This window comes from Phaethon aethereus (assembly GCF_964289735.1).
Source record: "Phaethon aethereus genome assembly, chromosome: 2".
Lineage (NCBI taxonomy): Eukaryota > Metazoa > Chordata > Aves > Phaethontiformes > Phaethontidae > Phaethon > Phaethon aethereus.
Window position 1 is genome coordinate 37,107,828 of NC_138582.1, and position 72,089 is coordinate 37,179,916.

Here is a 72,089-nt window from a genome sequence, read left to right on the forward strand (position 1 = left end):
GTGGAGGACAGTTGTTAGAAAGTCAGTGAATGTAAGTCATCTGCAGGTTGCTTAAATACCTGTAACTCCAATAATACAGTGCCTTTCCCACAGCGGAGATGAAGGTCAGGGTCTGATGGTTTAGAGCTCCTCATACCTATGGAATTCACAACCAGTAGGTTATCTGCATGATACGGCTTTTGCGTTACTAACAGTGTTGCAGAGATAGCAAAATATAGGAAACAATCTGGCCTGTGTTAGACACTGTGGAGTGTATCAAAGACAGAAAGCTTATCTGTTAGCTGGGTACATCACACCTTGTAATGGACGGCATGTCAGCATCACCAGAGGTTCTGGCCAAAAAGAAGGATCCACACATGACTGTAACTGGACCAACTGTCCAGGAAATTCTAACAGCACTGTAAAGAGCCTGTACCAGTGGCAGACTGTTTTGTTCTCACAACACTATGAATGTACTTCTATATTGCTCTTTTTTACTGCAATTCTGCAAATTGCTTAACTCTGTGTTTAGTTTTGCACTTTGTTGAACCTGGGTCATAATGTTGAACACCAAACCATTATTGGATAGATTTGCTACTTTTTGCTTTACATTAGAAAGTCAAGTGGAGGGAGAAAAAAAAAAAGAAACCAAAACCAAAATCACCTTTTCAGAACATATGGAGAAAAAAGCAGCACTTCCATAATTTACAATGTATTTCTCATATGACCCCATGAGAAATGAATGTAAGTATTTTCTACCCAAATCATAAAAGACAAGACAATTTTGTGATGGTGGGTAAGTGGACAGTTGGTGATAGTGGGCAGCTTCATGATTTCATAGTCACTGCAGCTAAAACATTTTCAGTTGCATTAAGAATCAGATGTTCATGACCATTATCTAAACAGCAACTTGCACAAATACCTGTTCATCCTAGTTGCAGATCATGTGTGGTATTTTTCCATCCAAAGTCCACATAAGCTCAGTCTCAGTAATGTGAGGCTGGATAGCACTGGAAGAGGACATTCTCTTCTAAATCATAGAACATGCACAAACGATGACAGGCCATGGTGTCCTAGATTGTGTTCAAATTTTCAATAAAATGGGATTTAATGGCCAGAGCTACTTTCAAGTTACTGCAGAAAGTATAATGAATGTTACATTTGCCCACATCAATACCTCAGAATCAGCATTTAAATTGCTAAAATTACTTAGAATACCTAGTGGGAAAAACATTGTAACATAAAACTAAATTTTCAACTACTTTGAAATGCAGGATGAAAAACCTGGAATAAAAGGCAGTAAGAATGTGTTTTGAATCTCCTAATGCTGAATGCTTAAATGTTTTTCCAGACAATACGTAAAAGTGATTAAAAAAGTTAATAGCTAAAGTTCTGTGGTTTATTCTTTATTACATTGACTGAATAATGTATGAGACAAAGACCCAGCTCTACCAATTAAGGAACGTATGGCCATTCCTAACTCCAGTGATCTCATGTTGAAGCCAGTGTGATAGTAGGTGCAAAGTGTGTTCATGGATTTGGGCTTCAAAATTTTTGCCATTTGTGAGTCATGAGCTGAATTTGGTAAGGGTTGCAAAGAATAATAAAGGCTTCTACAGGTACATTGGCCAGAAAATGAAGATTAAAGAAAATGGTAGATAAGGCAGAACTGGTGACAACTAACACGGAGAAGGCTGAGGAACTCAACAATATTTTTGCCTCAATTTTCAGTGGTAATCTCTCCTCCTTCAAGCCTCTGAACCTGAAGGTAGGGATGGGGGCAATGAAGTCCCTTCCCATTGTAGGAGAAGATCAGGTTTGAGACCACGTGAGGAACCTGAACATACATAAGTCCATGGGACCTGATAAGATGCATCCCAGAGTCCTGAGGGAATCAGCTGATGTAGCTGCCAAGCCACTCTCCATGATAATTCAAAAGTCATGGCAGTCAGGTAAAGTCCCTGTAGACTGGAAAAAAGGAAGCATTGCACCCATTTTTAAAAAGGGTAAAAAGGAGGACCCTGGGAACTACCCACTAGTCAGCCCTACCTCAGTGCCTGGTAAGACCATGGAACAGATCCTCCTGGAAGACATGTCAAAACATGCGGAAGACAGGGAGGTGATTAAAGACGGCCAACATGGCTTCACCAAAGGCAAATAATGCCTGACTAATCTAGTGGCCTTCTACAGTGGAGTGACTGCATCAGTGGACAAGGTAAGAGCTATGGAAGTCATCTACCTCGACTTCTGTAAGGCCTTTGATAACGTCTTGTAAGGGAGCTTGTAATAAAGGAAGAGAGAGACTTTTTACCAAGGCCTGTAATGACAGGACAGGTTTTAAACTGAAAAAGGGTAAATTTAGATTGGATATATAGAGGAAATTTTTTACGATGAGGGTGGTGAGACATCAGGTTACCAGAGAAGTTGTGGATGCCCCATCATTGGAGGTGTTCAAGGTCAGGTTGGACAGGGCTTTAAGCAGCCTGATCTAGTGAAAGCTGTCCCTGCCCATGGCAGGGGATGTTGGACTACCTGGTTTTTAAAGGTTCCTTCTAAACCAAACCGTTTTATGATTCTACTAATATGTAAAATGGCACAAAGACCTTTGGAAAAGAATAATAAGACATGCAGAAATCGTTGTTGTGTGCATACATTAGGAGATGGGAACATACAGCAGATGAACTAGTGTCTCAGGAGATGCCATGGATTTTAATGGATCCCCGTAAGTTTCTTATGCAGATAACGGTAGCTGACTCAGGCCAACATCGCACAGTTAAAAGAGTGGGGAAAGAAAGAAACATTCGCAGAATCTTCTGAAACCAGTTATTTTTGGCAAAACTAGCTCTCTATCTATTTGATAGTCTTAAGTACCCAAGGGAGACAATATTCCTGATCCTAAGAACTACCAACATACACACTGAAGAAGTACCCAGAAAGATCATCAAGCTGGGGACATCATTCACAGGTCAGAGATGTTTAAAACTTCCCTGGGGTTAAATATTTCAGATCTAGGTGTCTCAGGGATCTTGTGATATGCCAGTGTCATACTCCAGAATTAGCAAGAGAAAACAATGGCAATTTTAAAAGCCCTTGGATCTTGGAAGTTCTGAATGACTTGTGTTCATCACTGTAGGGAGTGTCTGGAAGAGCAGACGACTGGACTCAGATCCTGTCAATGACAGGCATGTGTCCAAATCAACACATCAGTTTTGCTATCTTAAATCACCTGTTTAAAGTTCTGATGTTTAGAAGGGTTCAGGTTTTAACGTGCTGTCCAGCCCATAGTGACATTGTGAACCCATGGGTCATAAACCTAAGGCAGCCATGGGAATGTAATGCACTGTGGAAAAATTTATTATGGTTTTAGCTTGAAAACAAAAATATAACATTTCTAGACAGAAAAAAACAGGCTTAGATAGAAGAAAAGTTTTAGATAGAATAAGCCAGTAAAACCTTGCCTATTTTCCTCTGCTGTGTCACACACACTGAGTGAACTGAGTAAAGTATGTCTTTAATGCTGAGATCTTTAATTAGTAACTTAACATTTTATAAAAAAATATAACTACATTTAATAAATATAATTATAAATTTTATAAATAGCCACTAGGTATTTTGTATTCTGTATTCTATATTATGTTATGTATTATATGTTACATAGTATGTAGTATATATGCAATATATAATAATTTTTTTTTTATTTCTAAATTAGAAACTGAGAATACTGTTACAGTAAAAATCACTAATCTTAAAATGGATTTGGCACTACCCACAAATACTCAGGTTAGCTGGATTCTCCCTTTACTCCTGCTACCTGTTACATCCTACTGTGACCTGGATTGTAAGGCAGGTGAAGCGAGATCTGTAGCTCTCTATTGTGCATAGGGCCAGGGAGTCCCGATAGTAACATCTGCGTGTTACCTCTGAAGAAAGACCAGTTGCTTATTGAATCTGGTTGCACTAGAATTGAATATTGTCTACGCTGAATCGCATATTGTACTTGCATTGTCCAGTGCTGAGGCATCTACTCCTCAGTAGCCTGACCCAACCAACTCACAACTCAGCATGTAATTACCTCATTTTATCTTGATTTTTTTTTTTTTTACATACTGTGCTGCTATCTTTCCTACCATGCAGCAACACAGCTGATGGTGAAATTTCTCAACCCAGTCCTTCTTGTAGCCGCAGGTTTTCATCAGCTGTTGGGCTATCAAATCACAGCAGTGTTTCAGCTACAGTTTTCTGCTGCTTTCTTCTTACAAGATTAAAACCTCTTCCACCTGGATTGTACATTCACCTTCTTTTCTTGAAGTTTTCTTCTTCTGCCTTTCTGGATAACTTTAAGAATAGCCTTTTTTATTTTCTCAGAAGATCTTATCACACCGTTTGAAGCTGAGTACTGTCAGGTATAATACAGCTGTATAACATACCCCATTTTTTAAAGCAAAAGTATTTAGCTAAATATAAACTTGTAAAGGCATATGTATAACTACTTTGCTTTGGATGCTAAATCTTGAGCCATTTTAATCTCTGCTCAACAGACATATGTCGATACATTTTTTGTTAACCAACTATCGTGAATATAGTTCTCATTATCTGGTGAGAATTTCAGCCACCAATTCTGACTTTGTTCTCTTCTGAACAAGTAACAGCCACAGAACGCATGTATTGACAACGTATTGCACAAAATCAAGAGTTTTAAAATGGATTTACAATGGAAAGACTGGGATCGTTTGCTAGGGCAAATGATACCGAGAGAATTTATTACATTCACTTGGTAGGTGCACCGCCTGGACCTATTTTTAAGGAATTCTATGAGGAGGCTGTTACATTATATTGTTTTTTCTAAGTGTTTTTTTCACAACAACCAAGGTTTTACTTTTGAAACTGGACTGCATAATTGAGGTTATTTTCTTCTATTACACTTCCTATTACTTTCTAATTACCTCGCTCTATTTTCCCATTTTCCTTCAGTTTGTTGAACCCATAAACATCATCTATAATGACTATGCTGCTTTCACTAACTAATAAAACATTCCACTGACCTCAGGTTCATCAGCTTTATTGCCCCAAAGTTGATAATTCGTTTAGATCTGTTCAATATAAGTGGCATAATCAGAGTCATTAAAGAAGTGCTGAAACAAACTGTGTGTATATACTGAAAGCTTCATCAGCTGCAATCTGCTTCTTGCTGTGTTGTTTCCAACAATATATTTTTTAATTTAGACTGAATAGGGAAGTAAACAACGTCACAGTTTACCATGTTTGCAAGAATGCTATTAATATCCAAACTAATATTGACAGTCCTAGCACAATCCATGTAATAAAGTTTCTACTAACATTATAAACACGCAAAAGGGACCCCGTGTAAATATTTAAACCACAGAGATCCTTATCCAGCCTGGGGTAGGGTGTATGGAGGTGGCAGCTGCAGGCAGTATTTCGAGTCTTTTAGCCAGCTTCAGACACAGGCAAGGCATGGCTTAGCTCTGATGGAGAATTCATGCAGCACGTTTTTCCATCACCTGATGCCGCAGTTACTGTGAGCCAGTTGAAAGGCTCGCAGCATTTTCAGACTGCTGGCTTGTGTATCCGAGGCTCTTTTATATACAAACATCTTACAAATCTTTCTAACACGTTCCTATTTTTCAGCAGCTCTCAGTTGCATTTTCATTTTTCGTGGCTAAACATTTTCGTCAGGAGTGACTGATTATTTTGGTGTAGTTTTAACAATACTTTTAGGCAAACAATTGGGTTTTTAATGGCTTATGGCTCTCAATAAACAGAATGAGTCATATTAACAGATGTGGTATTGCCTGCTACCAGACGTAGGCATACCCCGATCTTGTGACTTCCTATGCAACCTAAATGATTGGCATATGGCTGTCATCCTATTTGTTGCTCTATTTAAGTAATGTAATCACTCTGGCCACTCCAAACACACATTCGGAAGTCTAATGCAGTGGCCAAAGCTGACAAATGGAGTAAAGGGGTTAATCATTTCGGAGGGTCTAAGAGACTTACGAACCACATTTTAATGGAGTATTTACTGCTGTGGGGATCTTTGAAATGTCCTAATAGGAAATAAAGTAAATTGGCTACTGTCATGGATGCAAAAACATCACAAAAATCAATCCAGTTGGACTATTTATAAAGAATTATATGTACATGCAAATCAATTTGTATATTGCCAAAAAATAAGAGACTGTATAGAAGAAGTAATGGCCAAGAATTCTCCTTTCCTTCCCCCCTGCCTACCTCCCTCTCCTTCCTGGCTTCTGCCTGCCTCCCTCTCCCTTGGCCTCCCAGGCCTTCTTCCCCCCTTTCTTCCTTCCCTTTCTTCCCTGACATAAGGTTTGGGTTATTTTTTCTTCTCATTGTAGAAATCTCTGGAATTATACATATAAACTCAGGTTCTTTACAAACTTGTGAAGGACAGAAACTTAACTCACTACTAGTTTTGTGTAATTCACCTGTTGGTCCATGGAGTTTCTGGTAAAATGAAAAAGGTTATTCATAGTTATTTCAGTAAACTGTTTTATCTAAATATTCAGGGACAATGGCTACTAGGATGCACTGTAACAAGACCTACTAGTTTTTCCAGCAACTAAACAGTAACTGCTGGCAAAATCTGCTGAGTTTTAATAATTATTTATTAAATAATTACTTAATGTTAATACATGTTTTTTCCATTATAAGCACTCACATAAAATCTACAGGTTTTGATAACAGCAAATACAATGGCTAATAATGTTGGAAGAAACAGCACCTCCTTCTTTCTCTTAAGATAAAGTATAACTGAAGCTTTTTTGAAGCTCTATTTTCACATCATATTTCATCCGGATTAACGCATACACATATTTTGACATATAAGTGTCTGCATGTTCTTACATCAAGCTGAGCACATTTGTAAAGAAGACCAGGTAAAATGTGTTGATTGCTCTTTTTAATTCCTGAGTATAAATACAGAATCTGAGACTCAATATAATATGCTCAGCATAAGCATATGAGCTGGTTAGACTTCAGAGGAAAAGAAATTCACGATAGCTCATACTTGTTTAGCACTGAATATAGGATATTAGAAAAATTCAAGTATTTGTCAAGTACTAAGACAATTTTAGAAGTGAGGAATGAGTCCTACCTAGTTCCTTGAATATCTTTAGTTTTGAAATCAAAAGGACACATTTTCCATTGAAGACATCCCATTATGCCTTTCTGGTTTTGTCAAACTGCAAAAGTACAGCTGATGTAGCTTTTATGTACCCAGTATTTGGGAATCCTTTGCTAGGAAAGGAGTGACTCAATGCCACGTCTCTTGCCCAAGGCAGCTGTGAAGCATGCTAATGGTCTTGGTGCTGGACCAGCAATTCAAAGACTGGTACAGTCAGTATATTACTGGAACAATTCTGACATTCTTCTAATATACACCAGAAATTACAGTGGAGAAGAAATGAAGGATTTTAAACTTTTTTGAAAGGTATCTTCTGGTGTGGCAAGAATAGATGAGGTGACTCATAAGGATTTGTACTGAAGTAGTTCTGTCAAAATGTTAGAATTCTTTAAATTACATACTAATGCCTTAAATATACTAGATAATACTGCACACTCTCATCCCACTGAAGTCAGCTGTATCCATAGTTATGACAATTTTCACTAAGTAAAAATAAATATCTGTCCAAGAAACAAGGGTGTAATGCACTGTTTGCAATGTGACATTAATTTTTGTATTTTAATTAAATGAGGTTATAATGAAATTATGTATGAAAAAAAGTATTTCTTTTCATGAAAGCTACATATTCATTGAGAAGATAGTACAGTGCAAACACTAATCTTGAACTTAATACAGGTTTTATCTTTAGCTATATATACGACATTATTTTAGCAACCTTAATCTTGCTTCTTGCTTTGAAATCTAGTGCAGTATCTCTGTTCCAGAGAACAGAAATGGAATCATTAGGCAGAGAAAATGTTGAAGAAAAATCAACAAATTATCCAGGGTGTATTCAACGGGATGTACTTGGACAATATTTTTTATTAAAATCTTCTAATTGTGAACCTGCCAAATGGTTTTACCTTTTATAGTGCTGAGTACCTGGTGTGTTTTGACATTATCCATGAACTATGCATATGTTTTCTCATCTTTAGTTTATAATGAATCTCATTAAAGCACAACTTGCCTTCAAGAAAGAAAACACTTGAATAATGTTTTACTAGTTTCTCAACTACTTTCCACTCTCCCTTCCTCACAATACCAGCTTATGAAGGTACTGTCTAAAAGCCCCTTGTCCTACCTCTCCATTTTATCACTTTTTATTTTTTTTTCAATCTCATCTCTCGAGTCATTAGATATGAGATCTAAAATCTTTACTTCAACTTTACCACTTTGAGTCCTTCACCCTTCCTCCATTCTGTGGAAGGTATTTTCTTTAACATATCTTTGCATATATCTTTTTCCTTTTTTGTAACTTTCATTCTCTTGCTTTCTCTGCTGCTTTAGATTCTGTAATGTCATCTAATCTTTTTCTCTGATACGGAGTACTTTGCTGTCCTTTTCTGCTTTTCTCTGTATATATTATCACCAGTTGCCACATGACTTATGGAGCGCTGCCAGATCCTCCCCAAACTCTCTCTGACTTGTATCACTCCTGTAACAGACCAATAAACTTTTCACAGGTAGTATTCCTAATCCTTTAGTGTCAGTCTTAAAAAATGAATTATTAAAATGGATAAAGTATTCAAGTTTGGATCCTTGTGGTATTTAAGCATCTAATTCCCATTCATTTGATCAAGGCCTATTTTTAATTTGGTACTTAAAGACTTTTAAATATTAAAATATTTATGTGATGAGGTCTATAAAAGAGGCTGCAAAGTTTATTTCCACACTGTATGCAGTGTGGCACTAGGCACTCCTCTGGCTGACACAGTTGCATCCTGCAGGTCTTCCTTCACTGTGTTATAATGTCTCTTCCTTGCTTTTTCCTTAAGCAGGGTATCTAGGAGTTAGGGACATAAATATCCTTGAAGCATGGGTCACAGTGGTTCTCAGCCCTCATGCTTGATTTGTAAATCCTAACCTCTGGAGGAATACAAGAAAAAAAATGCAATCTAACCATCAGGACAAGAGAGGGAGATGTCTTTGGAACACTGTTAGTCTATGTTTGAGTAGTCAAAAGCATGACTTCACTCTCAGATCAAAAGAAAGGAGTACAAGGAGTTAATTAGTCCCACTGAATGTTCTGAAATTGAGTCCTAATGTACACCTGGAATTATTGAAAGTGCTGTTACTTGTGTAGCTGTCAGTTTTAATATTTACAAAAGAAAAATACCTACAAATTGCTGTTCGGAAACAGTAAGAACAAACAGGAACAGGTTCCAAGAGGCTGCTAGGATTTTTGGGAAGAAGATGAAAGAAGTTTGTTTCGCTGAGTCTGACAAAATTCAGGCTACAAAGGGCTACCGTTGACCTCTTCAAAGTAAATCAGTAGGATAGATATCATGATGAGGGAAGAATAGCTGAAAACAGAAGACAGTGTTAACCAAGAGAAAATGGTCATCCCTAGATCATGAATAAATTTAGTCTGGAAATTACAGAAATATTCCTAACTATGAAAGCAGTAAGGTATTGGAGAAGCCTTTTAGGAGGAGCAATAAGGGCAAGAAAAGTCACTGGCTTTAAGGTAGAATTTGTCCACGTGATGAATGACATGGTGTGATTACTCAAGTCATCAGAAGACCGAATATAGTGACTGCACAAATCCCTTTTTAAAAACTGCTCATTTTGAAGTTTCCCCACAGAAAATGTCACGGTGATTTGAACTTTTGATTTTGAGGAAATTAGGTTTTCTGACTGAGAACGGCTACTCAATACCCACAAAATTCCAACCATGTCCATATTCATGAACTAGTGCCCTGTATCATCTAGCTACTTGCTGTAACAAGAGTCTGTGAACACAACACATTTCATGGTTCAAGCACTGTATGGTGGCCCTGGAAAATAACTCAAAGTACACCAGTAAGTCCATAAAGTCTATCAAGACCACTCTTTCTCAGGTTACATATTTTTTTTGATATAAAGTAAGATGCTTCCGTATTTTTTAAAGATAATCATGTGGTGCTGTACTATTTAGATTAATTTTGTGTGTGCACCTACTTCGTATTTACTGAGACAAAGACTCCGTATCCTGTGTGTGCCCCTATCTAGTATTTATTGAGATAGAGACTCCATATCCAAAGTGACAGATAAATAGAATTATGCAGTGATAGTAGACAACTTTTGTAGGGAGAAATGTCTAAGTTGCTTGATTGTTGAGAGTTTAACAAGCTCTTCTTCATCTGTCTCCTTGAGTCACTCAGCTATCCTGGTCATGAACAGAGCTAGCATGGGTGAGTTACAATGCTTGGTGTGTTTCAGCAAGCTGTGGAAAGATGAACTGCAGAATCAGAAGCTCCATCCTTGTCAAATGCCAAGTTAGGAGATTTTATCTGAATTTCTTTATCTAAAAATAAATTTAAATAAAACTTTACCTAAATTAGAATAAGTATTTTATTCTAAATAACTTGGTGTTGTACAGCTTCTATGTGATTAGAACAACAGAAAAGCCTGAAAATGTGCCTCTTTGAACCACAAATTGAATCCCTTGTTTGAAAATCAGTAAGGCTCATGGACTCTAAAGCAAGAAGATGAAATCACGCAGAACTTAAATTTGTGATACTGCTTGGAGTATATGAGTTACTTTCCCCAGATTACCCAATTATGTATTTTAGTATACCTGGTAAGACAATATGATTTATACGTGCTAGCACAAGGAGACAGTGTTCTGTATCAAAATGTTGGCCACAGTAACTGTTCCAGCATCAGAGAACCATGTAGTCTGACTTTTAGTCTAATGCAGATGCGGCCGAAGAGTCATCTGAGAATTAGTTCAAATGATCTGAGCAATTTTGTGGCACTTTGAAAATAAAGGGTAGAAAACAAAGGATAATTTATATTTCAAAAAGAAAGCACATGCAACTCTTATGCTGCCCTATATTGCATTAGGTATTGATCACAGTCTGCTACTTTTTGTATGGCAATTCTAATTTTTGAAACATTTATTAGTAAAGTGAGTCTTCATAAGTAGACAGTATTCCTCTTCAGTGATGTTTAGATTTTCCATTAAAAGCAATTAGTTCACTGCAAATAGGTAAACAACTACCCTCCAGTGACTACCTAACAAAACTGAAGCTACTCTAAGATATTGCATTAGAAAAAAACTTCTGGTACAGAAGGTACATTTGCAGCCAGAAATGAAAATGGATGGGGTTGGATCAGATGTATTAAAAAAGAAAGCTTGAAGGACCACTTGGTGAGTATGGATGCTCCTCCCACACTAAGCAATCCATCCCTACCTCTTTTAAATAACCCTCTGCCTGCACAGAGCGAGCCACCAGATGACACAACTGGTGGCTTCACACGTCACAAGAACTTACTGATATAAGCATCAGATAAGGATTCAGATAGTCATATCTTTGTGTTCTTTATATATGTGTTGCTTCAGAGAGAAATCACCTGCAAACTTCTTGAATGGTAAGCGTAATATAGTTTTCCTGTAGCTCAGATTCTGTCGCTCAAATTTTTGTTGGGCCTATTTTTCTTTTGCTTTTAGGGAGATTTCTGTGTTAAAAATACAAGGTAGAATATTTGGAATTCATATTTAAATGTAAATTTGGCATAATTTCAGCTAATTGAAGGTCTGTATGATATATATCTTAGTGAATTTTAATAAAATAAAATCTACTTTTTCCAAGCAGGAAAATGCAAGTAATATACCAATAATATGACATCCTTTCATGTTCAGTATAGCTTTACATTTCTTTTTATTGGGAAAACTTTTTCACAATCTAGATTTTCTTTTGGCCACCAGACATTGTTTATTTTCCCCAGTAGGTCCATATGAAAGTATTGCACCTACCTTACTAGTAGATATTAACTCTATTTCTAAGTAATGTTTGTAAAAAGGAAATATTTAATTATGTTTGCTTAGACTAAAATAGAGTATTGTTACTGAGGGTCTGGCCATAAATTCATATCTATTAAAAATGAAACTGAAAATATATTTCAGACAAATCCCCATATCTATTCTATCTAATAAGTACATAGAACTTAATCTGAGTCAGTGAAACACAATGTCTGAATGACTTTGAGAGTACTACCATCCTTCAGTTGGATAGGAATGTTCAGGACTTGGGGAAATCAAGTCAAGAGTCAGCAAGTCTTAAAGACCAGCTAAAATATGCGACACTGTACTTCAAGTAATTTCATTGAGATATTTTGACGTTTTTCTTCTTTCCTGAATTATATTTGCTTAAACTGACTAATTTAAAAAGAAACTGTATATTTCCATATTTTAGACATTTGGGTATGTAAGCATCATTTTCACTCAATTATATTTGTAACCATTTCCAAGATAACATTTTCTTTCATTTTAAAATAATATATATATAGTTTATTTGCACTATATGACATATATTTTAATAATTCTAGTTTTCAACAAGTCTTCTTCCTAGCCTGATAGAAATACATTTTAATATACCAAAAGTTCTGCTTCATGATTTCAGGGCAATTGCGTGGGGAAACTTGAAGACTTCAAGTGTTGGCTGCTTCTGCAATATAGATTCAGTTCTTTATTTCCAGTTACTTATACAAGAGGTTCAAGTTAACCACTGGAAAGGTAGGATCCATGTCTCTCTTGGGTATTAGAAATTATGGAAGTGCTTTCAGAAAATGCTTGTATGTAAAAGAGTTAGAGAGTTAAGTGAATCCTCTTAGTTCAAAAAATGAAAGTGTAGTCAGTGGAAGCTAAGGGGAAGACATACTTTGGCTGGATAATATGTACAGAAAGAAATTAATGTCAGGGAAAGAGAAGAAAGAGGATTAAGCAGCCTTGATATATAAACAGAGAAGCCAAGGGATAGGAACAGTCAAGAGAATAGTAGGAAGAATAGAGATATGGTAATAAAAAGAGCTGAAATTCCAACATTAAGAAAGTTGGAAATACTATTGTTTCACTACTGCTACTTTTCCATGCTTGGGGTTGCCAACCTTCATCTTCCGTGCTTGTGAACCGGTGACAAGGGAAACATCTATGAGGTTTTCCATCAGTGGTTCCACAACTATGAGCATGAAAACCTTTGAGCACTCTGGTTTAGCGGTGAGATGCACAACGCACTCATCCAGGAAAACAGTATCAGTATGTCCCACCTGAATATGTTGACTTGCATTTTTCCACAATTTTACCTATTTTTATGATCCTAAAGTCTAGTTCATTTCTCTGTTTATTTGGGTTCCCCACCCTGCTCTCCCTCTAAGTTGAGACTTTTCTATTTCATTCTGATTTCAAACACTTTCTGACAGAAATCATCTTTGATATAATCGTTATTTTCTACAAATGTGGATAAGTATGGCTAGATTCACATTCATCTAGTAATTTGCAACATATTTCCATCACTATTTTTATACCCTAATGATGAAATTTGTTTGGAAAAGCATCTGACTTTATATCTAAAACGTACATCAGATGTCCTACACAATAGGGAAACTCCAGGATAGTGAGCTTAAAATTTACTGTGTGTTTTCATTAGGAAATAATGAATGCATGGAAACATTCAGCAGAATGTAGTAAGGAATTATTCCTATTTATTTTGCCTTTCTGTTACTGTATGTGGTAAGCTCCTTTATATTCCTAAAGAGTGTTATGAATTACTAGGACACATTCTGACAGGTTTCCCTTCATACAGCCATTTTTCAGAACTTCAATCTTTAAAGAGGTTTATCAATAACAGGTCAATATCAATAACCACCAGTGAGACTTGACTATATCTCTGAAAGAACAAAGTCATGGAAGGCTCTTTTCAGCTTTTCAGAGAAGAAGAGTAGGAGTTGTGTGATTATGACATCTTTATAGAGGACAGATTTTGCTGGGTAGGATGTCCAGAACAGAAAAGGGTTTCTAAGAAGGCAGATTAACGAATGAAAAGCACCATTGCAATGAGGGTGCTTCTGTCTGACAAGCACAGCAGCATATATACTGTGTAGGAGAAATTTGTGGATGCATGTTAGGACAGAAATGGCAACGTAAAATACACAGCTGATGAGGAAAGACCAAGTAACACTAAGAAATAATGCTTTCTGAACGTATTATTGGCCAGCAAGGAAGTGCTTAAATGAGACTGAAGGTGGGATTTTGGCTTCTGAAATCTAGGAGTGTCTTGCCTAAAACAAACCCTTGCCTAACCCTTACATGTATGAATATCCTGAAGCACCTGGATTTCATTACTAAGGTTCTCCAGTTTTTTAGAGTTGGTACAACTGGAGGTATATCTTCACAATATCCAGAACTGAAATAAACTTGTCCAGAATAAGCAGCATAATGCATATATACACCATACCTCAGTCTGATTGGACTTTATGGACCAGAAAGTTTCTGAAGCCTGATAATTCAGCTTTTCCTAAATTCCACAGTTAGGGAAGCCCAGGATTCAGGTCCCTGCTTCACAGATGGTTGCTGGGTTTGGTCAGTGGTAGTTGAATGCAATGCCACAAAACCAGTCCTGGGGGCAGGAACAAGAAGGTACGTTTTCCAGTGTTGGTAGGGAACCGGACTTCAGCACTTCAACCCTGACAGGCTCTAGCTGTACGTTGGCACAGCTTCAACAGGAGGAGCAGAGAACATCACTACCAGAAAGCAAGTTGCCATTTGGTGGCCACGATTGTTTTTATTGAGGTAGACAGAAGATGTTTTAATCTCTTTAGTTTGAGGGAGGCAAATGATTCCTGGCATGTAAGAGACCCTCCACTTGTTTAGAAGATAATATGAAGCTCCCAGCTTCACAGGAGGACAGGTTTGCTGTCCCTGTGAGACAGCACTTTCGCTACCATACACCCAAACCTCTTCTAGATCCAGCTTATATGCTTGAAAGCTTTTGTTCAGGAGTTAACTGGAAGCGAACAGTCACTGCAATTAATTGCTGGACTGCACTCAACACCTTGGGAAGTATCCTTACCAAGAATGTTCTCATGGAGTGTCACAGCCCTTACTCATTGCAATTGCTTTTAACCATAAGTTCAATTTATACTTATTTGCAAAGGATAGATTGTATTCTATTGGCCTCTACTTAAATTTCTTCTTGTCCAAAGCATTAAGAGTAGGACTCAAAATCTGTAAGATGTTATTTCACATCTGATTATCATTAGGAAAAAAAAAAATACAGACTGTGGTGTAGTGGAATGAATTATTGTTTTCTAAATATTTTTTTTAAATGAGGTATGTAATAAACCTGTAATAACTTAAATCCTTCTGCTGAGCATGTTCCTTACTACAGCAAAATCTCAAGAAGACAAAATGCAATGAAAAATCCACTAGACAGAAGTGTAAAATATAAGTTAAATTCACCTTGCTGGTTTAAAAAGATAGTAGGATTTTTCTCCATGGTAAGTACAACCATGTTTCTGAAAACTTGTAGGAGACAATGCATTCTTGCTTGTTTAGGCAGTAGCTCAGATTAATTTCTGGATGTCTGTAATCAATATCTGAAGTAGCATCATGAATTTATTTGGCTTGCTGAATTAAGCTGACAAGACAAAATCCTAAATATCATTTTACACATTATAATTTTTATAACACTGTTGCCAAATAAATCACTTCCAAAGCAAAAAAACATACAGTACACCCTTTTAATTAATGATATTTGCTTGAATTTACAGTTCCTAAACCTGCAAAATTAACAAAATTGCAGTACTGTCTTACTAAGGCTACAGGACTAGAATGATGCATATTTACTGTATATGCAATTTAATTATTAAACAATCATATTTTTAATGAAATGGTGTTCTATGATTACCTTTAGTGAATTTTGCTTGTACTAATGGTTTCACTATTCTACTACTAGCAATATCATGTTTGAAATAAAATGGTATAAATGTATTTTAATTCACTCTTGGGAAAAACAGCTGTAAGAAAAGTTACTCTGACTACTCATGTAAATCAGTTCCTTACGTCAAATCATTATGCAGAAATAAAAGCTGTGGTCAGCCCACTTAAAATTCCATTTGATTCCTCCTGGGAAGGGAAAACCTTTGTATTATTTTTCATGCTCTGACTATTCTTCTGAACATTTACTAGAAAACTGAAAACTAACAGTAATTTTGAAAGAAGGGGGCAGTCTTATCAGGTTCAAGAAAATAAGTAAAATTATGGTTGTTTGAGGATCGTGACTTCTATTGTTTCACAGCATTACTCTGAGTGCAATTTAGGGGATTGTAAGAAAAAATGGATGATAGATTTACTAATGCTTACCAATGTTTCAGTGATATCTCTATTTCCAGGCAATGATTCTTGCAGAAAATAGCATTTATTTTCTTTATACAATATCTGAACCGTTATTTGTTGAGTTTAATTTCGCATAGAGTGGACTATGGGCAACAGAGAAGTCAAGGCCAGACAGGGAATTCAAGGGGACCTCACCATTGGAAGGTGGACAACCCCACCAGCTGGGGCTGCTCCCAATCAAAGTACCAGGAAAAGGCTTTAGAAACACAGAGGGTTCCTCCAGTGACTTAATCCCAAGTCACAGAATTAGAATCTCTGCGGACAGTAATGGCTAGCTTTATTGATAGAGGATAAATGACCCTGTTTCTTTTGGTCACACTTAATGATGACATAACAATAAAAATGTACCTTAATGTCCTGCTGTTGAACATATGCAATACCTATGGCTATGGCAGAATGTGGGCTGAAGAAACTTTTTTTGTTCCCTTTTTTTATCGTTGCCTTATACTTAATAGGATCAAAGCTCTACACCACAAGCAATTAAAACTCAATTAGTCTTAGGCCTATTTAGTCTTATGATCTTAAGACTATTTAGTTAAGGTTGTGTAACTTAAGCAACTTACTATAAGCGATTCTGGAGCTACAGACTCTAGGATCAAAAGAGCAAACACAGAGTTCATAGAGAGAAGTCCAACGTTACACGTGCCAGTGAAACTCTGAAGGAATGGGCAAGCATAAAGGTACAAATGATGCCAGTGATAAGTGGATTTGGGAAAGTTCTTCAACAAGGTCCCTCCTCATAGTCTCTTAATGAAACTAAACTGTCATAGGAGAAGCAGGAATAATTCCCTGAACCTGGTTAAGGGTTAAAAAATATGGAATAGGAGTATATATTTGCAAAGCAGGGAGGTTCCTTAGGACCCCTTAGAGTCAGTGTTGGGATCAATAGTGCAAAGACATTCTGGTGATCTGGAAGGCGTTATTGAATTTTTCAGAATGATCAAAAATGCAGATGATTGTGGGAGATCCCACAAGATTTGGTGATACAGTAATGAAATGTCAGATGAAATGCAATGTCTATAAATACTAGGTGGGTACACAGAGGAAACCTAACCCTCACTACTCCCTTATGAGTTGAGTATAGCACGAGTGCTATTTATTTATACTATCACCACTCAGAAAAGCTGATTGTGGTCAGCCAAAACTCTTAGAAAACTTAGCTCAGTGGCATTCAAAAAAAGCAAATAGCTTTGTGAGCATTTGGGAGAGGAAAGAAGAAAAAATTGAACAAACATTTAGTACTACTGCTTGAATATACCTTGACTTCAGCATGTAGGTCTTGTCATCCCATTTGAAAAAGAGCATGGAAAAGATGCAGAGTAGCAGGACAAGGATGTTCAGAGATACAAAATGACATCCCTAAGAAAGAGAACCATATGAACCAAACCCCATCAGTAAGCAAAGAGCTGAAAGAACTTTGTGAAATTATGAGCACTACCAGGGATAAAAAAAATTGGGGAACAACTCTCCATTTCTCCAAATAAAAACACTAGGGAGCACTAAGTGAAACTAGTGGTAAAAGAAAGCAGTTTTCACAAACACACAATGAAATTACGGCACTTAGTGCCACAGGATGTTGTGGCCAGGACAGTATAAAAAGGGTTCAAAAAGGGCATGAGCGAAGTAATGGAGAACTGACAGCTATTAGACAGGCTGGACTGGATGCAACACCCGGTTCTGGCAGTCCTTAAGCTGCCGATTGCCATAAATCACGAACACACGGGCAAAAAGCCATCCCATGTGCCTCCCATTGCTTCTCCCCAGCGCCTGCCCGGCCGCTACCTGGCCTTTGGCAGGGCTGTTCTTACCACATGAAGTAAACTGTTAGTTCTCCCGGTTACAAATGTTTCTGTTAAAGACCCAGCAAGAGTAACTCAAAGTCACTTTAGTAATTAACCCTTTGAAACACTTCGCGCCGCTTCTTTCTATGGTCTTCCTATAGGTTTCCTATGCTGCTCCAAATTTGCCAGTAAAACAAACACTACAAGAAAGTTTTGTGACTACAAAGCAAATGCCGAGAAGTTAACGGCAGAAAACTCAACTAACTGTTTTAAGGCTGCAAGGCTGGCGCAGGCCAGCCCCTCGCCACCGCAGCACCAGCGCAGCCGCGCGGCCCGGGCGCCCCACGGCCCGCGGCCCGGGCGCCCCACGGCCGCTTTTCTCCTCACAGGTGGCACCAACAGGCGCTACGAAGTCGTTGGAGGCTGCTCGCGTTTTGCATTGCATCCATTAATTGGGGTTTTTTGAGGTTTGGTGGTTTTTTCTCTCCGCGGCGCGGTTTTCGCATGTACAGATGTGCACATCTCCGCCCGAGCGCCCACCCAGCGCTGGTTCAGGCGGTGACCGCTGAGGGGACCGGAGTTTCGCGCCCTCGGGGACCGCCCGGGACCTGCCTTTCGGCGGGGGGAGCCCGCCCGCTTTCCCCGCCTCCTCCAGCCGCCGCTTCGGCGGAGTGGCCGGGCGCGGCCTCGGCGCCGGCCGTCACTCGGTCTCTCGCCTCGCAGGTCTCCGGAGCAGGCGGGGCGGACGCTGCTCGGAGCCGGACGGGCGGGCGGCATGAAGCGCTCGCTGCTGCGGTTCTGCCAGTCGCGGGAGAAGGCGGCCGTCTCCAGCGCCTACCAGGGCGTCGTCTGCGAGGCGGACGCCGCCTCCGTCGCCTCGCAGGATGTCTTCAAGGTGCGTGCGGAGGGGCGCGGGGGAAGTGGGTGTCCCGAGGGCTGGGTGGCGGCTGTGAGAGTGAGGGGACAGCCTCGGGGCAGCCGAGCTGCCTGAGGCACCGAGGCCGGCGTGGGACAAGATGGTGCCCAAGAGGGGGGCTCGTGTGAGACCATTGGGCCAAGGAGGGGCAAAGGTGGAAGCTGAAGGTGGGTGAGGGTGAGGTGGGGCTCTGGTGGCAGCTTGGCACTGGTTATGTCCCAGAGACCCTTTCCTCCAAGAGACCCTTTCCCCTCACTCATCAACGGAGCCGTGAGGGAAGGGCTGTGAGGGGTGGGCGGCAGGCTGGGAGCCGCCCTGGCCCGGGGGTGTGGAAGGCACAGGACGCTGCGGCGTTGTGTCATCAAGTCTAGAGCGGGGTGAGCGGGAACGCAGGAGGGGAGCAGGCGAAGGAGGATGCGGGAACGCAGGAGGGGAGCAGGCGAAGGAGGATGCGGGGTGGCAGGGATGGGTGGTGGGTAGCAGGCGGCTGCCGCAGGGCTCACATCCCACCTGGGCACAGCTTCCCAGAAAAGAGTTGCCATGCATAAGGGACGTCCAGAGGTCATGGTGGGAATGAGTAGACCGCCTAGCAAAAATGTCCCAAAAGGAAAGTTCAGAAGCACTGGAACGGTAATGACGGGAAAGGGAACCAGCAGCACAACCTACAATGAGTAATTGCTCCCAGGAAGGATCTAACATCTTCCCTTTTCCATAGAGAATACGACAAGGAGTGATGTATTTATACTGCAGCTAGGGAGACCTGGACCAAACATTAGGGAAGCCTTTTATAAGGGTGAGAATAATTAAGGAAAGGAAGAGGTTGCTTACAGGATGGATGACTTGGAAAACTTTGATTTAAAAGCAGGCTAAACACATTAGACAAAGTATATGGATGGATTTAAAGACCTCTTGAGGTAGTTTCCAGCCTTGTTTTCTGTGTGATAGCTGTAGTCCTGAGCAACACCTCTTCAGCATAAGACAGTTTGTCACTCTGGTGGGTGATCTGCTGCCACAGAACTGTTCAGGCAAAGGGCAAATGAGCTGTTGTTGTTTAAAATAGCTTGCTTTGCTGTTTTGAACCAACCAAAGTACTGAGAACACCAAAGTAATTTCTTCCTTGCCTATTTTGTTAAAGAAACACTGCAGTATTGGCTGAAAAATCTTATTTTTGTTGATAAAAATTACCATGTGCTACATTTTGGACATATTTTGTCTTACATGGACAAAAAAATCCCTATAAATAGTGGCAAAATATGGTCTAAAACAATCAAAAGATTTGACATTCATTACAATTAAAATCAAGTTAGAATATTAGAAGGAATAGAAGTTAACTGGGCTCTGTAATAAGATTTTCTTAAATAGCTTTTTGATGTGTGTAAAATGTTTATATATTCATGTATGCAATTGACCTCTTATTTTTAAGACAATTGAGTCATCTTAAGTACACTTTCCACAATGATATCACCTGTTTTCTGTTAGCTTTTTCTGATTGCACTTTTGAAGCAGATGCTGCTCCTGTGTTTGGCCCCAGTCTTCTAAATCTTTAAACACATTTGTAACATTATTCATGTGAGTAACCGCACTGAGGTCAATGGGACTATTAAGCTGAAGGAAGTTAAACACGTGCTTAAGTGTATGAGTGGGCTGTCCTGTAATGTATATTTGTTTAATGACAGCAAAAATTGTTGAGTCTTTGTGGCTCAGGGGATTCTGGAGAGCAAAGTTTTCCTTTTCTTTTGCAGTGGAGGAAGGAACAGTGATTTTAGAGGATTTCCTTTTTTTACCCTTTGCTTGGTTACTCATTTTTGGGAAGGTTTGCATTACTTTTGATATGCATTTTTCTCCTTTTTCTCCTCCCAATTTTGTTGAATTATGTGTGGGGTGATTAATTCCCTTTTAATTTTTTAATAACTTGTTTTTAAATTCCTGCCCATTCTACAGCAATCATTTTTTTTCCTACCACTTTTCTGCATATACAGGTATGGGTTTTGAAACACTCTTAACAAAAATATTTGGAGAACATCATAAAGTAAGAATCAGCAGGGTTTCCATAGCGGGCTTTAGTTGCAAAGCACAGTACCAGGGAGGTATCAAGGTGTCAGCAGACAGAGCTGTCGGAGGGGGTTTTGCTGTATTACACTGTGAAAATGCTGGGTTGTTTCAGATGGAGATAGTAGCCCATGGGATGGTCTTAGGCTACTGCTGAAATTAAAGAATTTTTTAGTTGCTGTGATAAAAAGAACATCACAAAAACCCAACAGCTGAACTTGAAAGCCCAGGACATAATATTAGTCTCTGTAGAAAGGTCCAAAAAGGAATTTATCAAGATTATTAATTTTTCCTCTCTGTTGAATTCATTTAATGTGGCCACAGCTGGAGAGAGTATAAAACAGTAAGTGACGACTTTGCTTGTTTGAGATTTTCTGTGTTGGAAGGTGGATCTTGAGCTTATTACGGAAGACAAGATAATGTAGTCAAGATAATTTCCATTTTTGTTAATTTTGCACTGTTTCTTGTCTGAGTCTGATTTTCCAATCTATCAAATCAGCCTGAGTTTCACTGTTGACTCAATCTGATCGGGATTTGTGTAATTGTTTATGAAACTGAACAGTTGTGAGAGAATTATTGAGTGGTAACATGCCCACAGTAACACATTATAGTATTGCTAACATCTTACCTGTTAGTAAAATGAGAAAATGAGAATATTTGTGTCCAAAATAGGTGATTTCAGATGGAAGTGCCTGTAGGCTTCGGAGCTTCATTAAGAAGAATCGTTCTGGGCTTACCAAAGTGGATGAATTAAATGCCACCCCACTCCATCATGCTGCGGAAGGAGGTCAAATAGAATTAATGCAGTTGATCATAGACGATTCTTCTTGTGAAGGTAATGCACATTTTATGAACTATTTTATTTAAGGGAATGAAAAAGTTCAATAATCAAAGTGTTTGTTACCCAGCTGAAGCAGAACTGGTATGTTACCTACATTTATAGATTTAAATGTAGTTCAAACTGTCTGCCACAGTTTGCAGTGAGTTGGTTGTGGTTTGGGTCACCCTTGTTATGTTAAGACTGTTTTATCTCTAGTGCAGTGATTCAATATATCTTATTTTGTTTGGGACTCAGTTTTACAGTCTTCAGATATGAAAAAGAAAACTGCAGTGAAGTACAGTAGGCCTGACTTTTTGTCTTCCTTGTACATGTTATGTGTCTTTTGTTACATTTAAAATACTGGAAATGTAAAAGAGAAGTAATCTGGTTTGTCATACTTGTCATTTAAGTTGTGATCACATCTTTTTTACTTAATAGTGGGGAAGAATAAACATTTGATGAGATAGACCATATAAGGAAATTTAGAGAAGAAGTGATAAGGAGGAGAACATGGGGCCTTGAATGATGGAAAAACACTCTGTGTAAAAGATGTTGTTTAGTAGTTATTAATAAGCATTGTGAACTACATAGAACTCCACTGATGGACTGTGGGCTACTGAGCAAACATACAGTGGCTCCAAAAAGCTAATTTTTTCACCTACATTTCAGCACATTTAATCCATGTGACACAATGCACTGCGTGACATGCAATCTTTCCCTTTTTCTCTTCAAAGAAATGCAGTAGTACAAACCTAAACCTCCATTCAAGACAATTAATTTTTTTTTTTCAGTGTGATCAGAACATTTGATGGTTCTGCTTTGGTTTTGTTTTGTTTTCTCTTCTTTGACCTAGTATTAAATGTAATGGATTCTTCTGGAAATACCCCACTTCACTGGGCCACAAAGAAAAACCAGATTGAAAGTGTTAGTTTGCTTCTCAGCAGAGGAGCCAATCCAAACATTCTCAACTCCAATATGATGGCACCTTTGCATATGGCTGTGCAGTCCCTGCATAATGAAATCGTTAAGGTAAGTCTAAGTCCACATAAGTATGCAGATTTGATAAGTAGCTCCAAGCAGCTGCATGCAGAACACCAAGACCTTGTTTATATATGCTGTATCTCCTCATATGCTTTTTTTGTGAGCAGGATGTGTAACATAGGATGCTTATAGAAATGTTTGTGTCTTCTTAGGACAGCAAGTAAAAACTAACTTGCTGATTTATATCAATACCAATATTTGTGCTATGATATAGTCATTATGTTTCATGGAGAATTCTTTTAAATTTTCCAAACACAAGGAATTTTATTTAAAAAGATTCTTTTTAACACTGAAATTTCATGTAAGCATGTGTTACTTCAAATGTTTACGTTACGATTTTTTTTTTTACAACTGTATAGGGAGTTATAGAATTATGAAAATTTTCTTGAAACTCGTGTATTTTTTTTATGAAAACCAGATTAAAATTAGTCAGAAAACACAGTTTTTAAAATCAACATTTTAATAATCATTTGAGTAATAGCTAAAGTTGCAATTAAAAAAAAATCACAAAAATACTTTGTGAAGAAATTACTAAGTTGTCCATTTTGAACCTTGTAAAATAGCAACAGCATTGAGATTTTAAGCAGCATGATTTTTTCATCATTTGTCCAAGTGCAGTGAGAATGTTTTCACTCCATATGTGGCATTTGGATAGAATTTCAGAATTTTTAAGGTTCTTAAATTTGCTAGGTGAATACAACCGTAACACCACATCACTTGCTTTTCCCTTTAAAGTTGTCTTTTTTCTGGTTCATCCAAACAAAAGAAAGAGAAACATATTCCTGTATTCAAGACTTAAAATCCTTTAGAGATTTTAAGTGCTAAAGTATTTCACTGTCCTCAGATCTTTTACAAAGTCTGTATTTACTATGAATTAAGAACAATAAAACCTGAAATATAATGACATTTTTAAAATGGGCTTTGTATCAAGTGTTGGGTTTGGGTTACTTTACAGCTCTGGTCTTGACTAAATATGTGCTCTCATTTTTTCCCCACTCTGTTGTTTATTCAAGCTAATTCTCCTTTGGTTTCTACTGTCAAATTGCCTGAGAGTGATTGAAAAGTGCCAGTTCCTCCAGTACAGAAGAATTTATTGTAATTACTGACAGACAATTAAATAAATATGTAGATAGAGGAATAAATATGTGGTGCAGTAAGGTCATTATAATTTCCAGATGTTTGCTTCTCAAAAAACACTGGAAGTGGTCCTAGAGGTGCTTGGTGATGCAGATATCTCAGTGTTAGCTGTTAGCACAGGGACTGAAGCAGGAATTCAGGACTGGAAGAGTCCCCGTTTTCATCAAGACCCGTCTCCCTTGATCCCAGTTATATAATATAACTGTCCAATAGATGCCTAATCGAGCAGGATCTACAACATTGCAACTTCCCAGAGAACATAGAATATTACAAGACATTATAACAAACTTCAGTTTAAAGCCCCCATCTGCAATTTGCTGCAGAAAAGATTTTCTCCCAGTATTGGGGAGATAGTTAAATACAACTTCAAGATACTCTGCAGCTATGTGCAGTGTTTATCCTAGTTACCCAGCTGTCTGCTGTAAAGAATTTTACTACCTTTGTTCTCACCTGCGTTTTTCACCTGCATATTTTTACATTCTCCCTCATTTTATCCCTCCTCTGCTTATGCGTTGTGGGCTGTTGGCATGCAAAAAGAGTAGGTTGCAAGAGTGCTATGGGTGATAAACAACAAAAGTAATGGAACAGGCCTTTGTTGTATTTTGCTTACAGCTGACTGAATGTTTTCTTAAACATTTAGATTTTAGTCCAGCATAGCAGTACAGATGTTAATTTGGAAGGTGAAGCAGGGAACACACCTATAATTGTAGCATGTTACAAGGATAATCCTGAAGCACTGACACTCCTGGTAGGTACAATTATCTATCATCTTTTGATATGATTCTGTTTACCTTTATGCAGTGTTATTCTGTTCCTGTGTTCTGTCTTTGTTCAATGGAGGAAAGTTAATCATGAACCTAATACTCAAGTTACTTTGCATAAGTTACTAGTAAACTTTAATCTTTTAAGAGCATATATAAACATATCTGAGTGGCAAATATGAAAAAACTTAAACTAATTTTGAAGGTCATCAGAACACAAAATGAAGCACATGTATGTATAAATGTATGGATATAACATGTAAAAGATGTTTGTATATAAACTTCACAATGCATACACAACATAAAAAAGGAGATAACTACCCAGGAGACTATACCTGTAATAGTATGTTCATTAGTCAGAATTTTCTGTATGTCATTAAGCTATATCCAGGCATTATTTTTCAGATTGAAAATGGAGGGAAAATATGTAAACCAAACAAAACAGGATGTATGCCTATCCATGCAGCTGCATTTTCAGGTGCAAAAACATGTATGGAAATTCTTTTAAAAAAAGGTAAATATGTTGCTCCCAAGCAGTCAGTAAGATTTATTATTTATAGTAGCGTTACCAATTTACCACTTTAATTCTCAAAGAACTGTGCAAACAAGCACTTATAACTGTGATTGAACTTAACTTAGAAGAAGTTAATGCAATTGTTCCTATGGGCAATTCATGCTAGTAACTTTTATAGGATTGCAGCAGCAGCTTAACTGCCTTTCTAAATATGTACCCATCCATTGTTTAATAATAGATGTGAAAGGTTCACATTTGGAAGGGGAGAATATTATTCCACAGTTAATATACTTGCTTTGAAAGCCTTGATAGCTTCTGTTATCTTTCTCGCTTAAAAAAATTCCATTTATTTTCATTTCTCAGGTGAAGAATTGGGTCACTCTGCTAAAACTCACATCAATTTTACCAATAATGGAAAGTGCAGTCCACTTCATTTGGCGGTTCAAAGTGGGGACCTTGAAATGATTAAAATGTGCATTGAATTTGGAGCCCAAATTGATCTAAAACAGGTAAAAATTCAAATGGTGCAAAATACAATTTTGCTAAAACTTAGATATCTTTAAATCTCTGAGTGGTATGAAAAAAAGATGAGCAGGTAACCATTGCTCATTTTCTTTTCCAATGCAAAACCTACGGACCAGCAAATGCAAACAAGTCGCTAGTTCAAATCAGGCAAAATGTCAGGTTTCTTTACACAAGTTACATAGGATGTTGTGGATATGAAAAGTTTCATGGATTCAAAATGCATTTGAGCAGATTGATAGAAGAAAAATCAGTCCTTAACTACTGAATATGACAACTTCCCCTCTGGCTCAGGAAGTCCTTGAGTCATAAACAGAGTCTGGGAGAGCACTCCAGAAAAATATCACTGTGGTACAGCCTTCTTCACAAACTCTTTGATATGCAGCTGCTATCATCCCTTCCCAGAAATGGGATATTCAATCTGACCCTTTCTTGTCATTCTTGTTGATCCTCAGCCTTGCCCTGGCCTTTCTAGTTGCTTTGTAAGCAAGCACAAATTCATGATACTACTGCTGCTCCTGTGATACTGTTGATGCAAGGGCCTGTGCCCAATTTCGTGATGAATAAACATTTCTGAAATTGACTATCATTAGTCAAATTGTTTGCAAGGCTGAAATCAACTCATGAGAGCGTGGTTTAGCCTTCTTTTGATGGTTTGATTCTTTGAACACACAGCTTTTGAATGAGATGATTTATGCTGCCGATTTTGTAATGGTTAAGACTGTTTTGGAAATGCTTATGGCACTGTGGAAAACCCCATTCCAGTGCATTCACTGAAATGTTCCTGTTCTGACAAGGAGAAAGTCAAAACCCACAGGCATGTATCAAAGCTAGTTTGTCCCACCTAGCTAAACGAAATCCTGTTTTGGCAAATCTTGTTCTAATCGTTTAGTTATTGCTTAATAATTTTACACCTGTCTAGCTTATAATAGTTTAATAACATATTAGACCAAGTTATTTTTAACCTGCAGAAAATTTTGTTTAAGAGTGATACCTAAGGAAGATTCCATTTAAGGAAGTAAAAAGCATTTCAAAAGAATGCATTTTCTGTATTGTATAGGCATATTTATTTGCTTATTCATTTGTACTGGTCTACCTATGGTTTCCTGTAGTTTTCCTTTGCTTCACTTCTTGTATTAAAGGATGTTGTGTGTGTCTGTTTATTAATTCAACTACAAAAACTTGTGAACACTGTCATTTTCTCATATCTTAGGGACTTGACATAGAATAATAAGAAGCTTTGTAGTGATACTTTAAAACTGTCTCTTTAGTGTTTTCTGGTCTTTAAGATCTCTTTAGAGTTCCACTATTTTAATTGAAGTCTAAAGTCTTATTACCTGCATAGAAATTTAGGCATTTAGGAATTACAGATCCCAGGCTAGATCATTAGTGTGTTTAGTAGGTTGAGGGTTAGGTTGTTGGGGTTTAAATGTTGGTTTATTTTCCCATTTACAGAATGAAAAATGCACAGCACTTCATTTTGCAGCCACTCAAGGAGCAACTGAGATTGTAAAGTTAATGATGTCATCCTATGCTGGTGAGGAATCCATTATCGATGCAGTAGACGGGAACAAGGAAACATTGCTTCACAGGTAGGAGGCTGCTTTGCCAGACTTCACTATAAATTGTGAGCCGTGATATTCTTAGTTATTCTCAACATCCAGTAATACTTTATATAATATACTTTGGAACACCCTTCCACATGGGTTAGAACTTCTCCATGGGATGGGAGATGGTTTTAGTATAATGTGAAAGAATCAGTAATTTGGTCAGAATGTTAAAGATTTTGGTGCTGATACCAAAATCAGAACAGTTCCAGTTACCTTGGAACCACGTCAGGGAATGTTCACTAACAGCTTATAGTGAAAATTGACTACAGTAAAGAAGTAGTAGGTGAACAAGTTTATGGAATTGTTAACAGCTTCTGAGGTTGTGGAACAAATGCCCTCATCTAATGGGGCTATGTCCTCCAGAAAATTAATGAAAAATAGTATAAACAGTTTAAAAAACCTTTTTTTTCCCCCTCAAAAATTAATTATTTTATAGCTGATCAGGTACAAGTAGATGTTGGTACACTTCCCTGTGACTATAAAGTTGCAGATGGCGTTTGTGTATGTAATAATCCTCTAGACCTCTAGTCTTTCACAGTACATTTGAAACCAAAGCACTAGATGGTGTAGGAGTTTCCTCAGTCTTCTGTAGCAGTAAGATGCTACCAACTCAATGGAAGATAGTGTATTTCCACATTTATACATTTTTGCAAGAAAGATATGTCTCATTGCATTTAAGTGAAGTGTAGTAATTTTACAGTATTATTCAGTAACAGTAGGAGTTTTACTATGTGAAATAATTGGTAGAAAGTCAGAGGCAGTAGAGATGATTGTTCTTTGGACATGGTATAAAGTGGAATGATTCAAAGATAATTGAAGGAATTTAAAAGGGGAGTGTGTTGTAAACTTAAGATAAGGTTTGGGTACATTTGGAAATGCTACTGCGATAGAACACTAACGAAGACAAAGGTGATGACAGAATGCCAAAGAAAATTGTGCAGACACAATGTACTACTTAATAGATAACTGGCTGTCATATCCATGGAAAAGACTGTCCTTGGAAAAAGCTTTGGACCAAAAAGAATGACACTCTGCTCCATATGTCTGTGGAACAGGAAAAAAATATTATCAAGAATCATCAGAAAGGTAGAAAGACATCGAGATCTCTCAGAACATAAATAAACAATAGGAATGTTAACTTGTTGAGTAGTGAAGGAGCAGTGATCAGGACATGATCCATTCACATTCCTACTGCCATGTTTCCATCTAAATATTTTATAAAATACTTTGCTCTCTCTTCAGGCACATTGGAATTTATTTTGAGTGTGTGTGAAGCATTCAGTATTTATGCCTAGCTATAGATAATGGAGGCATCTCTACTTACTTGGAACCATGACATGATTTTTAAAATATGTCTTTTGAGTAATCGGTTCTAACTATAGTACACCCTATGTTATTACCTCTTATAATGCTAAGGAAACTGTTGTCTTTGAGATACAGTACAACCTTGGAACTGTCCTTCTGTGTTGCTCATTAAGTCAAAATATTTAATAGGGGTCTGACTTTGGAAAACATTTAGACTGTGTGTATTAACTGTGCTATACTTCCTGCTTTGAGCATTTTTTTCCTATAATAAATAATTCAATGCTTTATTGTAGAATAAAACCTAAGAACTTTTCATGTGTATAGACAGCTTTAACATATTTTTAGTAAATTAATAAATGTCACCATGATTTATATCAGTATATTATATTTGTTCAAGCAGACTTGCCTGCCAGAGTCAGAATACATGTTTAGCTGAGTCATTGCCATTTTAACCCCGCTAGCATTATTATACAAAACATATTTTTGTTCAAGTTATTGTTGAAGATCAGATCAGTGAAATGGATTTAAGACTTTAGGTCTGCCTTGAACAAACTGAACCTGAAGTTTATGGAATTCTAGATTGACCTTGTGTGGTACAGCAAAAGATTTGACATGTGAAATGACTGGTTATGTTAAAAATCAGTGGTAAAATGTCTGTTGGCCTACCAGTAAGGTTTTTGTTTCCCACAGTGAGTTTTCAGTGTATTAATTGAACTGAACTTAGTTTAAAACCAAAATTTCATAACAAAGATCAAAACAATTTGTTCAAATGGATTATATAATAAGGATTTCTCTGTCTCTTTATTTTAAAATGTAGATGTTTGAAAACACTAGAAAATGCAGCAAATGGAGAAAAATTATATGCTTTGGCTTGAAACTTTATTGTCCTTTCTAATGTTACTGTATTTTTGCATTTTTCCCCACAGGACAGCATTGTTTGATCATTATGAACTGGCAGAGTATTTGATTTCAATGGTAAATATTTAATCAAGTAACATGTTTATAGAGGTTATTGCCATCTATTACTACAGGCCTGCATAGAGAAATTCATAAAGGAGAATGTGTTCCCAGGTGTAGGTTATTTTTATATATCTATATAAAAAAATCTACTTCATAATGCATAATTGACAGTTGCATACAGCAGCAGTTATGGCTCCATAATAGCATCCCATAGTTACAGAGGATGGAAACTTGCATTTTTATTTCCATTTTTACTTACTCAGTGAGGCTTCATAAACATCTTTTACCAAATATGCCAAACTGGTTCAGTCATCCTCACTATTAAGATGAGAAACATGAAATAAATGCTAAACATGCATTAATTTTAATCTGATTTTTCCAGAAAGAAATCCTTTCTTTAAGGTATGTATATACGATTGTTCTTGGATCACGTAGCCATATACTGAAGTTTGCGCATGATCTAGAAACAGTCTTTACTCGATGTAGTTTGGTTATATTTCTTTCCTGAATAAACATGAGGGAGAAAGAGAAGAGATGTAACTGGCTATGCTCCAGGCATCCATTTATACCAATTAAACTAAGGCTCATATAACTATTATATGCCCAACTCTGCTGAGGAAATTTTCAGAAGTCAGCAGACTTCTTGTTCATTTTCTGTATGTTTAGGTTTTTTACTTAATTTCATGACAATTCTATTAAGAAAAATTCTCCTCTTAATTCAGTTTTGCTTTTCTCAGAATCTCTGTTGTAGGGATTGGTTTTAGTCAGAACTAAATGTTGTGCTTATTTCTAATTCAGATGTGAAATGATGAGGTTTGACTGCTTGAGTGTGTCTGACAAAATGACCTATCTACAGAAGTTATTATCTGAGAAATACAGGCACAACCTTTTGCACGTGAGGGCTTGCGTGCACAAAGTATTAGAGAGAATATCTTTAACATTACATTTGCTAAGAACAAACTTCTATTCCTTGAGTGTTGTTTTTACTATTTTGGCCTATGCTGAGGATTTCTTTGGCTTTCCATATAAAGTATGTCAGTTTTGAAGCTTTAGGATTGTTTTCATTTGCCCTGTGTGGGAATGGATCAAAATATGCCAGTTGGGGTTAGTGGGATGCGGCACGTACAACCTGTGCTGCCTGCTCACTTGCACTCCTGGCAAGATCATTAGGTATCGCATATGCTGTGGTGTACACAAGGGTGAAAAAGAAAAGGTGGAGCAATGTTACTGCTGAAAAGGAATAGGAAATTCCAGTTCAGAATGGCTTTCTGGTTTTCTTTTTTTTTTTATCTTATACATTAATTGTCCACTTTTCATGCACATTAACTTACAATAATTACTTCCTTTATCTGATTTTTTTGTACTTTTTGTGTCTGAAAATAAAAGCCGTTGTAAACAGATAGAGTGTTACACCTATTTCTTCTATCTAGAAGTTTATCTATCCTAAACAGAATTGTCCAGGCACACTATGTATGCTTTTTACATTTAAATTACACCATATTTTTTCTAAGTTGTAGGTCAGTGTGCTACACAAAAAATCAGAGGATCAAACTCTACAGGTATTTCTTGAAGAGCTCTTCATTATTTTGGATTTGGCCTCAACATAATGTGGCAATGAGTACATGCTCTTGTATTGGTGAGATGTACAGCTATGGTTTGCCATAACTGAAGGCTAGCTGAAGCCTTAATAAAAGGGAAAAGACAGAAACCTACATCAGTATTCCCAACTTCTAAACATTACAAAATTTAATAGCTTTAAAGAAGCACTACTTACAAATTGGTTTGCAAGCTAAGCATTTTAAGGACAATTACTTTAACACTTTAATGTCAGTGGCCATTGTCACATTTGACAATTAAGTGCACAGTATCTGGTTTGTACGTGCAAGTGGCGTGATTGTGTTTGGAAGCTATGTGCAAAACTATAAAGAAGAATAAAGACATGAAAATGCAAAAGTTCTCATGATTTAGCCAGTATCTTAATAATTTTCCTGCAGCTTTCAGTGTTGGTGTTTTGGGTTTTTTTTCTTGTGTACTGGACAATTTAACATTGAGATGTCTGGTGCTTCCTGATTTTACTTCATTAATTTTATTGATACATGCTTATTCAAAGTAAATAAGCAATAATTTTATATATTTTCTTGCCTTTTTGTTTTTACATTCTTTTCCCCTTTTGCTTTTTGTCTTCACTAAAAGAAAAATGAAAGATTAAATTGGTATAAATAAGAGTTGATATTTACCAAATTTGCATAATATTTATTTTTATTAATGTCTGCTTAATTCATATAAATTAATGTATAAATGCAAAAGTAAAAGGAGTTCAGAAACTAAATTTAAAAGCTCTTAATTCAGCTCTATCATAAATGTGGTAAATATATGTGGCAATATATGAGTTACTCCTTATAGTGATAAATAATGATGAATGTTGCTGAATTCATTTTGCTGAAGGCTGAACAATGATATTATCTGGAGGGAAGGTGATTAAAGATTGCATTATTAACTGGAAATTGCTACTCTGTATTCACTGAAATGAATGAGCCACTTGGATAGAACATGGTCTCTGTTTCTTTGATGAATAAGAACATTTTTAAGAGGTTGTCTGACGTGGTAAAAAGGTAACTGGGGAAAAGGTCCTGCATGTGGTAGTCTCTAAACATTTAATGAGCATACATCAGAAGCTTCCTGTTCTCTGTGGTAAAGTAATCATTGTACATTAATAAATGTTTCTTATTGCTACATTACAGGTTTTACCATCCTAGAAATTAAATATTGCTTATGGTTATGATTAATTCTCTCTTGAATTAGGACTGGACCCAAAGATGATTCAAGTTAATGGAAAAACTCCCATTGATTTATTTTTATCAATGATCTTTGGATATTATCTGAAATAAAATAGATTTTTTGTGTACTATGTTCATCTAATTTGACTTGCAACTCAATATCTAGAAAAATTATATCTAAAACATCATAAAATATACATATTTCTCATTGGTTCATTGTATCTTTGTACTCCCTTGTTAGAGGGATTTTTAGATAGATATGTTTATGATCATAGTATTTTGTTGATATGATCATAGTGATACTGTGACCATAGTGACCATACTGTCCTGACAATATGTATCTTGTGCCAAAATAGACAAAACAGCAAAACTGGGCTTTTGCCAGGATATCTCATTCCAGTCCTTGTGCTTCCCCTAAGGAGAAAGGTCATATCAAAAACCTTGAGTTTGCAGAATAAAAATGTGTCCACTGTTGATACAGCTACTTTGGGGTCAGAATTAACTTGGCTCATATAGCTTATGATGAAGAATAGAAAATGAAGGTAGATCAAGCTATACAGATCAAACTATACTAATCTCTGGTTACTTCCTGAACAGCATCCATATAGTATAGAGGTTCAAAAGAGTCTTGTTCTGGTAATTGTTTGATAGGTAAGAGCACATCATTCGAAAGAGCTGTGGTTTCTGTATTTCTCCAAAGCTTTAATCCCAGTATCTTCAAATTAGAATTATTTATTTTGAGTATTTAAATGCATGGAAAAGTATGCTAGCAAAAAATCATGAGTCCTGAGTTCAGTATGCCTAGAAGTAGGCCGCTATTATCCAGGCATCTAAATTTATATATATAGATGACTGGGATGTGGCTGATAGTTTGAAAACATAGTAGTTTTATATAGAGAGTTTATATATAGACTTTTATATAAAATGTTTATTGAGTTGGTATCTGGAGTTACTAAGAATGCCTGTAATTTTGCTATGCTTATAATGGGCAGCACCATTTTAAAATTTCATTTACTTGTTATTCATGATAAACTTGAAATTCTTTATTGCAGGGGGCTAATATTAATAGTGTTGACATAGAAGGTCGATCCCCACTTCTGTTGGCCACGTCCTGTGCATCATGGAAAATTGTGAATTTACTGCTCTCAAAAGGTAAAAAGGAATATACACATATAATATACTTCATTTGAGCAGGGTTCATGCATGTTAAAACCTACATCTAACTTTTGTCTCAATTTCAGTTCAGTGCTTCAGCATATGGTCCAGGAGCAGTTGAGCTAAACAGCTGCACAGTGCTGATATCCCCTGAGATAAAGGAAGAATTAGAGTGATGATTTCACCCTTTTTCATACAGAATGAACAGGGTCTAGAAAAATGTGTATGCCATGTGTCATGCTTCTCAAGGTAGAGGTGGCACTGGCATTCCATCCCTGCATTCCTTAGCAGTTCACAAAGTAAGCAGAACTGTGGAATAAGTATACCACTTATAGAGAGTCATGTTTCATACTAGCAATAAATCTTTGAATGTTAAATCCTATCTTTCAAGTGTTACCTGTGATTTTACATAATCACAGACACCTTGAAAAATGTTTCAGCTATATCTTTCAATTGCTACACTTTTGGTGCAAGCTAATTATTGTTACTGTATTTCCTCTTGTTAGTAGTAATATAACTGATTATGTTAATAAGCCCTGTAATAAATTTTGAAGCCGAAACAAGATTGCAACTTTAAAAGATTAGAAGAGGTGATCATCTGCATCTTTAAATTGCCTCTTGATTTGTGGGTGCTCAGTGTCTTTGAATATAAGGGCCCCACATAAATCTTAGTGCTGCAGTGAAATACAAAATGCATACACACATGAGATAATGATGAAATCTGAGTGTCAGTAGGGGTTTTTTTGTAAGTAAAATTTATGCTATAATGTTGACTTGAAACAATGTTTGTTGTTTTATAGGTTTATAAACACAGTTGTTCAACATTTGTTTCTTTGTCTTAAACACCATCAATTAGTGCCAGGGCCCAGCAGTTTTGAAGTTGCTGGTATTTATTTCCATATTTATCTAGGAGCAAATGTATCATTAAAAGATCATCTCGGTCGGAATTTCTTGCATTTGACGGTATTGCAGCCTGGAGGATTACAGCATCTGAATGAGAAATTTCTGCAGGTACAGTAAGCATCAATGTATGTCTTTCTGTTGCCCTTACTAGAAAATGTAAAGAAAAAAGCAACTATCATTTTGTTCTAGAATGTTTGTAAAAGTTTATCATACTTGTTAAGTTGCCCAGTGTCACAAAAAATAGTTTGAAGAGGTACATATCTCTCATGAAAACATTTCAAAGCCAATAATACAGTTTTCTTATTGCCAGGCAAAGGAATAACATAATTCCATAAGTTATTTTGCTGTGGGGGATTGAATAGCTCAAGAGGTAGGCAATAAAATATAGAACTTTTCACTTCTATTTTCCCAGCTTGCATGCAGTAAAGCTGGGGGATGTGCTCATATTCAGTCAAGTTCTAGGACTTAAATAGCTTACAGCATATTCTGCAGGAGCTTTATGTGGTCTGGACTGTAATGAAGACTTGGATTTAGTTTTAAAAAGGATGTGAAACATGGATTTGTATTTGTCTGTGATGAGGTGAAGCACTCATATTGCTAGACCCCAAGCTCGCTTGAAAGAGTTAAATTTGCGGGCCTCCAGAGCTCCAGAAACAACCTTTTAAATGTGAATCAAGTATGACTGATCTTACAATGTCTGCTGAAATGTGTAAACAACTTTGATTAGTAATGCAGAATGGATTTAACCTCCCTTTTCAGCAGATGTAGAGAATCAATTTTAAACCAGAGTGATAACTCTCAGTTGTCTGCATTGACTTTCTAATTATTGATCGCGCTAATATTCAGATAAAGGAGTGGAGCACACCAGAGGAGGAGATTTTTAGTTGCTTTAAAAAAGGCTATATGTAGGATAGTCTTAGACAAGGTACAGAGGAATAGCAGGGAAATGAAGATGAGAAAGAGGAAAGGGAGAAAAAAAAATTACACTGTGAACCGGTGAACGGATAGTTCTTGACAACCAGAAGTTTGCCTACTGAATACAGACTATAGACTACCTTTACATTCTGCACAAGCCTTCTGCTGACAGCAATGAGTATTATGGTTGAATGGCAGCAAAGAAGAATGTCCTGTATTAGACTTGTACTGTGGATGGATTGCAGTAAGGGTGCAGAGTGGCAAACTGTGCTGTTCTTCGAAGAGTAGCCATTTGAAAAAATGGTGACCCACAAATTAGCAGACATTAAATGCTCATTGTTGCTACATTTACTTTTCCTAAAGTTTCTTATTTTTAGATACTGCTTTAAAGTATTAATGCTATTGTTACAAACTATTAGAAGCTGTGGAGTATTAGTGATATAAATCTAATTATGTGCTTTTGGGGTTTTTTGGGGGGTAACAGATGGAACATATTAAAAATCTTGTAGTGGATGAAGATAATGAAGGATGCACTCCATTGCATTATGCATGCAGACAAGGTGTGGCCCTCTCTGTAAATAATTTACTCAGCCTCAACGTTTCCATCTACTCTAAGAGCAGGGACAAGAAGTCACCGTTACACTTTGCTGCCAGGTTAGTAGTGCAGTCTAGGCTATGGAATCAATGCCATTTTTTCCATCCATATTTTTTGACATTAATTTCTATATTCATCTTTCAAAGCTATGGGCGCATCAATACATGTCAACGACTTATAAGAGATATGAAAGACACAAGACTTTTGAATGAAGGTGATAAGAAGGGAATGACTCCCCTTCATTTGGCAGCCCAGAATGGTCATGAGAAGGTAGTTCAATTTCTTCTGAAGAGAGGGGCCCTTTTTCTCTGGTAAGTATACAGATTTCCATTCATTAGGGAAAAAAAGAGCTAACACCCTACATTTTATGTCCGTATGCTGGGAAGTTAATACAATATAAATATAAATATGAGCTATTAAAATATTTTATATGTTAATATATACAAATATAAAGATACACTGTAAAAGCATATTTATAAAATAGTCATTAAACTAAACTGTGCCTTACTTCTGCCTGACACATAGAAACATGACTAGCTGTAAAGCAATGCTTCTAATGCTGGGGAAACTGAGGTTTCTCAAATCCAATTGAGAGAAGAATATTGAACCTTTTGATGGAAAAAATATTGGTTTTGAAATATTATAATCACATCAGCTTCACTTACAGGCTTGAGTAGGGTTTCGTAGGACTGGTAGTTCACAGGCAACTTGCCTTGCACTCTAAGTCCTGATTTCAGGTCAAAGATCCTCAGATCATTGGCAGCTCCACAAAAGCTTCCAGGCCCACACCTGTAAAGACAGGAGCCAAAGTTACCAAAAGGTGAGAGTCCTGTTTCCAAGATACAGTCTAGAGCTTTAATTTTCAAGTCCTGTGCTTCCAAGTACACTGCAGCTACACCTTGGAGCTAGGGGCCCAAGTGTTCTGAGGAGATCCTTTAGCACATACGTTCGTTATTTGTGACTGTGAAGGACCCGTTGTCAAACTCTTTATTTCCAGTGTCCTTAGCTGGACTAGTACACCTAGCAAAGATAGAGATGATGTTATACATATATATACATAAGTTTATATATGTATGTATATGTGTACACATGTATTTGTGTATGTATTTAGGCTTAATTTAGACCTGACTGGCATTTTTTAAAAATGTTCCAGCAGGTTCTATGTGATAAAAGGCTTAATAAGTTTCATTATACTAAGATGAAGTAATATTAATGGGAATAGATTTGTGTGCTTATAATGTTTTGTATATTCACTGTCTTTAAATGCAAAATTCCATAATATGGCCATGCTCTATGTCACATCTGTTGCCGAGTATTAGTAACCAAATATTGCAAGCTTTTGAGTCATTTTCAAGGGAAATATAAGAAAATGGGTGCATTCCAGATATATATAGAAAAAGAGAGAGAAGAAAAGAGAGAGGGAGATCCAAATACTATTATTGAGTTGAACCTTTTATTTCCAAGTGATGCGTTGATAGTCACATAATAGCTGACAGAAGTCACAAACATCTCTGCAGTAATCATGCCATTTTAGGCATTTATATTTATTTTAAATTTATTTTAAAAAATCATTTATAATTACTAATTTTATACTGCTACATGTAAGTGATTATAAAGGCTGGACAGCCCTGCACCATGCTGCCTTTGGAGGATACACTCGCACAATGCAGATCATTTTGGATACTAACGTGAAGTGTACTGACAGAGTGGATGAAGAAGGGGTATGTGTTCACATAGCTTTATTTGTTTCTTGTCTGCTATTATTTCTAGACCAAATGTCAGTGGTATGCTATTAGTAGTTTTCAACTGCGCATTACATGTCTACTATTTCATTTCCCGTGGCAGATTTAAAGTCTTTATATTTCACCACTCTTAAAGTTTATTGCTTAGATTAATATATGATGGCTGAAAAAAGCAAATAGCCTAATAGAAAACATAAAATACCGAGTATGTTAGACATGTCTCTCTTGCCCCCTTTAAAGTGCAGGAGTATTTTAACAATGTGGTACAAACATTGGTAATTTAAATTTAAAGAGCTTATACAGATTAAAAGAAACTCACCATCAACTATAACTCATCAACTATAAACTGTTGTTTGAAATCCACCTGTTCTACACAGTGATGTGCAGCAGATACAGCTCCTATCTTGCTCTGAAGTTTGGGTAAATGCAGAATCCATTTCCTAGATTGGAGATGTCTTGTATGAGCCTGCCTCACAGTTCCCCATCAGAAAACATAGGGTGGTCATTTTAAAGAACTACTCAGTTTCCAACACAGAAGGTGTTGTTAATTTCTCTGAGAACTGGTGTTGAAAACATTTAGAATTATTATATTAGGACCAAATCCTGCCTAGAAATTAATGAGAAGCCAATGCTTAGTTCTCAATATCTCTCAGAAAAATCGGGGTGAGTTGGGAAGGCTTTCAAAAGTCATTTTCAGTGTGACTTGATTCCTAAACCACTCATTGCCTTACTTTTGTGAATATACCAAAGAAAAATACGTTCCTCTTATAAAACTGTGCCTGCAGATTTTCTTGCAGATATCTTTGTATAAGCATATCTGGATATAATTGGATGCTTCTCTTCCTGATTATCAATTTTACCTATTTGGTGTTCTGTATCTGTAGATACCATCATTTTTACCTCTTTGTGACTTGCAGTTTGTTAGTTACAAAACTAGAAGATATTAATGAATTGGCTTTTCTTACCTACAGCTGAGTTTCCTCTTCAGATTTAGCACTACTGTAGCTGTAGACATAGAATAAAAAACTTTTCTGTAATATCTCTCAGAATCTCTGTGACAATATTCTACATTTCAATGTTCCTGGTAAAAGTATTCAGGACTTGCAACTCGGAATAACGTGACTTTTCAATGTGGGAAAGGAATGAAATATGTATTTTTTTTTAAATTATTCTCATGGATGCACTGCTGTACTACTTTTCTGCACAGAACACAGCTTTGCACCTGGCTGCAAGAGAAGGACATGCAAAAGCAGTAAGGTTACTTCTTGACTATGGTGCGAAAATTCTGTTCAACAAAGCAGTAGCTTCTTTTTTCCATGAAGCGATACATAATAGGAGAAAGGATGTGGTATCTGCTGTCATTTTGCACAAAAGGTAAGGTACACAGAAGATGCTTTTTTATTTTATTTTGCCTTGTGTTGTGTTTTGGTTTTTTACTGCGATTAAGTTCTGAAAACCTGTAGTTTAATAAGTGAGACTGAGTACATATTTTAAAATTCTAGAGATAATGTTGTGTTCTAGTAATAGCATATAAAAAATGGCATAATTGTAAAAGACATCAGATATGTGGCATATTGTTTTCCATATTAGATTGAGTGTTCAGACTCTGTTAAGAAAAAACACCTAGAAGCCACTAGAAATAAGTAATCCTTCTCATGTCTTTCCTCTTCTTACATACATAATTTTGGCCTTTCACATAATGTTTCAATACTTACAGAATTGTAATCAAATTGTGAGTACAACTGATACCATCAAGAGATTTAATTTTAAATTGTTGTTTTAAATGTTGCAAATATTTTTAAATGTGGCAGTTCCACTGCAGTTTAGAATATTTTATATTACAGTATAGTGAAGCCCCACTTCAGGGATAAAAGTGTTGCACCATTGCCTAATGATCACATCTGCTGGTAAGAATTGTAGGAACACTGACAGTATTTTAATGTATTTATTATTTCTCACTTAATCTTGAACCCAAGATTCCAGCTTTGGTTCAAGTTTTACATTTTTTAGAAGGCCTCAGTGTAGCTGAAACATTTCTGTTTAATTGGTAACAGAATTAAACATGATTAAAAGGTCCTTTCCAACTGAAAGATTACATGGTTGTATGATTCTATGAATCATTCTTAGAGAAGCATCCAGAATGTTACTCAATTAGTCCCCAAACAACTGATTTTCCAATTGATGGTATGTAAACTTGTGTCATATTGTGATTTGCAAGATGATATCTTAAATAAAACTCAAATAATCTAAAAGTAGTTAATTTAAAAGAGAAGCAACTAATTCATTTTCCATTATCTTAACTCATTTTTGCAGATGGGAAGAAGCTGTTGTGACATTCTCTCACTATTCTAGTGCCAATAAGTGTCCTTTGCTGGAAATGGTTGAGTATCTTCCTGATTCTTTTAAAGTAGGTTTTCTGCACATATTAAGGAAAAGACTGCTCAAAAAAACCTTAGTTACGTAGTGTCATTTGCCATTGTTTTTCTAATGCTGTCCTCACTAGTATGTATTATCATAAAATAGAAGCAATATAAATTCACAAATTGATTTAATTGTATTTTAGTGATAGTTTCAGTTTGGCCAGTTTAATTTATTTAGTATTAGAAAACGTTCTTCTCTTCCTGAGGTCTATGGAATTATAAAAGTAGTATAAAAGTGATGGAAGTCAGAAAATAATTGGGTTCAAAACCTTTTGAGATATTTTCAGCTTCTGAGCTAACTGTTAAATGATGCCACAGAAATGCTTTTATTAAAATAGCAAGTGACTTTGTATGTATATATTCATAAACACTTCACATTTTATACTTGTAAACTAGCATGTGGCCTTGTAAGCAGCATAGTTTCATTATTTAACTCCTACATGTAAAACTCTGGAGTTTTATGTCTTCAAAACATACACCATAAAATCTGACTGAATCATTACTTCTGTTAGATGACTGCTGTAATTGAAGGTAATTTTCCTGAGGTACAAACATACTCTTTCTGATGAGCATTATCTTTAATTCACTTTTTTGTTTATCTGCAAAGCTGGTTTTGGACAACTGCATAATTGAGTCCTCAGAGGAAAAGACAAGTCGAGACTTCTATGTAAGTGGATGAAAAAATTTATGAAGACAGTACATTTTACAGTTTTAGGATGGAATATGTGACAGTGTGCCTCGCTATATGTTAGCAGCAGTACATTATTTGGGTAGTAATTAAGTTAGAAAATCATCATCCGGGCTTTTAGCTACTAATACTGGCCTAAATTCTAATACCTCTTAAATATTTTGTGTAGTTGCAATTATAGTGCTGTAGTTGGTAAACTGGTATCAGCCAATATTTTAACTTGATTTACGAATAATTCAGTAGTTATTCACCAATAACTGTATTTGAATCTGTGCTTTTAAAATATATATTTGGCAGAAAACTCCTCAGTATTAGGATGACTTCTAAAAATCACTTCATCAGATGCTAGCGATCTTCAGCTATTAGTCTCTTCCTTTTTCTCAGCAAAGCCACTGATTTAATTCTCATTATTGCCTCTGTGACACTGAAATGAACACATTTTTGAGTTGAAAGTTTGGGAAGTACACAATATGTATACTTTAATGTATATGCCAAGTTCATATGGATAAGGTATACTTGAATAACAGATCTTAACAGAAAACACAAGTGACTGATTTTATTTTATCCTTTGGCCTCTAAATGGCTTTGAAGTTTCGTTTCTGTAATCTTCATCCCTATGCATTTTAACAAGTATAGCATTAAACTTGAGCAAATCTATACACTTTATCTTTGCTGTGTTAATTCTTGCAATCAAGCTTGGTATCAGATGTTATGGATATTTCAAAATAACAGTGATAAAAGACATAATATCTATGCATATGAAAAGCATGCCTATCATAAGTAGTACAATTGTCATGAATAATTCAGAGTCCAATATACTTCTTTTTTGTAAATTCTTGTCCAAAATCTTAACCAGTAGATTGCTTTCACAATGCTAAGGAGGCATGAATGTTCTACAGTTACGTTACCTTTGAAAACCACCTTTCAATTATTACATTGGATTGTGCCTACATCATTAACAGAAAAAATGCAAATTTTCTGCTACTTTACATCTTCTTTATATTGTGTTATCAAAGCCATATAACTTCTAAATACAAACTTTTCTTCAAAGTCAACATCAAAACAAATTACAGTTATGAGGTAAAACTGTAAAATTTTAAGAAGAAATGTGTACTTTTCATTTTACAATTCAAAATGGCTGTTTGTTTAATCATCTTACAATCACAGATGCTATCCTGATGGCATATGTTCACTGGCAGAGTAACTATCAGTATGCATCAGTGTTCTGATTACTTTGACACAGTATGCCTTTTTTTTCTGTAAAGGATAATCTTTTTTAGTTTAAGCACATTGTGTCAGTCTTAGATTATCAGTTTCATCACATTTAAATGCTGGTGTATGTTTATTATTCAGATTGAATATAACTTCAGATATCTTCAGTGTCCCCTGACACTTAACAAGAAACTAAAGGATGGTGAAGACATTTTCTATGAACCACTTACTACTTTAAATGTAAGTTCTTTTTTTTACTCTGGCATCATTCCATGCTGTCTTGCTTTAAATAAAATCAAGAGGTTTGAATTTTTCATCATAATGTTTCTTCTACAAAGCCCATAACTCTGTATATTTAAAGTATAGTGGAATGAAGTATGGGCCAAAATTCTTATAGTCTAAGTCATAAATAACGTTTCTTTTAGGTTTAGATAAAAATTCTTAGTTTATTTAAACAACTATGAATGTTTCAAGAGACCATGCTGTATGTTGCAGGTACTACATCAAAGAAAACCATATTCCAGTCATTCTAGTGATGATGCACTGGAATGTAAAGCCTTGAAAAACCTGACAAAACTGATTTCTTTCATATGCTAATTGCAACATACTTTCTGTGCCTAAAACAAATTTTGTTGTTCTTCCACTTCTCCAGTCTGTTTCATTACTTTTGTGGCTTCCTGTTGGCAATTAGATTTATATACTGTCTAATAATAAACAAATAAGTATTTTCTCATTAAATGTAACTAGAATATACTAAAAGGTATAGCTGGCAATAGTCTGTACACTTTTTTAAAGCTTGAGATAGACTAACAGAGCAGCAGGGGAGAGCTGGATGCCTCAGTAGGCAGAGAAGGCAAGATAGTAATAGCTCTGGGCCAGAGTGCATAAACAAAAGAACTTTGCAATATCTTACAGACATGTTACTTTTCATTAGGCTAATATTCAAGTAGAGAAGATGGCCTAGCCAGTTTTGTAAGCACTTTACTTAGCTAGGTGAGATAAGTTTGATCCTTCTGCATTCTTGTTTTGCAGGCCATGGTACGCCACAATCGCATGGAGCTACTCAGTCATCCTGTGTGTAAAGAATATTTGCTTATGAAATGGTAGGTGCATTTTAATGTACATACAATATAATATTGCATGTCAGGATGAAAGCTATTGTGCCTGAGAGTTTACTAAGTTTACTAAGATGTACATATTTGTAGTGTTGACTGAAGGAAATGTCTTTTCCATATAACGTCTCATAAGCATATTTAGAATATGTGGATGATTATCATACAAAAGGTAACTTAGCATTTAGTAATGATTCTTTGATACTTACAGCAAAGACAACCACTATCTTTGTTTCTGCTTTCTTGCAAAAATATATAATAGGATTGCTAAGTTAGAAAGAAAAGGAACAGTATTTCAGAATGGCCAATATACTTTTGTCCACATAAAGCTCAATGAACACACGCATCACAAAAGGATGTTTTAATAAATATTTATTTCCTCATCTCCAAAAGTGTTGCCCGTTACATTTGAATGCATGCTCTTCTAAATTTATAAAGTGTTGTAACTTTAACATTCTCACTTTCAAGGATGGCCTATGGCTTTCGAGCACATCTAATGAATTTAGGCATATATTCTCTTGGTCTCATTCCACTGACCCTGCTGGTCACTCACATACAGCCAGGAAGACCTTTGAATGGAACAGAGATCTATGAAGCAAGACCATTAGAATATGAGGTACTGAGTTTTCTTACTAGTTACAGTATGTTTAGGACTTTTATAGAAAAAAGGTATGATTATTTAAATAATTTCTATAATTATTTGTGATTTATCAACTCTAAGGAATTGAAGTGTATATTTTTAAACATTCAGCAGCAACTTCTTTTTTTCATATATTTTCAGTTCTCATTTCTTATTTTTAATCTTCTCTGAAAATTTTAAATCAGGTATGTGGTTACTTCAGTTTCTTCCCTGCAGTGAATATTTCTTTAATGCGGATTATTGTGTTAATTATGAAAAGACAGAAAACAATGGATTCTTTAGCTTTCTATGTCCTTTTAATTTTGAACCAAAATAACTGGATATAGCACATTTAAAATTGGACATAGAAAGAGTAGTCAATAATAAAGTGCTTTTGGGTATTCAAACATATCTTTCTTTGCCCATATCACACATTACTTTCCCTTGCAGGCTCAGTATTTCTTCACTAGGCTCATAAACTATGAGGCTAAGACAGAACATTTTTTGCCAGTCTGTATATAGGTATCTCATGTACAACAGTAATGAAAAATGTAACAGCAGAATTCAGTCATATATGGATGGAAAATTTTGTGAAAGATTTTTAAATACATTGGTTGTTTCCTATAATCCCTGTTTATAAATTTAAAAGAAAAAAAATAGAAAAGATTTTGTTGTGCCAAAATGTGAATGATATTCCCCCATTTTGAAATTACAATATCTCAAAATGAAAAACTTGATTAGGTAGCAAAATACAATATGCATCATAGTGACTTTTGAATATTTGTCTCTCAATCACAACTGTGATAGGTGTGGGGCTACTCTAGTAATTTATGGATATTGATCTCGTTCATGATATGCATTGGATGGAAATGATGCTTTAGTTGGGGCCATAAGTAAAGCAAGTGAGGATGAACCCTGTCTCAGGATAAACCTGTCCTCCGTAGATACTTTGGGGTTGTTAAGAGACAAAGCTCAAACTTTTTTGCAGAAGCTGCAACTGGAATAGTTGGGACATCATAGTGAACCGAAGAAGGTAGACTTGCCAGATCCACCGCTAGACGATAATGAGGCTTTAGAAAAGAAAGACATTGGTGTGACTGGCTGATGTCCTTTTTGTAAGTGTTTCCTTCCTGCAATTAAAACTGAGCAGTATTCTGTCTTTTAAGAAGGCTGTGTTGCTCCTAAGCTGAACATTGTACTAGACTTCCAGAGAAGGAACTGCAAGTTCTGCTGTTTATTGAACCTGTGAGTACAACTCGTGCATAGTGTTACCCTGCTGGGTCCATGTGAAGGGCAGGAGAGTCACAGAGCTCTGTCTCCACGACATGCAGTCATATATTATAGGAAGAAAACCTCTGTCATTAGCCCTGAAACGGTAACATACTGGTGTTAATGGAGACAAGATTTTGTTGTGTGATGAACTTTTCAAATGATCCATTTCAAGTAAGTGATTTTATGAATAAAACCAAGGATTTGGCAAGAAAAAAAAAAGAGGCAAGAAAAAACAAGAAAATATTTTACAGTTCTTTTGAGAGAGAAAAGATATAAAAGTGAAATAGGAACTCAAAAAGGATATGCTAGTAGAAATATGAAGTAAAATAGACTCAAGGGATATAAAAAGTTCATGAGGATGTTCTGATATATGGAAAAATCTGGGGAATCACATGCCCAGCCCAGTATGTGCGGGATTCTCAAAGATTCAGAAGCCAGAACTAGCAGAACTGGAAGAATTCATGCCCGACTAACTCACTCATCTTCCTGGTCGAAGACAGGAGAATGACAGGAGCTGCATACAACAGACAGAAGAATAACTCTGACTGACCCAGGTCCAGGTCCTTGAATCATCTGGGACTGAAGGGAAGAAGCATATTTGGAAGAGGGGGTCCTGTCCTTCAGTGAGGAATGATGTCAGCTGCTGGAGCAGCAGTGCACTGAACAGGAGCTCTGAAGGTGCTGCCTGAGAGACTAGAGCAGCAGCAGTGTATGTGAAATGTCAGGCACTGGAGAAGACAGTGTCCTAATGACCCAGTAATGGGAATGGAGTGGGGAATGCCAGCTCTGTAGGGAGCACAGTGTTACAGAACGTGGTGCTATATTCTTAACCCGGGTTAAAGAGGGACATCGCAGTTGGGCAGGTGCTGATGTGTATTGCAGCACCACTGAGATGTGAGTTCCATGAATTTGTGGACTGCCTATGAGTTAATGAACCCCTCAGGTGGAGAATTAGCTCTACAAGTTATTTATCAAAGGTGAAATTCACTATTGTTATCTATGCCAACAGAAGGCTTTTCACAACAAAGTTGTCTTTGCCTGTACTGGTTTTAAAGGGAGGCATCAAAGCAAGCAGCCACATAAAGATGCCACGACTTCCACTTTGTCCAAAGACTTGTACTGCCATTCCAGATACTGCAGTCTGATAGTGAAATTGTGGACAACAGAATTTGTCTTGATGTTCATCCAGTGGCAAAACATACTGAAAATGAGGCATAGATATGCAACTTCAGTCCCTGAACTCGAATAGTAGTAATAAGGAAGCTACACAGCAACTATTTCTCATGGGAATGCTCAAACTTTCATACTTGGTTTGAATTACTTAAACACCATATACAAGACACAGACTTCACAATAAATATTAGTAAAACAGAATTTAGATAGTAATAAGTTCATATGAAGTAAGCTAACAGAGTTTCTTAACTTGGTAATATAATGTGTGTAGTAGGTAGAGCTGAAATTTGTTCTTTTAATAATTTCTAATTTGTTTTGTGCTCTGATTTTTATTTCAGAACTCATACTTCACAAGGGTGTGTATGTGTTTAGTTTTAATTATGAGTTTACTGGGAATCTGCAAAGAAATATTTCAGCTGATTCAGCAGGTAAATACATAGAGAAATAACATTAATCGGACAGTATGCTTGCATAACAGTTTGTGTGATATTGAAATAATCTGATTTTTTGCTAATTAAAAGGGAAATGCCATTTTATACAAAATTAAAAGTGAGAAGAGGATTTAAATAGTGTATTGAATTCAGTCCTTTAACGATGCATGACTTGTAAATATGGATCCCTCTCTCTTAAATCCTAGAAATTGAAATACTTGTTGGATTACTCCAATCTACTGGACTGGACAATTTATACTACAAGCATAATTTTTGTGTCTTCTTTATTTATTAATACACCAGCTCATTTGCAGTGGGAATGTGGAGCAATTGCTGTATACTTGTCTTGGATGAACTTCTTGCTTTACCTTCAACGGTAAGTTATTTACATGCTTTACAATAAAATAATACTAATATTTTCAGATATTTTACATATCGTAAACTGTGACTGATCCAGTGCGATAGCCCTGTTTGGTTTTTTTTTCAAGCTATACAAGTTTCCAGATTAGGACCATAGGAATTTTTTAACCTAATGAGCTGTAAAGTAGTTTTCAGTGTTTTTCATGTAGAGCATGTGTGTCCTGGTTTTGGCTGGGATAGAGTTGGGTTTTCTTCCTGATAGCTGGTATAATGCTGTGTTTTGTGTTGGGGATGAGAATAATGTTGTTAACACTGATGTTTTTGGTTGTTGCTAAGTAGTTGTAGTGCTTATACAAAGTCAAGGACTTTTTAGCTTCCCATGCTTTGCCAGCAGGGAGGTGCACAAGAAGCTGGGAGGAGGCACAGCCAGGACAGCTGATGCAAACTGGCCAAAGGGATATTCCGTATCATATGATGTCACGCTCATTATAAAAAGCTGGGGGGAAGAGGGAAGTATGGGGGGGGGGGGGGGAGGGGGGATGTTCAGAGTGATGGCATTTGTCTTCCCAAGTCCTTGTTACATGTGATGGAGCCCTGCTTTCCTGGAGATGTGAAGTGGTGAATGAATTCCTTGTTTTGCTTTGCTTTTGTGCATAGATTTTGTTTTACTTATTAAACTGTCTTTATCTCAAGCCACGAGTTTTCTTACTTTTACTCTTCTGATTCTCTTCCTCATCCCACTGGGGCGGAGAGAGCAAGTGGCAGCGTGGTGCCTCACTGCTGGCTGGGGTTAAACCATGACAATGTGTTATGGCAAATAAAGAAAGAACAAGATTTATTTTAACGTTAATTAAACAAAGCCACCGTATATGTCTTTTTAGAAACATGTTTCATTATACTGTATAGACTTTCACTCAAAAAGAAAAAAAAAGTTTAGAAATTGCAGGAGACAAAAAGAAGTCTGTTTTTGTAAGTAATACCTGGGAGAAGGTAAATTCTTTTATCATTTTACAGATTAAATGGCACACCCCACTTTTATACACCATCGTGTCCTGTAAAAGAATTGTAATGGATGAAATTATTTCTTTAGTTGACATTTGGTCTATTTATTGCCATTAATAATCTTAATGCTGTCACTGGTACAATAGTATCCAAGAGTCATGGACCGCAGGAGAGCTGGGTGGAGGGAAAAATAGTGTGGGTGTAGTGCTTAAGACTAATAAATTAAACATGCATGTGCCTGAGCAGGACTGCCTTGCACAAATATGAGATGTGGCTGATCAGCAAAAAAGTGGTGATTTGGAGCTGTTCAGAAAATAAAGATGACAGTATGTGATAACATTATATGCTCTTCTGATTCTTATTGTGTATATGGACTAATCATCCCCCTGGCAGGCAGACAAACATGGCATTTGCTGATTAATTTCAGGATCATTTTACTGTAGTTGGGATGTTTAAGAACAAGGTTTGTAAATATCAGAGGGATTGTCTTTATGGTACTGCCACTGCTGGCAAACCTTGTCCTGCATATGTCTGACCTTAGATGACTAATGAACGGGAGCGTCCTCTCTCCTCTGCTGTGTGCTGTGGGCAAAATGGGAACTGAACCCAAACAGTAAAAAGTAAAGTCATGATTACCCAACCTTCCTTCTTCTGCTAGATAAAATGCTTCCCTGGCCTGAATATTTTTCATTTGTATAGCATCTACACATCATTTTTTTAACTCATTCAGGCCTCCTCTTCTCAAAGTGACCTGTAGCTCCATTGACTTCAATGGAGTTTTGCCTAATAAATGCCTAATAAATAGGAGAAGGTCAGATTTGCTTTGCTTCCAGCTCGATCTTTTCAGCTTTGCACATAATGTTTCACAGGGAAAATCCTGTAGAGGGATTTTCTCAGTTGCTACTGTTGTAGCATGAAAGAGTCATCTAGTCCCTGAATCTGGCAGAAGACATAAATTCCCAAGTTCAGGTTTGGGAAAAAGATAGCTTAATCTGCTTTATGACAACTCATACTCTGAGATCTAGTTTTATGTAAGCCAAGAATGGGAGTGGCATGCCACATGACAGACTGTTGTTGAAAACACAGATGTCTTAAAATTGTGCTACTTGCCTTCTCTTCCTGAGCAATGTGTTTCTTTTTGTTTGCTTGTTTTCTGTAATTTGTACTGTCTCTGGCTATGGAGAGAGTAAAAGTTGTCAATGAAAAATAATATCTTGAAGTACTGCTCTGGTGCATTAAAATATAAGTTTATGTAGTTTAGACTTGCTGTAACTAAGACCACTTGCATTCTTTTGGATGTGAAAGTATAATACATTCATTCCATCTCAGAATGTCTGAGAGAAAAAAATGTCTTTTTTCACACAGGAAAATCAGGATTACTTATTGCCTTACATAAGTGATTGTAAGGGACTCTAACTTCAGTATTTAATTTTGCATATCTTTTCTGTTTACTTATTGCCTTAGATTTGAAAACTATGGCATCTACGTTGTGATGTTCTGGGAAATTTTGAGAACTTTGATTCGGATTGTTGTCGTTTTCTTTTTCCTGATATTGGCCTTTGGACTTAGTTTCTTTGTCCTTTTGGGTTCACAGGTTAGTTGAATGGCATAGTTAATTTTTTATCATTATAAATATCATTTTTTACTAAAGAATCTCAAGAGGTTATTTGCGAATTTCATCAGTTCAGGTTTTTTCTTGATTTTGGTATTTCTTCTTTTTTTGCAGCAAACATATAGTACACCTCTGCTTTCTGTAATGAAGACATTTGCAATGATGCTGGGAGACATTAATTATCATGATGCATTCCTTGATCCATTACTAAGCAGTGAATTGCCATATCCATTCCTGAGTTACACAGTTCTCATTATATTTACCCTGCTTATTCCAATTCTTCTTATGAACTTGCTAGTAAGTAAACTACTTATTAATATACAAAAGGGGTTAAGCACAGGTTTATACACAGTTTTAGCATAGAGAATTACTTTAGTGCTGATTCGTGACATTTGTTCATTATTTAACAAATTGATATTTTTAGTAACATATAAGAAGTTGCCTTTCCTTGGCCTCATTTTCCCTCCAATTTACTGTTCTGAGTATTTTCCCACAGTTAACTCTTGCAGGGTTATCTTGTATATCTTTAGGTACTAATTGTGATGGAATTTGAATTGGGGCTGCAATGTATTATTACGAGGTCTTGGTAAAGAAAATTGGGGAACAATGATTTTAAGAAGTACTTTGATAAATGCGTGCCTCCTAGAGTAGACATAGTCTTACTTGTTCAATCCCTTGCTGTATCACAACCTAGTGCTAACAGTTTATTTTTTTTTAACAAAGGCAAAACACAGATCTTTATTGCACACAAAACAGCAGTCAACAGTAGTATTAAAATGAACTAATGAACGTGGCCTGAAGAAAAAGGATCAGAAAACCTGGTAATGCTGAGAAAGGGGGAAAATATGTAATACATCTTCAGCCATGCTCCACTGAACATCAATTTTTTTTAAGAAAATCATGTTTTTATATGAGCTAAGCAATAAAAATCAAACAATTCAGTTTTTTTAAGTTATTGCTGCCATGATCCTATTCAATCAAATGGTCAACAAGTTTTTTAACATAACAGCAGTGATGAAGAGTCAAAAAGAAGGGATGTTATTCTTAATAAATCTTAGAAGTAGCTCTTTAGTGCCTTCCTGGTAGACAGATATCATTAAAAAAGCTTACTATATTTCTTGATATGGATTTTCCAAATATGCATATAAGGGATCTGTTTCCAAATTCCAGTGAAACAAAATAAATTTAATTTTAGATTGAAATCACAGACTATGAAAAAATAGATAATGAAAACTTTCTTGGTATTTTTAGATTGGCTTGGCTGTTGGGGACATAGCTGAAGTACAAAAATATGCTGCACTCAAAAGAATTGCAATGCAGGTAAGTAGCATTCCACAGAAGCACCAACTATGGGAAGTAGGTGTCATTGTTAGAACATCATTTAGATAATTAGCTGATCTATCATAAACGCCCCTAACTAATATCTTAGCATCTCTGTAAAGCAACTTGGTGAACATGGGCATCCTATTCTGAATCTCATTTTCAGTCATGTGAGTCATTGTCAAGGAAATGTATAAGGAAATTTTTAAGGAACTTTTCAACAGTCACTTCAATGAATTCTGAGTTATTCCAGCAGAATCTCAAAATGAGTAAATGCAATGTTTGAAATTGGAGAATTGCGTTTTAAGGAGAGAATTAATGCGATAGAAAGAAGGTTAAGGGACACGGAAATCAAAAGGACACCAGATTAATTGCAGTATGCTGAAGGCTTATGCTGGTCTGTGTACTGAGGAGATACTATGCAATAACAGGTACAACTAAGGAACTTAACATCACATTTCTAAATGTTTTTAGTTACCTTAAGGTGTATAAAGACACCTAACAATTTCTGTTGAAATCAGAAGAGTTTAGTAACTTATAAGCTTTTGAAAACTATGTGCATCTTAGATATTTTCAATATAGCTTTTGTAAATGTAGTCCTCACAGCTTACACGCTTGGGGCTAAGGCAATAGCACAACTTCATAAAATATTCATTTAAAGAAATTATAAATTTGGCATACAGTTTTCAAAAGCTTTTTTTTTCCTTGTGAACTGTATATCAAGCTTGACTTTCACAAGTGGAAATACACAAAGTACATACCTGTCAAATAAAGAATAAAGATTACTTCTAACTAACATGTTCTTAGAAACTGGTTGTCCACATGCTTCCTTTAAGTTCTGCTCAAAGCCTGTATTGTGAGAGGATCTGACCATTCATAAAACTGATGCAGGGAGTGGCTTTGCCTATGTTCCCTGCTGGCTTTGCTTTTTCTAAAAAGTTTCAGAGCCTACCTAGAGGCTGAGCATAAAGAGACGTGTGCACAGACAGAATACCCAAGAACAAGAACAGCTGAGAAATAACTTCTGGTAGTCACATAACTTTAAATTATGTGCTGTACTTGCTTAGTTCAAGCATATTTGAAGAATTATCTTTTAGAGTAACATTTCCTCCCAAGAGATATTTCTTTTGCTGGAGATACAAATGGCTAAAGCAGAGGTATAAGGGCAGTTCTTGTAGCAGTTAATGCTTTTCACTTGTTTAGGTATTTCTTTGCCCACAGAATGCTCAGGAAGGATGTTGTCTTGCAACTTCAGACAGTACTACAACATCTTTATTAAGCATGTAACCTTCTGTATGTTTGAAAGGATTATGGTTGTCTGCAATAGGCTTATACTGTACATCCTATTCTTTTAGGTACATATGTGTAGTATTTCTGTAGCAATTTGAGACCAACTGGAAAGATAGCATCATCTGAAAAGGCACTCATATATAACATACTTGTTTCTACCCAAGGGAAAACCCTTTTTCTCACAGGCATTCCACTGGCATCTTAATCTATACTCTGTCATAATCTAATAAAAGGATATAGCACAATTAAAGAGAGAAAGATCATTCTCTTTCCCATTATTTTTTGGTCTTAAAACCCATGGCTATGACAGGTATTCTGTCTTTTGAACGTTTCTGCCCTGTAATTCTATACTGCAGCCCATAGTGTACTAAGGAGCTATTCAAGCCATTACGGAAGAGCTCACTCAGTTTTAAGAGTGTGCATCTATGTGGAATAATTAATTCTGCTACAATATTTAATACTGCTATGACTAGGTTTTAGTGTCTGGTCTGTTTCAAATATTATACCATTGTTCACAGCGTAGATATCTTCCGAGACTTGACATCTAATAATAGTGATTTGAATAAAATAACATGATGGTTATTTTCACGTAATAATGTGTCTTTATCTTAAGAGAATGTATCTTACTCTAAACGCAAAACTATGTTTAGGTTAATCTTCACACCAACTTAGAGAAGAAGCTACCATTTTGGTTCTTAAGTCGGGTGGACCAGGAATCAATCACTGTATATCCCAACAGGCCAAGATACTGTGGATTTATGGTAAGATGGTGAATCTTAGACTAGAGAATTCTTACTAAAAATGTGATCTGATCAACTTCGTACACAGATTGCTAGGAACATTGCATTAATAAGACTCAATCATTAATTGATATCAGTGGAATAATGATTAGACCTTGACTATCTTCAGTTTGAATTCTGAGTGATCTGTGGCTTTATTAAGCAAGACAAGCTACAGAAATTATTCAGGCAGAAAATAGAATTATTTTTGGCATTTCTTCTTTTATTTGTTTACTATTCATTTCAGCTGTTGTTGGTAGACTGAATTTTCTGGTTAAACAAATTTGGCAAAACAAATGTTTAATATACAAAAAATAACTTCATAACAGGAACTCTTTTCAACTTTAACACTGTGTGGAGACTGTTACCATTCACTTATTTGGCATTTTTAATCTATAGTCAGACTATAATATCTTATTTCAGTTTGGTTCCATGTTTTGTTTAGAGTGTATTCCAGTACTGCTTTGGGTGTGAGGACTCTACCACAGATGCACAAAGCACTGATACAACATTAGAACTGGAAGTTCTGAAGCAGAAATACAGGTATTCATTGTGTTATTTTACTGCTGTAAAAATAAGTAGAACCAATATTACAAATATACTCATATTTTTAAAAGTCTTCTAAAGCTCCATACTGTACCTAAAAAGTAAATTTCAATGTATCATCTAGTGTCCTTAAATAAGCTCCCTCACTACGGTAACTTAGTATTTTATATGCTGTAATGTATTTACCTTCAAAATACTTGTGTGGTAGTGAAATATTTTTATCCCATGGCAGAGAAAGAGGACAGACTTGTTTGCTCATGAAAATAAACTGAAGTAATGGGGAAAATGCATTTTCAGTTCAGAATTCGAGGTTTGTGTATGGAGGTTTTCAACGGTTATTTTAAATTCACAGTCGGTGTAATTCCAAGTGGTTTGCAAATATACACAATCTGTTACTAATTTTCCATTGGTCCGATGGTAAATCTGCTTCAGATTGTTTCCCCAAAAATGCATTGGTGTCCTGGTTCTCCTTGGAACAAATTGTCTGTTTCCCAAAGCCTTGGAAGGAATTCTGTGTACTTACTGTCCTTACTCACCTTACCAATGCATCCATAAGAATGGTTTCAGAAAAGCCTTCTGTGAATGTACAGCTAGAAAAATCTATTCTTTCTCACTCTCACTGTCCCCTGCTCTTTTTTTCTCTCCTTTTCTTTTTTTCTCCTTTTTTTTTTGAAATCTACTAAATGTTTGTCTCCCTGCACAGATTCTGATTAAATATTTTTTTGCATGAAGGACTCAGCAAGACTTGAAGGGGTGAGAATACACCCTACAGATGTAGGCAGGCCATGGAATTTAACAAGTCTTTCTTCAAATCCATACAATATTGATATATTAGGAACAAACATAGAACATAGTATTTTTTTTTCCCTACAGAGAGGGAAGAAAACTATAATTTTATAAAATTATAAAATTATTTGGAATAACTTGTGGACATTTCGCTATGGAAAGTTTTATTTACTGCTCTGAAAATATTGGCTGAAAGCTTTGTTTTACTATGCTGCCAGTATGTTTTTATTGTCAGAGTTCAAAACAGAGTTCACTTCTTACTGAAGTTTGTGGCAATCAGTGCTGAGTGTATATATTTTTGGTTTTTGATTTGGGGTGGGATTTTTTTTACTTTGTATTAATGTTAGCTGCACTATTTTAATTATTGTGGTTTTCACATATTTTAAAACGTATTTACTGTTTTGTAAAAAAAAAAAGGGCAACTACATCTAAAGAAGCCCCAAACTGTTCTTCACAGAGAACCTTTTCGGTCACAATGTATATTTCATGCTGTAATTTTGTGAGTCTAAACATTCTGAAAAGTAGATTTTTCCAAAACCCTCCCTGTTTGGTAGTTTTATGAAGGCAGTTTCTAGGCATATTTCCCATTTCTTTCATTGTTTCCTAAAAGATAACAGATACTGTGTTTTGTATGTGTGATGCTGACTTGATGTTAACTCTTTATTTGTGCCAATTGCACTTTGGATAGCACTTTAAAAGAGATCAGTAAGTGCCTCATCAGTCTCTCTCATATGCTGTTAAAGTAGTTGTGAACTTCACTAAATGTTTGTGGATGCTTAATTGCCATTGCAAATATGGACCTTTTTTATTGCCAGACAACTTCAGTCAGCGGGAAAAATTTTTGATAGAACTGTTCAGAATTTTATTTTGAGAGTGAAATTGCTCTTACCTTAAGTATATAGTAAGTTACTTTTCTCAAGAACCAGGAATTTCTTTAATCCTATTTCCTGAAACCTGGAGGAGTAGCACAGCTTGAAAAATTAAATGTATGCCAGCTGATACTCTTTGTTAGCAGAATGGTGAAGTGGAGGGCTGTCAGATCTTTTGCATCTGTAATTTTAATTACTAAAATGTCCTTTGAAACCAAATGACAAAGGCTGCTCTATGCATACTTTTTTTCTTTTTTGTTTTTTTAGGCTCAAAGATATATCAACACTATTGGAAAAACAACATGACCTCATTAAATTGATTATCCAAAAAATGGAGATAGTGTCAGAGGCTGAGGATGAAGACAGCAATGATTTATTTCAGCACAAGTTTAGGAAAAGGCAGTTAGAGCACAAGAATAGTAAATGGGATACAGTGTTAAAAGCTGTTAAAACAAGCGTGCCTAACCCAAGCACAGAAAAGAATAGCTTCTTCTAGTCATGGCTATGATATCATGTTGAATTATCATTTTGTTTTACTTTAGGGTCACTTCTCTTAGTGTCTGTGCATACTGTTAATGTTATACATCATGTATTCAAGTATTAAAAAAGGCCAGATCTGAAAAAAAGGATGCAGGTGCTCAAAACATTATTTAAGGAGACTGAAGATGTCTACATCCAAAGCTGTGATCCTAAAAGTGGCTGGCTAATCAGGAAAGTGCCTAACTCACCAGATGCCAACCTTGCTGTCCTGACAGTTCCCAAGGCTTCTGCCTAGATCTGTTCCTGGATTTGGCCCTAATAGTCTTAGGTCTGTACTTAATTACATTCTTTTCTGTTACAAATATTTTTAGAATTTCAGAATTTTTAGAAATTCCTACTCTAATCATTTAGTATTCAGATGTTTTGAGAGAGCCAATGGGCTTTATGTAGCTTAAAGGAAAAGTAAGAAACTAACTGAACAGATTGTGCTGGAAGTTTTGCTGAGTAAGGACTGCAGGATCAGGCCTGAAAAGTAAGAAATAAAAAGATCACGAAAATGTAATGTAAGGGAAAGACTGTTTTCTTTTGTAGATAACAATATGCAGAGGGATAATTTGTACTAGCATGCATATAGCAACGATAGAATGACATGTTAAATATTAGTCATTTACAACTTGCTGTCCTTATACTGCTAATGTGATTTTGGCCTTCCTGATAACCTAAAACTGACCTTGCTACTTTAATCTGCACTTTGGTTTTATTATTTATTTACTGGATATTCAGTGCGTTATGTAATATACAGTAATATATCAAATGTGGAAATAAATGTGAATTAAACTGTGTTTAAGTACCTGACTATATTTGTTTCAAAAACAGTACTAATAAACTAATTATGACTGTACGTGGTTGTAATACTCTGTGGTCTGCTTTTGAATTCAGACATTTTCTTTAAGAACTTAATGTACGTTAATTCTTCACATAAAGAACAATTATGATTCCTGTTTATTGAAAAGGTAGCCACCAGAAGGTAGTTCACAATGTACAGAACTTGTCCAATCTTGAGAAAACACAGGAAGGTGCACTGTAAATTAGTGAGACTTGTGCCTTAAATTTGTCATGGATGACACACTGTTCGGAAAGGAAGATGCTTTCTCACCCAACTGCTTTATCCCAGCTTTGAGACTTTAAATCCTTGCCTGGTAAAATAGAGAAAGGAGGAGGTTATCACTGGTTTTGCCTATTCTACCACACTTGCTAAGGTGAACAGTCTCTTAATATCAAATGGTGGATGGCACCTGCAGAGATTCAGGGTTTGTTTCTCTTCACTAGCGAGATTCATTGATACCGTTGAATCCTGTGGCATAAATCCATGCCCGTTGCAACCAAAGATGTTTGCTGTTAAAACTGAAGGTCTGTTCTGGGTTTGCCTCCCAGAATCTGCATAGGCATTTTGCATTTAAGTGCGACCGTAATAGCTTAGTTAAGTAATAGTTTGAGGCAGAAAATAATAAGCACTTGGGTACTCCATTCAAACAGCAAACTGGGGCCATGGGCATCCCCCCAGCTTCTACAGATGTACTCCTGGCTGCCCCAGAGGCCCCATCCTTAATTCTGCCTCTGGATCACATTCTAACTGTGCTGCTGAGATCTGGTGTGTACCACGACTCTCAGATACCCAAGTGGAAAGACATGCATCGCACAGGCAGTGGAGCACAACAGTGGCTCCAGTTTTCCCTTGCCAGCGAGGGGATGAGGAACGCGTACTGCACAGCACACTGTACCTGCCCTGCAGCTGTGGGCTCTGCCTCAGGGCCAAGTTTGGTATGACACGGTGAAACAGGGAAAGAACCAGTAACCAGAGCCAGAATCAAGAAAGTAAAACTGAAGGTAACTGTAGTCCTTGAAACTGCATTGTGGCCGCTAAACTCAGATCTATCCCTGCGAATAAACTGTCGGATTTTCTGAGCTGCTGTGCATCTGCGGCTCCCTCTGTCACTGGAAACAGGGATGTCCAGGTCCTCAGGATAAGGCCAAACTTGGAAAATGTAAAATTTTTTTTTTTTAATTCTTAAAGCCAGAAAAGTAATTTTAAATTCCTGACAATCTGTGCTATTAACGCTAGATGGCAGTGAGTGATAACATTTTTTAATAAGGACATTGGGCCTAAAGGCATAGTTTTAAGAGGAGGAGCAGTACAGTTACAGCAGAAGCAAAGTAGTCAGCATTCATAGTTTTAAAGTTTGAGCCTTTCAAGCCTCTTGAAACAGAAATCTGAAACGTTTATACACAGCAGCCTCTCAGATTTTCTGAGCATTTATCTTAAGATTTGAGAAATGTTTTCCCTTTTTTTTTTTTTTCCTTCCCTTTGCTTCTTTCATTCATTTAGCAGCTGTCATTGTGGTGGAAAACATGGATGACCATCTCCACCCTTCCCACATACACATCCAAAGCTGACGCTAACCCCGTTGCATAGTTTGCCTCCATAGTTTTGCTTTATTTTCTTTTCTGTGACTTAGCCATAGCAGGTTCACAGCCTATTAAAATTCTTAGCAACTGCTCTTCCACAAATTTGCGTGACTGGACAGCTTGGACATCCAGTGTGGGTCTGAATCCAGTATTGGCTTGTAATTAAGAAGCCGGTGCATATCATCGCATGCAGAAGAGTTTTTGGCAATGCAAATGCTTCTGACAAACTCCATGGTGTGTCATAATACCATTTATAAAGGTAAACGCATTTAAGGATTTAAGGAAAATTTGCCAAATACACATTGTTGACTGGGTAATTTGGACACAATTTATGTGTAATTGAATAGACACTAGTATCTATCGATACGTTGTTTTAGGCAGTTGCTCCTGGGTTTGGTATATGCATTCTCAGGCTACTGTGGCCATCGGGACGGGCTGACAGAGAACTGGCCATTTCCATTGTGGTGACAATGGGACTATACAACTCAAGGGTAGAAGAAAAGTTTATGGTGGTTGGGATATAGAGAGCGCCTGTTAATTCAGCCATCCTTGGGTGCCTGCAGAGCAGCACTCTCATGGTTCTATGCAGAACCAAAACTGTCCAATTCCTGGAAGTAAACACATTAAAAAAAGTGTTTCCTGCAGTTTAAGGTAAAGGTGCAAAGTTAGAACCTGGCCTTTCAGCTTCATGAGGGAGAAGTTCTCAGCAGATGTAGAAAACAGTTAAACCACCTGTATGCTAATTAACATCCAAAGAAAACCTTATTTTGGTCAACCATTTTTATACGGAAAGGCAGTTAGAGGGTATTTTATAATTAGCTAGTACTGCAACATTGAATTAGCTATTTAACTTTCTATGGAAATCATCAGACTAATATTATTTACTTGCCATGTGATAGAAATATCTAATAGAGTCTAAGTACAAGAAGTATAGAGCTTATGAAACTTAATGCAAGTAGTATCAATCGGAATACAAATCACGGTTATGTTTGAAAAGAATTGTGTTGACTGAGGTGAAGACACTGGGCTATTTCAGCAACCTCTAGAAGCAGTCCTGCTAGATGCGTCCATATGTGTTAACTGAAAGCATCCTCATGTGAACTTTTAAATTCACACAGAGGAATTAACATGGATAAATTCAACTGAAAGTGATTCCTTGGTTGTGAATGTAGTATCTGCAAACTGTGATGGTTGTATATCTATATCCAATCTTCATCACGCACTTCCCTTTAATCTGTATGGAAATGCCACCTGCTCTTCATTCAGGGTACAGACAATTCTGTAGGCATACGTGGTCAGCTCTCTCTCTCAGGACAGTATATCAGATATTTCTGATAGTGAGGGTAAATTTTCCATCTCGTTTCCTGCTGCTCAGCAGCTCTGGCAATGTTTTCTCCTCAAACCGAACGGCAGCGGGGGTCAGGCAATGGCACCATCACCATCTTGGGACAGATTTTCCTTTAGGTTAATGTCCTTTTACCCCACCCTGTCAGTGTAGGGCATCACTTAGGCTGCACCATAGCATGCATCAGTTGTAAGGTATCTTTACATTGACTGCCTGATAGAAGGGGTCTTGGTGTGGGCAGGAATTAGGTCCATGTTACCAGTAATGAATGGAGAAAGTACAGGAGCGTAGAAAACCTCTCCCTGGAGTTACAGGCAGCAGGAGAGTTTTTTGAGCTTTCCTTTTGAAATGATTGAGAAGCTAATAAAGGATGGCACAGGATTTGGGAAAATCTCTGATAACACAAGTAAAAGTACTGCTTGAAGGCAGCATTTTCCGAGTAGTAAAAACATACTGGGTGTTGCCAAGGTGTTAATCAGTACCGGCACGTGAAGTGCAAGAGAGGTCCACCTGAGCCTGTGCGTGGGTTGGTCTGTGCACAGGCCACTCAAGCATATCTGAACCTGTTAGGTAAAGATGTTGGCATCCTTACAGAACTGCAACAAGACAACGTCACCATAATCACGGGAGAAGGTGCTTCAGACACTTAACAAGTAGCTCAGGCAGGGAGAAATCTCAGCAATGGTAAGACTTGGTTTAGAAGTCAAGATGGGAAGTAACGCAAGGGATGAGAAGCAATGCATTTTATGCCATTTCATGATTGGGAACCACAGCTTGGAAAGCAGAGCAAAGTTTAAAGCTATTCATTTCAGAAATGAGTAATAATATTGTTAATATTTATTTATCCAGAGAGGTGACTGCAGTCTAAAATCGACCAGCAGCAGGAAACTGGGGACTGAGAGAAACAGAAAGTTCAAACAGGCCACTAACTTGCAGAAAAATGAAGAGAGAGCAACTGGGTTACACTGACGTTAGTGTGATCACACTAGAAAGGACCAAAAGCCCCAAGACACCACTGGCCCAGCCTGAGTACGACAAGTGGTACTCGCAGGAATGTCAAATTCAGCTGCGTTCAGCCATGTGAGATCCAGGACGGGGAGAGTTAAGATCATTTAAACTTCTAAAACCAGAAAGCATGCTTCTCAACTCGGTCCTGATGATAATCCCTGGTGCTGGCAATGGCCACAGGAGTGATTCAGCAAGGCAGCGTGGAAGCGATGCTGTGATAGATAACCATAATGGACTTCAGAGTCATTTCTCATCACTTGAGCTGACTCACTTCCTGCAGATTCAAATTTTGACATTTACTGGCCTATTTTCCTAGTCTGTGGGATAATTAGAGTTGCATTAAATGGCCGAAAGTAATCATGGTTAAAAGTTACCACTGGCACTGTTACTGTGTCATGAGGAAAGAAGAGTGTGTATTTCAAAGCATGTGGTCTGCCTCATTTCAGTTTGAAGGTTGTGTCCACATCTTACATGCATGAAGAACTGAAGTATGGTGGCTTCAACCTAACAAGGGGAAGGGATTCTCAAGGCAAGGGACAGCTGCGCTTTCCTAGGATGAAGTACTGTAAAAAGTGCATCGGGCACTTGAGAAGGCAAAGAAACCAGTTTGCGTTAGCATCAACCAGACTCCAAACAGGCTTTGACACTGCAGCAGTTCTCCCTCAGAAGCACTCATTGCTCTGAGCCAAGCACTGTGTGTTGAACCTCTTCCCCCACTGCATCTGCTACCACTTCCAGCTGTCTTCAGTGCCCACCAGGCCTCTGCAAAGCTGCAAGAACAAAAAGGCTAAACACAGCTGGGTCAGTCCTTCAAGCACCCACACCGAAAAGAAAATGAAGCAGGCAAGGATTACCAGCAACATTCCAACAAGTCATCAGAAAGGAAGAAATTCAAAGTGAGAGACTTGGATTCGTGTCCTCAGCGAAGGCACTGCCACCTCTATTTTGTTGTCCTGAGAGCAAGGTAACGGTTTTACATATATAAATTTTGATTTAGATAAAAGCTGGGAAGCAGAGATTTCTCATCATCTAGAGCCCCAGTTTGCTCCAATGGGATCTTGCTCTTACATATCCATGGTGATGACAGGAATATAGTATTTCAGATCCTTAATATGACCACTCTACTGTAGTAACAGAGGCAGGAAGGAAACAGCTTTGCTTCTGAGAAGTGTCATGTCTCCTCTGCTCTATGCGACTGCTGAAGTATGGCATCCAGGGTGTTACAGGTAGACTCCGCATACGTGATTCCTTCTGCAAAAATAACTAGAAGATAAGTAAGTTCTGTGTTTGCATGTTAAAGATAGATCTTGCTGGGAGTGTGACGAAGAGGAAGGAAAGACGAAGTATTTGTTCTAGTCAAAACTGCCATTGCTGTCCTTCAGCATAGGCTCATTTCTCACAATTACTAAGACAAATACGGGATGCAAATCACTTAGAGAAGAAAAAGATAAAATGTGAGACTGCTGTTCCTTCATCCTAACAAGCTAAGAATAAAAGTCATTGCCTCCCAAATTTGCTAATGGCCCAAAGCTGTTTTGGTTACCATCGTGGTCAGCCTCCATCAAAAGCAGAGCAGGAATAAACTGCATCCATTGCTCCCCAGCACAGGAACTTGCAATACAGTTGCTAACTGTTGATATAATCTTTAACTTGTAGTGTAGAAAGAGAAATGTACTGAGGTTTGCATGTGGCCTTGACAGCCTGCAAAGGGCGTTTTACGTACGGTGAGGCCTCACTCTTTTATTGGCAAGATCTGGGCTGGTGGTTTTGACTGGCCTTGCCCACAGGACATCAGCATCTCTAAAATGCTCTTGGACTAAATGGATACTTAAAAGCAAATTTTTCCTCAGAGCACTACTGCTATATGCAGCAGAGGCAACATCTTGGCTTGATGGAGTTGCCTAAGGGTTGGATTCTTGCTTTGACACTGCGCAACCAGCCGGATTTTAAGAAGTTGCCTCTCTTTCATTTAAACACAAAGCAAACTAGTTCGCTGTCTGGAGGAAACAGCGTCAACTTCTTCAAGCTAAACAAAAATGTATGTCACTGTAAGCATGTGTTCATATCTCACCATCTGACTGTAACAATACACCACACACTTGAAATAACAGTCTTTATTTTTACCCATATATTCACCCACATAGAATATATGTTTTAGTCTATGTATCAAATATACAATATATGGTTTTATATATACATAATATATATAAAAAATAAATGGCTGGTATTTCATACTTGTGAGAGTGGCAATCCATACATGGGGTCACAGCGTGCCCCCCATCCCCAGGTAGAGGTAGTCAGCAGGCAGAAGGGCACCTCTCCCCTGAGCTGTGTGGGACAGGCTGGAGTCTGGTACTCCAAAGGCCCACCTGGGAGAGATGCCCTCTCTTGTTGGATTTTAGCTGGGTTGTTGTCAATATGCAACAAAAGAAAAGGGGAGAGCTTGAACCTCAGGTGGCTCCAGTGAGTTTGTAGGGTGCTCTGAGCATGCTTACCTCGTTTCGTTTTGAGAAGACCTAGGATTAGCATTTCAAATCCATATCTGGTCTGAGTTTGGGCACTGACTATTTCTCCCTTAAGAAAGGTAGCTGATATTCCTATAAAATGTGCACTGCTTTGTGAACGAGTTTCACACACAAAGGAAAGGCTAGGGAGTTCTGCATTACTACAGCCTTTAGCTTCAACCCAAGAAACTTTGATAAACTGATTTAATTTCTTTACATTTTGTTCCCTTCCTAGCTGCAGTAAGACTTTCTTTCTGAGCATGTAAAACCTTGGTTATTTCATGTTCCTTCTTTAGTATATAAAACTAGTCAAAAGATTTCACTACTCTCCTCACTCCTTCATAAGACTCAAATAAATGATATTTTGCTTTGAAAACTTCTCTGTTATTCTGTAACATAAGCAAATAAGTACCAAGGGGTGTAAAAATACATGCTACAATTACTCAGATGAAGCAGAGACAGATGACCACAGACAGAAGGCTGCACCTTCAGCCTCCTGCCTACCAAACAGGAGGGATCTTGTGGAAGGGCTGAGGGTGATCCAGAAGTCAGGCTGCTACAACCAAGGAAAAACAGCTGGAGCAGTGAAAGAATTTCCCACAAAAACTTGTTACAGGAAGGCAAGGTGGAAATATGCATTGCTAAACAATATATAAGGATCTTCGAAAGTGAAGGTGACTGTGAGAATATGCCTCTGCTGCCTCTGAGCCACAGCACGAGCTGTGGCCTGAAGTTGGGAAGCCGCCCATGACGTGGTGGTTCCCAGGGGCTATTCCTCCCATACACCAAACTAAATTGTCACTTTCCCATCTCCCTTCACACAGCTGAAGAGAATCTATGATGTCTTCTCTGCCTGAGATCAGCTGTATGATGGATGTCAGCCCAGGGAGAGGTCAGGCACAGGGTGGCACAGAGGATGCCACCCCTCAGTACGCCTTCCTGGCCAGGGCACAGCTGAAGCTTCCCTTGAGGCGCACAAGCTGGGTTTGCCTGGAAAGCACGAGCAAGGGAACATGCACTGTTAAAATAACTGGTTTCTTAACTGTGTAACCTATAGACATGGACACGGAGGTTAGAAAAGGTCAGTGTGGAGTAGTGAGTGCAAGATGAGGAGGCTGTAGGCAACTTGGGGGCTGTAGGCAATTACAACAGAACTTAAAAACAGGGGAGATAGCGTGAAAGGTGCTATAGAGAAGCTAGTTTAGAGGGCACTTATGGCGTTTGGGTTTGGGACAGCAAAGTTATCAATGCTGTAGAACTTCTTAAGTTTGGCTGGTGAAAGAAAAGGCAAGAGGTGCTGGGGGGATTAAGGATGGAACCGATAGGCCTCAACAAGGACTCTGAGTCACCAGGGAGCTTGCTTTGTTTTCCAGCAAAGTCATAAAAGCATCGGCCACTTATCTGAATAAATACAATGTACAAATTATTCCTGAGGAACTCATAAAACATGTATTAATGCCTCTAGAGATAAACAACAGAATCCTAGCTCCAGCATGCATATCTTCTGATGTAAAAGTCTGCTTTTTAATACCTACAATCCTACTTTACAAAATAGCCTTTAAATAAAGACCAAATGATTGGTAAAGAGCTTGCTCTTGAACTATGAAATCAAGCAATAATACATTTCTAGGCCTGCAGATTTCTTTCCTCTTAGGCTTTAGAGATAGTTAAAACATCTACCTAGAGAGAAATAAGAGTGGCTGAAGAAAATAAAAATAAACATCACTTAAGCTTGGACATTTGGCTTATTTTATAGTGTATCTAAATAGTTAGGGTCATGAAAGGTGAAATGTTTCAGTGAGACTAAAGCAAAATTAAAGCAGCATTGGTCATTCTTAAATTCGGCACCCACAATCCTTTTCTAGCATCCCAGCTCCTGGTCTATCCTAATGTATGCCTTCCAACAGTGCTGCATTAGACAACAGCAGATAAGAAGGGGAAGTGAATACTCCTGGGTTTTTTGGCTCGTGATAAATCCACTATTGATTTCCACAATTTCTCAGTTTCTCTCAGGTGATCATTCCTTCGGGAATCTCACCTGCGGCTGGTAATTCTTGTTCAGTCGCACCGAATGCCACACCACTGTGATGGGACTCGAGCCCTCACCCAGCCCAGGCAACCGGCTCTGAGCCCTGTCCCAGGCTCTCCAGGTCCAACTGTTCACCAGCAGAGTGGGAGATATTGCTGCTCCGCTGTTTTACTCAAATGGAACGAGATTGCCTTAGGGTAGTTTATGTCAGATACTCCATTTTTTTAATTATTAGGGGTGTTTTTTGCAATGACTCTTTCCTACTTTCCTGACACATTTACCCTTCACATTGCCTAGGAGTTTAGAAAATGCTTGAAGGACCTACTGACTGCAGGTGACAATCCTGGTCCCTGCCTGGGGACACACACAGGTGGCTGCACCTTAGTTCAGGTACGGCATTCCCAGCCCGATAAAACTTTGGAAATGCCTGAGAGGTCCATGCAAACCTTCCAGCAAATTATGCCTGATTTCAGAGCATGTGTGGGATGCTTGAACACATCCAGAGGAGAAGTGCCAGCGATGTTTTGCTCTGTGTTACAAAATCTCCCACCAAGCACGTTCTCGGATGAAGGATCAACAAACCTGTACTTCTTTCAAAGCATGAGGAGAGTATATGGTCCCTTGCTGTTCAAAATACAGCAAGTTTCTGTTTACTGCCATGACCTCCATGCTAGCACAGCACTTCTTCCACAGTTTCTATCAGCAAGACCATTTTCCCAGCAAGTTGCAAGGCACCCTAGTTGTGGCAGCATTAGTGTCAACATTGGTGGCACCCATCTGATGTTAACACCCTGCTATCATAATTTAAGTTCGTTGGGCTCCTTCTGGCGGTGGCTGGGAGATTTGCCCGGTTTTTGTCAGCGGTGACATGGCACAAGCTATTCCCAGGGCACCTGTGGTGGCACTTGGGCACTGCCGTTCTCCCTCAGCACTTTCCTGGCGTGCAGGTCAGTGAGCAGGTCATCCAGCAGAAGACACAGGGCTGTGAAGCACAACTAGTGCTGCAGAGGGGACCCCCCGGCTTCCCCGGCTCCGTTCGCGGGGTGCGCTTGGCAGAGCGGCAGCCGGGAAAGCCAAACAGCAGGTGCTGCAGCATGAGTTATATATTCCAGGATGAAAATAATCTCCAAAAGCAGTGTTGGCCCAAGTGGCTACCCCAACCCATTGGGAAACCTCTAACCTGCTGCAGAAACTGAACTTCTACCAACTGTTTGACTTTGGCTGGTTCAGTGGACTATGCTCTTCCTGCAATGCACCCTTGGGATGTTTATAAGGAGAAGAATATGTATTACTGTGGCATTGTTATCAAAATAAGAAGACTTTTCAAGATCACCTTCTACACCAGAACCAGCAAAACAAAGCAGTGACTGGCAAGAAACGTGGAGCAGGTGGCACTGCTACGTTCTGTAACGTATGTGGTCTTCCCCAAATTGAAGCCATATGATGTTTCCTGAGAGGCTTTCAGAGTCGCAGAGCCTTGTGCATGCCCTTTCTGTAATGTCACGTGTTGGCGCTTGGCAGCTTTTGTAGGACAGCTTGCAGCCGTGGGAGTGGCGGGACGGTGTAGCTGCCCTCAAACCTGCCAGTGACTCTTCATCCCCCACCTCATATTTTGCTGTTAGGCTAATTAATAACTGCGTAGACGCGACAGCATTATGATGACCGTGGCAGCAAGTCCCACAGATCATTGAAAGCAAAGGAGCGATTCATTTTGACTTCAGAGAGCTTGAAGTCACCTTCCAGGTGTGGCTCCATGTAGGCAGCAACTTGAAGACGGTTGGGGCATAGTCAATACAATGGGCAGACTAAAGGAAAGCAAGTCCCGATGGAGAAGAATGGAAGGACAGAAAAGAGTGGCCTGTTCTTCATAACTCCTAAATTAATTCAATTGTCAGTGCAGACTAAGATTCACCTTCATTTCTTTTTCTTAATTTCTTTCTCTTAATTTCTTTCTCTGCTATTCTGACCCTGGCCAAGGCTGCCAAAAGGTCTCCCGTCTCTCCGTGGAGCAGTGACACCCAACATAGAGGCTCGCTGTGCTCCCAGGGAGCTTCCAGCATTGATGTTCACCCGCAGACGGTTAAAGCAGGCTCCGGGGAAGGCACCGACCCTTCCTGACCCTTAACAAACTGCCCTCTCTTTTGTAAATTTATCCTAACCACAGGTTTGGCTGCTGAGGTGGTGCCTAACAGGCAAAACCGAAGCTGTCCGTACCCAGCTCCCCCACCACGTCGTTTTGGTGTGGCAACCTCCAGGGACAGTTAAAACCAACTTGAATAGTTCTCTGTTGCTGAGGCTCACAACCATGACTATTTTTTATTTCCTAGCAGTGACAGTCTTTTTGTATACTATTTTTCTCCTTTTCCCATTAAAAAAGAGTTTGCTCTCTTTATACAAGGATTTCACCAAATACAAGACAAGACCTCCCTACTATAACCCATGTCAGACCATACCACTGACCCTGGGATGCTCTTCTTCCCATCTCAATATTCAGTAGAAACATAAATTGGATATCTGCTAGAGAAGACGGTAGGAATAGACTCGTACTTCCTAGTGCAAAAAATAATAATCTGAATTTCAATTAATCAGGATACATATATTTTGTGCTTAATTATAACAAATGACAATTTAGCAGTCTGAAAGATGTTTTTAGATAGCAATCACCAGTCTTATTTTTTTTTTCTTTTAAAAAAATAAAATAATGCTTAAAAAATACAGCTTTCCATTTCTTTAGCACCCAGGAAGCTGAGAGAGCTTTGTACACACTACTTCATGGTGTCTTCATCAGGCCACTGCTTTAAACTGCTTGATACAAACAAGGAAACAACAGCACATGCTCATCAGATTATTTTAAAATATTTTTTTACAGAAAGAGTTTTTTCATCACAGAACACTGATTCATCAAAATATAAATTGCTCACAAGAAAATCAGCATTTAAAAAAATTGATAAATTGTGAAAACATCCTATTTTTTAATTTGTTTGAAGTCAGAAGGGGTTAACTATTGGGTTTAATTGATTTTCATTTTGAAATTTGAGGGGTCTGTAAGAAAAAAAGAAGATAAAAACTGAAAATGTATCATAACAATTTAAATTAGGTATCAGAATCAAGTATAACACAGTTATAAAGTTTTAAACTATCAGCTTCATGGTTTTGACTTTGGATTGAGAATTTCAATTTCTTGTCTTGACCTGTCCTGTGAACTATATTTGTAAAACCTGCCACATGCCACAGGGAGGTGTATCGTGCCCACACAGCTCTAGCTGCACTTATCTGGGCGCTCCCAAGCTGTCCATTGGCGCGGGTGACTGTGCCGCAGACCCCCGGAGCTGAAAACTGTGCGCTCGCTGTTCAGCTCCACGGGGCAGAGCTCTGCTTGTCCCTCGGGACAGCCTGGGGAAGGTGGAGTCACGCAGTTTGCACTCTCCTGCTCAAACAAATGGGTGAAGATCCGAAGACAGGGCACAAGGCCAGCTCTCCGGAGCGACGTCTTAAGCCTTTGCTCCTCCAGCCAATATTTTAGCATGATTGTGTCAGGGAAACCGCATAGAGAAAATGCTGTTTTGTTCTTCCTGCCAGCTCTCAGTTAACCTCGGAGCCCTTTGGATTAGCAATATAGTGAAGATATGTGTCTTGTACATTGTTTGCTGACTTCCAAGTTGCTCTGTAATGCTCCTTTCTGGGAAAGCGAGCAGCGAGGACCGACTTCAGGGGAATCGCAGTGTGATGGATGTGGGAGGTTTTCGTGTTTGGAGAGAAGTGTTCCTATTTTCTTCTGATTACTTTTTTGTACACGTGCCCAGAGATGTGGCTATGGGCCCACTTAGAGCTAATTAATAAATACGTTTGAGGCTTTGGGTGTTTTTAAGGCAAATTTAACCCACTCGATCACCCAGTACAGAGGCTGTAGCCCCCAGAGGCTCGCTGGTCACACAGCTTTTTGTAGCAAAGGCAACACGGAGGAGACGGAGCTTCCACTCTTCGTTACCAGCTCCAAGCCCTGTCATTAACGTTAGGTTCAGAGTGCCAGCATTAGCAAATTGGCGGTCAGGAGCCCATCGGTGGCTCTGCCTTGCTGCCTTCCTCGCTTCCCTCCTCCAGGGCTTCTCCGGCCGGCTGCCCTCTGAGCGATGCTCGCTCGCCGCTGGACGTCGGCCCCGCTCTCCCCTCTCCCCCCGCCCTGCAGGCAACTGTCCCGAGGTGTGACACCCTGCCCTCTCCCGCCTTCGTCAGAGAGCCCGGGGAGCTATTAAAACGCTGCTATAAATCACAGTTATTAGCCAAATGACTCATCTTACAGCACCGAGAAGGAATCTCCCGTCTCCCGAGCGCTCGGTGTCTCGCACAGAGAGCGCTGGGGTGTTGATGAGCCTTTATGGTATCCTTATCTTGCGTTTCCAACAGCAAAACCCGACCTGTGTTTTACTCCCGCTGTTTATATATGTAATCAAAGTGAGTCAGGAAACGTGGAAGACAGCACCAGGGCTGCCTGAGAAACATAATATTTGTCAGAGAGCATTAACTCAGCCTCTCTCTTTCAGGGAATGATAGATGAAGTGTGCCTGAAACTCTGTTTAGATTATGTGAAGTAATGCACTGGTGGTTACATTCATCCTAAGCAAATCATTTTCACTCACTTGAGCTGCCTTACAAAATTTTCCAATAACACTTTAGGCAGCCTAAAACAAAACGAAGTCTTCACGGGTCGCTCACGTGGGAGTTCCTCTCAGAGCCCGCTTGCACACAGACAGGTTCAGAGCGCTCTGTACCTAAAATAGAGTTGGGCCCCAAGCCAAAGCCTGGATCAGCATCAGATTCACAGTTTGGGAGGTGCCAGGGCTGGTGCCCATGTCCACCGTGCCGTATTTAAGCTGGTTCAAGCAACAGAGAGCCTGGCACTAAAGAAACCACAGCAGCCCTTCATGAAACGGTAGGGTGACTTTCACGGAGGCTCTGGGAAGCTTCTGTGTCCCCACGGCCGCCCAGGCAAGGGGAGCTGCCCTCACGCCGCTAGCACCATCCCCAGGCAGTGGTCAGCGTGGGGGACATCTCCTGGGCCCCGCAATTTGGGGACCATGAGGGCTGTGGGCCTGCCAGCCGCCCAGCTCCGTGAGCCGTTGGGAAAGAGGAATGAGCCAACATGACGAGCCTTCGCTTCCCCAGGCGATCGCAGCCCAGTAATAGCACAGGGAGCCCGCGCCAGGCCACGCGCCAGCGAAACGGGCTCAAGATCGACCCAAGCCAGCTCGAGACCCCTTCCTGCTGCTCCACGAAGTGTAATTGTCAGGGTTGCTCTAACAGAGAAGACTTCAACTTAAACATATCCCCACTGAAGCCCAGGGAATCTTACTGGGGATAATTATGGCTTGGTCAATTTAATAATTACACAGGGATATATTTCATCTGCCCTCAGTGCCAGTTCTAAGCTGAAGTGAATGTATTTGCTTAACTTTAATATTTTTTAGGGAGGAGTGCTATAATTTTCATGGGAGGAATGCAATTAGATGAAGCCTAACAATGTTTCTGCTAGCCAGTGTATTTTTAAAGGGTTTTGTCTTTATCTTTTTTTAAAAGGAGACTTTGTTGACATCAGCTCCTGCTTTCACACGTGGTGTGGCCCCAACAATTAGGAGTTCTGGGGCTTAAGTAAAAAGTCCCGTTTAAAACTTTTCAGAAAATACTTTGAACAAGAGGGGGAAACCACTTAAGTCAGCTGCTTCTGTGCATGTCTTTTTGTGCTATGAAATATGACTTCAAAGAAAACCCTTCTGTTTCCATTTCAAGGTCTTTCTGTAAAGCAAGGAAGATAGGCAACCAGCACTGGAATGCTGCCATTGGAGATTTATTGGAACTCTTGAAGGGCTCAGTAGGCTGGGAAGGTAATTTTTGTATCCTACTGCACTCAAGACTGATTTAATTTTGTGTCAGTTCTGGAACTGCAAGCAGAATATGAGCTGTGAGTTTATAAATTGCTCCTCTGAGTGCCTGACCTTGCAGGGGAGGGGAAATGAGAAGGAGTTAGAAGATAAAGAGATCTTGCACAGCCGATCAGATGCATTTCACTGGGTTAGTAGACCTCTTGCTTGTTCCTCATTTCATCCTCAAGCACTCTGGCTTTGATAGGATGTCAATCTCCTTGCCAGTCTTCATGACGCCAGGGTGCCACTGTCCTTCAGGGTACATTTGAAATTTGGATCAGATTCTTTTGAATGGAGGACACAGCTACTGCAATAACCTGTATACGTAACAATATTATTAGGAATATTTTTTTATTTTGTTACTATGATACATATAAACCTTGAACTGAAGTGGAAGTTCAAAGAAAATATTTAAGGGCAGCAAATTTCATTCAAATAGCAAGAAAAATATATTAATCAGTTGATTAGATTTGGGAATATTCTCTGAAGGGGAGTGCCAGAAGTCCCATCATATGAGTCACTTAAAAATAGATTAGGCAAAGCTCTTGGGGATGCATTTCAGAAAGCAGTTTTATTCTGGCAAAAATTAAAGAGAAAATGAGCTAACAGCACTGCAGGATTTTTCATTGTTCAGTTCCAGCTCAGAAATCTATGATTCAAGTCCCAAAATGTGTATAACCCATGAAGTCCCATTAGAATCTAAAGTTTGTTTCCAAAGAAAATTTGATTAGAATAAATTGCACTTTCTTGACATTAAATCATTGCTATACATAAGATATGAATTATAGGGTGACTGCCTTTAAAAATCATTTCAATTACCTGAGATGAATATAAACATCACACTGTAGTTGCAAGAAGTTTCAATTTTTCTACAATCGATCTCCTCTGCAACAAGCACAGAGCGGTTTAAATAACACCACACATATCAAAATAACATTGTCTAATTGTAGAGGCATTTACCACCACCAGGCAGCACATCCTCCATGTGCTGGATGTATAATA

The 72,089-nt window shown here is 37.9% G+C and overlaps 1 protein-coding gene across 1 annotated transcript; it reads left to right on the forward strand.

The window, feature by feature from the left end:
• The first annotated feature begins 18,482 nt into the window (after window positions 1-18,482).
• On the forward strand, window positions 18,483-55,879 carry TRPA1 (transient receptor potential cation channel subfamily A member 1). Its single transcript, XM_081996417.1, has 27 exons — window positions 18,483-19,019; window positions 21,762-21,924; window positions 22,763-22,938; window positions 24,728-24,835; window positions 25,254-25,362; window positions 25,726-25,871; window positions 27,340-27,476; window positions 29,726-29,774; window positions 33,589-33,688; window positions 34,602-34,702; window positions 35,994-36,163; window positions 36,251-36,415; window positions 37,711-37,825; window positions 39,054-39,220; window positions 40,160-40,253; window positions 40,874-40,933; window positions 42,308-42,406; window positions 43,199-43,269; window positions 43,747-43,894; window positions 46,681-46,770; window positions 46,980-47,149; window positions 49,600-49,729; window positions 49,862-50,044; window positions 50,999-51,067; window positions 53,008-53,118; window positions 53,582-53,679; window positions 55,605-55,879. Exons 1-27 carry the CDS (start codon window positions 18,900-18,902, stop codon window positions 55,831-55,833), a joined length of 3,378 nt encoding a protein of 1,125 aa, XP_081852543.1. The 5' UTR covers window positions 18,483-18,899; the 3' UTR covers window positions 55,834-55,879.
• The last annotated feature ends 16,210 nt before the right edge of the window (window positions 55,880-72,089 follow it).

Bases quoted from the DNA above. Each gene is read 5' to 3' on its own strand.
- TRPA1 (XM_081996417.1), top strand. From the start codon at position 18,900: ATGAAGCGCTCGCTGCTGCGGTTCTGCCAGTCGCGGGAGAAGGCGGCC. The intron at 37,826-39,053 runs GTATGTGTTCAC...TTTTCTGCACAG, and splicing joins ACAGAGTGGATGAAGAAGGG to AACACAGCTTTGCACCTGGC. The intron at 47,150-49,599 runs GTAAGTTATTTA...TTATTGCCTTAG, and splicing joins TTCTTGCTTTACCTTCAACG to ATTTGAAAACTATGGCATCT.